The sequence below is a fragment of the Lingula anatina genome, unplaced genomic scaffold, assembly GCF_051362555.1.
Source record: "Lingula anatina isolate TDL-2025a unplaced genomic scaffold, LinAna3.0 unanchor82, whole genome shotgun sequence".
Classification (NCBI taxonomy): Eukaryota; Metazoa; Brachiopoda; class Lingulata; order Lingulida; family Lingulidae; genus Lingula; species Lingula anatina.
The window spans coordinates 4949290-5021378 of NW_028257603.1; positions in this window are offsets into that span (position 1 = coordinate 4949290).

Genomic DNA, 72089 nt, shown 5'->3' on the forward strand with positions numbered 1-72089 from the left:
TTTTTGGTGATTTTGAGTGATTTTGAACAGTGCCGGCACTGTGAGATTTCTTCAATTTTGGCCAGGTAGGGATGAAAATTTTTTTTCTTCATTATAGTGTCAGGTAGGTGTGTTCGGTCATTTGTAGTAAGAATAAAGTGCTGGAAGAGTGGTGGTGTCAACATTAAGGAAGAAATAGAGCAAAAACTCTGTCTCCCCCCCCCCCCCCCCCCCTCTTAGATTCTGTTCTCAGAGCTTATTTTTGGATCATCTTTAAAGCTAGAATTGGGGGCCTTGATGAAGTGACCCGGGCGCGTTTCCACATTTTTTATGAATGACAGGTGTGGTAGATTGATTTTCGTCACTTCATGGAAAAATCGGAGACGGGTCGATTTTTGGTGATTTTGAGTGATTTTGAACAGTGCCGGCACTGTGAGATTTCTTCAATTTTGGCCAGGTAGGGATGAAAATTTTTTTTCTTCATTATAGTGTCAGGTAGGTGTGTTCGGTCATTTGTAGTAAGAATAAAGTGCTGGAAGAGTGGTGGTGTCAACATTAAGGAAGAAATAGAGCAAAAACTCTGTCTCCCCCCCCCCCCCCCCCTCTTAGATTCTGTTCTCAGAGCTTATTTTTGGATCATCTTTAAAGCTAGAATTGGGGGCCTTGATGAAGTGACCCGGGCGCGTTTCCACATTTTTTATGAATGACAGGTGTGGTAGATTGATTTTCGTCACTTTTTGGAAAAATCGGAGACGGGTCGATTTTTGGTGATTTTGAGTGATTTTGAACAGTGCCGGCACTGTGAGATTTCTTCAATTTTGGCCAGGTAGGGATGAAAAATTTTTTTCTTCATTATAGTGTCAGGTAGGTGTGTTCGGTCATTTGTAGTAAGAATAAAGTGCTGGAAGAGTGGTGGTGTCAACATTAAGGAAGAAATAGAGCAAAAACTCTGTTTCCCCCCCCCCTCTCAGATTCTGTTCTCAGAGCTTATTTTTGGATCATCTTTAAAGCTAGAATTGGGGGCCTTGATGAAGTGACCCGGGCGCGTTTCCACATTTTTTATGAATGACAGGTGTGGTAGATTGATTTTCGTCACTTTTTGGAAAAATCGGAGACGGATCGATTTTTGGTGATTTTGAGTGATTTTGAACAGTGCCGGCACTGTGAGATTTCTTCAATTTTGGCCAGGTAGGGATGTAAATTTTTTTTCTTCATTATAGTGTCAGGTAGGTGTGTTCGGTCATTTGTAGTAAGAATAAAGTGCTGGAAGAGTGGTGGTGTCAACATTAAGGAAGAAATAGAGCAAAAACTCTGTCTCCCCCCACCCCCCCCCCTCTCAGATTCTGTTCTCAGAGCTTATTTTTGGATCATCTTTAAAGCTAGAATTGGGGGCCTTGATGAAGTGACCCGGGCGCGTTTCCACATTTTTTATGAATGACAGGTGTGGTAGATTGATTTTCGTCACTTTTTGGAAAAATCGGAGACGGATTGATTTTTGGTGATTTTGAGTGATTTTGAACAGTGCCAGCACTGTGAGATTTCTTCAATTTTGGCCAGGTAGGGATGAAAATTTTTTTTCTTCATTATAGTGTCAGGTAGGTGTGTTCGGTCATTTGTAGTAAGAATAAAGTGCTGGAAGAATGGTGGTGTCAACATTAAGGAAGAAATAGAGCAAAAACTCTGTCTCCCCCCCCCCCCCCCCCCCTCTCAGATTCTGTTCTCAGAGCTTATTTTTGGATCATCTTTAAAGCTAGAATTGGGGGCCTTGATGAAGTGACCCGGGCGCGTTTCCACATTTTTTATGAATGACAGGTGTGGTAGATTGATTTTCGTCACTTTTTGGAAAAATCGGAGACGGATTGATTTTTGGTGATTTTGAGTGATTTTGAACAGTGCCAGCACTGTGAGATTTCTTCAATTTTGGCCAGGTAGGGATGAAAATTTTTTTTCTTCATTATAGTGTCAGGTAGGTGTGTTCGGTCATTTGTAGTAAGAATAAAGTGCTGGAAGAGTGGTGGTGTCAACATTAAGGAAGAAATAGAGCAAAAACTCTGTCTCCTCCCCCCCCCCCTCTCAGATTCTGTTCTCAGAGCTTATTTTTGGATCATCTTTAAAGCTAGAATTGGGGGCCTTGATGAAGTGACCCGGGCGCGTTTCCACATTTTTAATGAATGACAGGTGTGGTAGATTGATTTTCGTCACTTTTTGGAAAAATCGGAGACGGATCGATTTTTGGTGATTTTGAGTGATTTTGAACAGTGCCGGCACTGTGAGATTTCTTCAATTTTGGCCAGGTAGGGATGAAAATTTTTTTTTCTTCATTATAGTGTCAGGTAGGTGTGTTCGGTCATTTGTAGTAAGAATAAAGTGCTGGAAGAGTGGTGGTGTCAACATTAAGGAAGAAATAGAGCAAAAACTCTGTCTCCCCCCCCCCCCTCTCAGATTCTGTTCTCAGAGCTTATTTTTGGATCATCTTTAAAGCTAGAATTGGGGGCCTTGATGAAGTGACCCAGGCGCGTTTCCACATTTTTTATGAATGACAGGTGTGGTAGATTGATTTTTGTCACTTTTTGGAAAAATCGGAGACGGGTCGATTTTTGGTGATTTTGAGTGATTTTGAACAGTGCCGGCACTGTGAGATTTCTTCAATTTTGGCCAGGTAGGGATGAAAATTTTTTTTCTTCATTATAGTGTCAGGTAGGTGTGTTCGGTCATTTGTAGTAAGAATAAAGTGCTGGAAGAGTGGTGGTGTCAACATTAAGGAAGAAATAGAGCAAAAACTCTGTCTCCCCCCCCCCCTCTCAGATTCTGTTCTCAGAGCTTATTTTTGGATCATCTTTAAAGCTAGAATTGGGGGCCTTGATGAAGTGACCCGGGCGCGTTTCCACATTTTTTATGAATGACAGGTGTGGTAGATTGATTTTCGTCACTTTTTGGAAAAATCGGAGACGGGTCGATTTTTGGTGATTTTGAGTGATTTTGAACAGTGCCAGCACTGTGAGATTTCTTCAATTTTGGCCAGGTAGGGATGAAAATTTTTTTTCTTCATTATAGTGTCAGATAGGTGTGTTCGGTCATTTGTAGTAAGAATAAAGTGCTGGAAGAGTGGTGGTGTCAACATTAAGGAAGAAATAGAGCAAAAACTCTGTCTCCCCCCCCCCCCCCCTCTCAGATTCTGTTCTCAGAGCTTATTTTTGGATCATCTTTAAAGCTAGAATTGGGGGCCTTGATGAAGTGACCCGGGCGCGTTTCCACATTTTTTATGAATGACAGGTGTGGTAGATTGATTTTCGTCACTTTTTGGAAAAATCGGAGACGGATTGATTTTTGGTGATTTTGAGTGATTTTGAACAGTGCCAGCACTGTGAGATTTCTTCAATTTTGGCCAGATAGGGATGAAAATTTTTTTTCTTCATTATAGTGTCAGGTAGGTGTGTTCGGTCATTTGTAGTAAGAATAAAGTGCTGGAAGAGTGGTGGTGTCAACATTAAGGAAGAAATAGAGCAAAAACTCTGTCTCCCCCCCCCCCCTCTCAGATTCTGTTCTCAGAGCTTATTTTTGGATCATCTTTAAAGCTAGAATTGGGGGCCTTGATGAAGTGACCCGGGCGCGTTTCCACATTTTTAATGAATGACAGGTGTGGTAGATTGATTTTCGTCACTTTTTGGAAAAATCGGAGACGGATCGATTTTTGGTGATTTTGAGTGATTTTGAACAGTGCGGCACTGTGAGATTTCTTCAATTTTGGCCAGGTAGGGATGAAAATTTTTTTTCTTCATTATAGTGTCAGGTAGGTGTGTTCGGTCATTTGTAGTAAGAATAAAGTGCTGGAAGAGTGGTGGTGTCAACATTAAGGAAGAAATAGAGCAAAAACTCTGTCTCCCCCCCCCCCTCTCAGATTCTGTTCTCAGAGCTTATTTTTGGATCATCTTTAAAGCTAGAATTGGGGGCCTTGATGAAGTGACCCAGGCGCGTTTCCACATTTTTTATGAATGACAGGTGTGGTAGATTGATTTTTGTCACTTTTTGGAAAAATCGGAGACGGGTCGATTTTTGGTGATTTTGAGTGATTTTGAACAGTGCCGGCACTGTGAGATTTCTTCAATTTTGGCCAGGTAGGGATGAAAATTTTTTTTCTTCATTATAGTGTCAGGTAGGTGTGTTCGGTCATTTGTAGTAAGAATAAAGTGCTGGAAGAGTGGTGGTGTCAACATTAAGGAAGAAATAGAGCAAAAACTCTGTCTCCCCCCCCCCCCCTCTCAGATTCTGTTCTCAGAGCTTATTTTTGGATCATCTTTAAAGCTAGAATTGGGGGCCTTGATGAAGTGACCCGGGCGCGTTTCCACATTTTTTATGAATGACAAGGTGTGGTAGATTGATTTTCGTCACTTTTTGGAAAAATCGGAGACGGATCGATTTTTGGTGATTTTGAGTGATTTTGAACAGTGCCGGCACTGTGAGATTTCTTCAATTTTGGCCAGGTAGGGATGAAAATTTTTTTTCTTCATTATAGTGTCAGGTAGGTGTGTTCGGTCATTTGTAGTAAGAATAAAGTGCTGGAAGAGTGGTGGTGTCAACATTAAGGAAGAAATAGAGCAAAAACTCTGTCTCCCCCCCCCCCTCTCAGATTCTGTTCTCAGAGCTTATTTTTGGATCATCTTTAAAGCTAGAATTGGGGCCTTGATGAAGTGACCCGGGCGCGTTTCCACATTTTTAATGAATGACAGGTGTGGTAGATTATTTTCGTCACTTTTTGGAAAAATCGGAGACGGGTCGATTTTTGGTGATTTTGAGTGATTTTGAACAGTGCCGGCACTGTGAGATTTCTTCAATTTTGGCCAGGTAGGGATGAAAATTTTTTTTCTTCATTATAGTGTCAGGTAGGTGTGTTCGGTCATTTGTAGTAAGAATAAAGTGCTGGAAGAGTGGTGGTGTCAACATTAAGGAAGAAATAGAGCAAAAACTCTGTCTCCCCCCCCCCCCTCTCAGATTCTGTTCTCAGAGCTTATTTTTGGGTCATCTTTAAAGCTAGAATTGGGGGCCTTGATGAAGTGACCCGGGCGCGTTTCCACATTTTTTATGAATGACAGGTGTGGTAGATTGATTTTCGTCACTTTTTGGAAAAATCGGAGACGGGTCGATTTTTGGTGATTTTGAGTGATTTTGAACAGTGCCGGCACTGTGAGATTTCTTCAATTTTGGCCAGGTATTGATGAAAATTTTTTTTCTTCATTATAGTGTCAGGTAGGTGTGTTCGGTCATTTGTAGTAAGAATAAAGTGCTGGAAGAGTGGTGGTGTCAACATTAAGGAAGAAATAGAGCAAAAACTCTGTCTCCCCCCCCCCCTCTCAGATTCTGTTCTCAGAGCTTATTTTTGGATCATCTTTAAAGCTAGAATTGGGGGCCTTGATGAAGTGACCCGGGCGCGTTTCCACATTTTTTATGAATGACAGGTGTGGTAGATTGATTTTCGTCACTTTTTGGAAAAATCGGAGACGGGTCGATTTTTGGTGATTTTGAGTGATTTTGAACAGTGCCGGCACTGTGAGATTTCTTCAATTTTGGCCAGGTAGGGATGAAAATTTTTTTTCTTCATTATAGTGTCAGGTAGGTGTGTTCGGTCATTTGTAGTAAGAATAAAGTGCTGGAAGAGTGGTGGTGTCAACATTAAGGAAGAAATAGAGCAAAAACTCTGTCTCTCCCCCCCCCCTCTCAGATTCTGTTCTCAGAGCTTATTTTTGGATCATCTTTAAAGCTAGAATTGGGGGCCTTGATGAAGTGACCCGGGCGCGTTTCCACATTTTTTATGAATGACAGGTGTGGTAGATTGATTTTCGTCACTTTTTGGAAAAATTGGAGACGGGTCGATTTTTGGTGATTTTGAGTGATTTTGAACAGTGCCGGCACTGTGAGATTTCTTCAATTTTGGCCAGGTAGGGATGAAAATTTTTTTTCTTCATTATAGTGTCAGGTAGGTGTGTTCGGTCATTTGTAGTAAGAATAAAGTGCTGGAAGAGTGGTGGTGTCAACATTAAGGAAGAAATAGAGCAAAAACTCTGTCTCCCCCCCCCCCCTCTCAGATTCTGTTCTCAGAGCTTATTTTTGGATCATCTTTAAAGCTAGAATTGGGGGCCTTGATGAAGTGACCCGGGCGCGTTTCCACATTTTTTATGAATGACAGGTGTGGTAGATTGATTTTCGTCACTTTTTGGAAAAATCGGAGACGGGTCGATTTTTGGTGATTTTGAGTGATTTTGAACAGTGCCGGCACTGTGAGATTTCTTCAATTTTGGCCAGGTAGGGATGAAATTTTTTTTCTTCATTATAGTGTCAGGTAGGTGTGTTCGGTCATTTGTAGTAAGAATAAAGTGCTGGAAGAGTGGTGGTGTCAACATTAAGGAAGAAATAGAGCAAAAACTCTGTCTCCCCCCCCCCCCCCTCTCAGATTCTGTTCTCAGAGCTTATTTTTGGATCATCTTTAAAGCTAGAATTGGGGGCCTTGATGAAGTGACCCGGGCGCGTTTCCACATTTTTTATGAATGACAGGTGTGGTAGATTGATTTTCGTCACTTTTTGGAAAAATCGGAGACGGGTCGATTTTTGGTGATTTTGAGTGATTTTGAACAGTGCCGGCACTGTGAGATTTCTTCAATTTTGGCCAGGTAGGGATGAAATTTTTTTTTCTTCATTATAGTGTCAGGTAGGTATGTTCGGTCATTTGTAGTAAGAATAAAGTGCTGGAAGAGTGGTGGTGTCAACATTATGGAAGAAATAGAGCAAAAACTATTTATACAGATTCCTGCTATATTATTATTTTATCTTTAATTTATCGAATTTTATGATGCCTTTCCTATATACATAGTCCTTTTTAAAAATAATTACCGTATCAGTTTTTTAAAACTTAGAACAAAAGTTTTCAGTTTGTCTGTCTTTTTTATTCCAGCAATTTCAGCAGCCATTACTGTTCCCGAGACACCTTGCCTGTGCTATCAAACGAATCCTGTTACTTACAGCACAGGAGCACCAAAGAGTTTGAAGAGTGCTTTACAAGTCATCAGTCAAATTAAAAAGAAATGGTCTTAGCTTTGCAAACCGGTGTCAAAGGGTCAAATCAAGTATTCCAAGCCTTCCAAGGACTAGTATGATGTAAGTCAGTATGGACAATATATTAAAGGTCCAAAAGCATCAAAGTCTTTAAGGTACTCGCCCCACGCCGCAGCATGTCATCGAAGAAATGACCCCTTGATGATAGGGGTATGGATTGCAAGTGTTCTGGAGGCTCCAAGACAACTGTCTATAGCAGGTTCTGGTACTTGCATAGTGGGTCTTCAAACCCTTGGTATAGAAAGTACAAACCAGCAGCTTAATCTGGAAGTTAAAAAGAAAAAACAGCCATAAGTCCATGCATTAAAATCATGTTGAAATCTCTTTTTGGAAATTAGAAAAACGACTATTGCAATTATTAGAGAAGGCTTAATTAACTTTGAGTGTGCATTTTTTATGAACTGATACTTCCTTGTGAACAAAAACTCTGAAAAGATTTCCACATTTTGTATTTTGGCAATAATGAGAAATGAATGAACATTCATTGATTAATTATTATCATTATTTATTTATTTATTTATTTATTTATTTATTTATTTTTTTTTTTGCTATTTCCACTTGAGGGTGCTTACGCAAATTTGGCAGATTTCCCAAGTTTTGGGTTAAAAGCACAATTTTGTTATTTTGGGTCTTTATGAGGTAATGTGATTTTGTCAGCATATTAGTTAAATGAACAACTTTGTCTGGATGCCCCACTCCTGCCTCAAATGAGATTTTAAAAGCAAACATCAATATCTATAAAGACAGGTTTTAATGCTTATTTTGAACACATTTCACATAAATCACATTTCACATGATGATCTGGGCTGATTTTGTCAAAGTTAAAGAAACCCCATTTTGAACACTGATGACAATTTAAGTAAAACCATGTTACTCATGGATCTCAATCTTACAGAAAAGGTAAATTGAACTGAAATACAGCTTGAGTTAGAAAACTGAACTGATTGCATTCTTTTTCTGAGAGTTATTTATTTATTTAATTATCATCATTATTATTATTTATTATTATTATTATTTTCAAAATATTTTTTTTCACATATTAGCATTTTCTTCGTGAGACTTGGAACTCCCACGGGATGAAATTCCAGCTCCCACTCTCAAGCCCCTGGGGAGCTTTTTGAAATAATATAAAGATGAAATTTGGGTCTTTTTAAAATAATTAAAATAATGATGTCAGGAAGGTGTGTTTTGTTTTTTCTAGCCATCCACAAGTAAATTGTTTTTTTTTTTTTTTTTAAATATTTCTTGTGAATTAAAAAAATATTTTTCCATCCCCCTCCCCAACCTCAAACCCCTGAGGAGCTTTTTGAAGTACTATAAAGATGCACTTTGGGGATTTAATGATGAGATGTTGATATGTTTAGACAATTATTGTGAATGATCCCTTTCCGTCTCAGCACTGATACTCCTCCGCACCATTACTCCCTCGCACCGATAGGCCTATACTACCCCTTACACTCCATCGACCTCACCCGCATCTTAAAGCTCCAGCTGCCACGATACTCTCTCACAGCCTTTGCAATTGGTTAAAACTGCTACCAACAAAACACAATGATTGATCTAAAAACTCTCGAAATACTATTTTTCCGAAAGTGCACCACCCTCTTGGGACCCAAAAGTGACACATTTCATTAGAAATATTGTGGAAAACTAAGGGAATTACTAAAGTTGGTCTGCTTAGTAACAAAGTACATAGTCGATCTAATATGTATGCAGCTCGGCTTTGTGATTATTAAGAAATATCTGTATACTTCACTTCGTTCTTCAACAGTGGTTACTGTATACAATATGTGCATCTTCTTCTTGATTTGTTTATTAATTATTTTACTAAAAGTATGTTTTTAACAGAAGATAGCAAAGACGACATAATCTTTTCTTCAGGGGCCACTCTATTCGTAAAAGAAATTGAAACAACAACAACAACAACAAAAAATTGTTTAAGCGAGAAATTGCCGCCTTTGTCCTCCTGGAAATGTGAGATTCTACAATTTACGCTGTCCTTGGGCGATTGTAGGAACCACTCAGTGGTTCAGTGACTGAACACCTACAGTATAATGCGCTTAAATTACTGTTTTTTCTTTACGGTTCTGTTTGTAATAGAAATCTAGGACAGAAAAAATTACAACTTGAATGTAACATCATAAATCCTTAAAAATAGATGACAAATCCGATTGTGTTTATTGCCAGTATGCAGCAAGATCGTTATTAAGAAATCAATAACGAACAGCTCTCAGGGGCGAATCCAGGATTTCGAAGACTAGGTGGTTAGTTTTTATTGACCCCGCTTCTACGTGGACGGAACGGTTCATTTTTAACATTGAATTAATTAATTGAATTAATATTCATTAAAATTAAATCAAATAAAATAACGATGCATGATGATTAGTAATGCAAGATTTATGCCGCAAAGTCGCTTGTCAGACTACATCTAAGATGATCTCACGACATACTCGGGTATGGCTGTTTAGATGTAGGGGGTAGAGGCACTATTTGAAGGCAGCTGAAAGTTCGATGGCATTTAGCATTACATGGTCCATTTCTCAGTAAAGAATACTAAATAAAGAAATTATACATACTTCAGGATGGCTCACTGCGGTTTTCGTCCACACATAGGCAACCAGTAATTCGGACTCTACTAGCGATAATGTAAACACACCTTGAATGCCCATTTATATATTTGTTTTTCTAGTTAAACTTAGCAATGTGTATTAATTTTGTTCGAAAAAAAAAGCATTCCACTGTAATTTGCGACCGCGTCCATGTGCACCAATGCAGGCCTATTCTATTTATGGAGATGGTCACATAATCAGCAAAACGGAAACTTAACTGGTACATGTACAAGTTTCGAAATAAAATGTTTGTCAAACCTTTATAATATCTAGAGCTTTTGTTGTTTGAAACATGTTTAACTAAAATGTAAGAAAAACTAAAAAAGTAAGCAGCAAGCTGGTAGGCAGTAAGTGAAAGCCTGGTCTGAACACTGAATTTCTAGGTAACCATGTATTTTTCACACCCCCTAATTTCATTTCCACAACGATCCGTGAATGAGGTTAAAAAGCAATAACATACTTGTGTGACAGGACAAAATGCTTTGTTTATTACGCCACTTTATCTTGTCAAATGAAGCATGAATTTGAAAAACCATGAAAACTAGAGGATCAGAGAGGTGATACCGCCTGAGGGTATTGTACCACCAGCTGGAGTAAGCTCATTCGTATAGAAAAGTGAAAAAAGGGACACCACCTCCAGTGTTGTGCTTGACAAGCTCTACATGCAGTAAGCAAAAGTTCTAAATAGTTTTGTTGAAAATTACCATTTAAAACAAAATCATGAGGAAAAGTAAAAGTTTAAATTCAAATTTGTGAAGTGCAGTTCATGGCAAAAAGTAGGTCAAAGCTCAATTTCAAGAACACAGATTGTCAGCATATGACTGCCTATTCAAGTTCAATAGTGATTATGGGCATATCTCTGCTAGTTTTGGAGATAGAAAAGTTGCAAAGTTGCGCGGCTCATGATAAAATCGCCACCTTTTAAAATTTCCAGTTGCACTAAGTGCACGTGGTTTGCAGATTAATTTTAGCCATTAAGAGCGTTAGATTGAAACCTTTTGCCGCTACAAATACAACAACTTGATTGATATCTTAGGCGATTATCAAAAACAGACAATAGCAAGAATCACTTACCTGCTGTAGGTTACAGGATTATTTGAAGGGGGGTCCACGGATGCAAAACCGACCCTTATCTTAGAGGGCGAACGGTGCTATTTGGTACTTTTTAGAACTATGATTCGGCTAGAGAAAATACTTATTTCATAAGGGGACCATCGGTGTGATTATTTTTAGAAACTGAAGGGGAGGAGGTCAGGACCCCCTGACCCCCCCCCCTCCCAATCCGCCACTGCAACTACCAATGGACCTCGGTGGACACAGGTTAATTACATATTTGGCATTTGTGTCATAGTTTGTGCATTTAAGCTTTAAACTTAAGTTTTATAAATATTAAAGTACCTACCCTTTAACGCGAAGTAAGAATCACGGTCAGCCACCTTTGTTTATGAGACAGTAATCAGTGTTACGCCGACGACCATCACCTGATGTATTGAATTAAACGAGTGGAGTAGTAACGAACCCTTGGAACGAATTTGAGAAATAAGCAAACCTGACTTTATCGAGTGTAGGGGAGTTCGATTTTCTAAAAAAAATGTACATTATATTTATAAAAATTCAGTCGGGGTCGAAACTCCCCCCCCCCCCCCCGCCCCCACCGACCCTCCTAAATCCACCACTGGCACAAATCTTTTGTCCTGTACCACCTTAACTGCGTCACGTCCAGCTCGATGTAGCGAGTCAATAGAAATATAATTTCAATCGGTTGACGAGAGGAATTAAAGTGAAATTAATTTCTCTCTGGTTATGACACGCCAGAAGAGGGCGGGATTGATGTAGGGGAGTTTTCGTGTCATTTAGGCGATTGACACGGTACTGTTAACACGCTTATGATTACGACTCCGTAGACGACATGGTTGATGAGTCCAGTGGAGGCGAACAATTTTCCTTGGCTGATGTAATGAAAAAAATGGAAAGTAAAAAGAAAGAGACGAAAGACTATTTCGACCATAGACTGTCTACATTTAATGCCGAAGCCGGTAAAAACTGAAAGTCGACAATATTTATCTTGGAAAATAGAAGGTAATCACCAGCAATTTGACTCAACAGTATTTGAAAATAAGATTATTGTGGTGAACAAACTGACAGTGCCTTACAGTCTTGGCAAGAGAAACAAACTTATCAGAATTGCTGACACTTTCGACACTGTTAAGGAACATACTGTTAATCCTCTTGCTTGTGATTCTGAGAGCGAGAGAGCTACAAAGAAAATAAAAGAAAACAAAAAGGGAGCCAAAAAAATAAGGTTATATCAGCAGACCGACCGATAGGTGTGGTGGGCGATACTTCTCAGCGGAGAAGTCTTTATCGCAGCAGCGGGTCGTGACTTTGCTTAGCTTGTTGAGGAAAGGGCCATTTCATGCTTGAGTGACCAACTTACAGAGGGGAAAGTTATTCTACCAGAGTCCAACCCCAGAGATAAGGGAACATCTGGAATGGGGAAGAAGGCGGAAGCATTGAAAAATAGATAAGTACCCGGTACATGTATGAGTGCGTTAGTTTCAATCAAGAGTTGCATAATTATGAACATGAGCAAAATCAGAAATTCATACCCGTGAAAAGTAGGTTAAGAACCAATTTAAGTTTTTGGGAAGAAGTAGGGTATTCATTTTTTATTCTAGACTTGATAAAAATGGTTATAAATTTCCGTTTATAGCAACACCCTGTGGGATGAGGAAAGATAACAGCTTTCACCATTGAAAAATAAGTTTTTTGTTAAAAAGCTATTCTTGGATTGAAAAAGATGCGTTTGATTAAAAGGTGTAGCAAACAACCAATTGTTGATAACCCTTAAACAGAAGCAGTGCATAGCAGTGAAAAAAATAGATTGATTTTAGATGTACGAGAAGTAAACAAACATGTCTGTAAGCAGTCTGGTAGTTACGGACATTTGAGAACGGCTCTTATGTTTATGAAACTGTGTGGTTGGTTGATTAAATTTGATTCAGCTAATCAACATCTAGATATCTATTATCCTCATACGGATTATTGAGGTTTTTCATGGAAAATTCAAGATCAGCAGATTTATTTTTGATTCTTAGTTCTTCCATTTGGGTTATCATTAGCACTTAATATTTTTTTCAAAATTGACTTGGCAATTAATCAAAGAATGGTTCGATGTAATTGGATGACGGTCTGTGGTACTGCAGTAACATAGATAGATTGGAGCATCAGGGTGCTGAGATCAAAGATGATATTGCTAAGTCAGGTTTTATGTAAATATATGAGAATACTATTTGGTCGTAGGTACAGAGTCTGGCATTTATAGGCATCGAAATAGATATTAGTATTGGGGAAATCAAAGTTCTTGATATTAGATTAGCAAGTGCTAAGAGATCTGACATTATATTCGCACGAAAGTGAGCAGAGGTCTGGCTATGTCGGTCGGATTATACTATGTCTCATGTGTTGGGAAGTGTAACGCAACTAATGACAAATTATATTAGCATGGTTATTTCAAGTGCTTTTTCTTAGAATCAGAAAATGTGTGTGAAAGCATGCAGTCAAATTAGACCTTGGTGTAGTAAATCAGAATTTTACAGTTTTCACCTCAGTGCAATAAGGTAGTTTATTCTGATGCTAGTAGTACTGGGTTTGGAGGACATTGTGTGGAGACACCTAAAAGGGTGTGTTGCGGGGAATGGTCAGCTGACGAAGCGACGGAGAGCTCTACTTACAGAGAACTGATAGCTGTTTTCAGGGTCCTGTTCTCCATGGCAAACACGTTGAGTGTTTTGAGATTGAAGTGGTTTTCTGATAGCAAAGATGTTGTAAACATTAAAGAAAAAAGTAGCATGAGGAGTAAATTACAACCTATTATTTTAGATGTTTTTCTTCTAATGGAGTTATTCAATAGAAATGAAAGGATACTGAGAGAAGAGAATACCCATGCAGATTATATAAGTAGAAGTGTGGATGTTGACAATTGGGGTATTTCTAAAGAATTATTCTCACATTTTGATAAGATATGGGGTCCTCTTGAAGTGGATTGGTTTACGTCCTGCTACAATGCTTAAGTACATATTTTTACTCTAGATTTTAGAATTCAGGAACAGTGAATGGGACACGCGTCATTTACGGATCTATCCTGGTCCTCAGATCAAATTCAGTCTCTTATTTCTACCAATGAGTTACAACAGACTCCTTGTTTCTATATTGTTTCCGACAGACTGTTCTGGTCCTTCACCTGTAAATATCCATCATGACGTAATCAAATGTGGCACCGAAACGTGCCCTTGGCTGACTCTGTTATGGTCTCAAAATTTTTGAAGCTTTAAGCTTTTAGATGCTACCTAGTTTCTTATTGAAAAGTCGAGATATAGAGGTGGCAATTGGCTTTTGATAAATCGGGTTAAATCGTATTTATGCCCAGTAAAAGTTCTTGAAAATATTTAGATTTCATTGGTAGGCCTCGATCCTAGCGACAGCTTTTCAAATTTACATGGCCTATTTTAAATATAATATCGTTGAGTTACAATGACAGTTATGTATGAAAATTGTATAACGACGAGGGGGAGTATCGGTGCGCGTACAACAGTAATTTATGAATACATTTTACAGTATTATGGAATATACATGTATATTAGCGCCCGTGGTCTTATTGATCAATTAATGTGTGAATGAATAAGTCAAATCCACATGTACATCTGGGGCGGATCCAGGATTTTTTGGAAGGGTGGTGGTGTTTTTTTTACGGATTGACAAGGCCTCGGAGTGCAAGGCCGACCCTCACCCCTTTGGAGTTATGTCTGGGGCACGCTCGAGGGCCACGAAAAAGGGTGTTTTAGAGGGAAAATATCTCCATTTGATACGGTTTATAACTATTATTCAGCTATAGATTTTGGGTGTAATTTTTTATCAGAAATCGAAGGGAGGAGGGGGTCTGGATCCCCCCTGACACTCCCTCTTTATCCGCCATGTACATGTATTAGACCGTGAACATTCGTGAACAGTTTCAACCACAGTCCCTCGCCTGAAATGAGCCATGCCTGTCTGTAATTTGCATAACAGTTACTTGCTCATCGTAGTGCGAGCTGTATTTCCGAATGCTCAGTAGGCAGTAGGACACAGCTAGGTGAAGACGCAATGTTCAACGTGCGGGTGCAGTCGCAACGCAGTCGTATGAGGCGTAGAAGCAAATGCATGTTTCGTAAGTAGCACTTTTTCTTCAGTATCGTATGTCAGTTGATAGAAAGAGAGTAGAAAAATGCAAAGAAATTTGCGACGAGTATTTACGGGTATGTTACTACTCTTTGTTGTCGCTGTCGCCTGTCGTTTCTGTTATGCCACTCAAAATATTATTTAGCAAATTAGTAAATGGGCATATTACCACAAAGATCACGGACATATTTACATGATGGTACCGTAGTTGTCACAGTTCCGAGCTTTTGATCCTAAGACAAGCGTGCCCCATGAACGATAGTCAGTTTTAGTAGGTTTGTTAATTTTATTATACATGTACCTGTAAAATGCTTGTAAGCAGTGTTGAAACACGGGGAAATGATTTATTCTAAAGCGAAATATGGTTCCCAAACGCGTGATGCAAAGCGATTTTAGATATTACAACTTTATATAGTAGGTAAAATAGATAAATAGTGATAACCTACACAAACTAGAGGAGTGTTTTCAATATTTTTTTTTCAAAGCAAGATATCTGAAATATCTTTATTACTAACTTCAGGTCTTAAATGTGGCGTTAGGCAACATAGGATCGATTGCTTTTTTGGGGTGCTATCTGAGCCTGAACTATGGACAAGTCAGATATTGTTAACATTACTTTCTTATTTCAGAAGTCCACTGAGATACTGAGAACTGCACGGCACCTGGCTGCAGGCAACCAAGCCTGTCATTCACCCTCTGGAACCCTACGCACATCCATGCATCTTTTGTTTTAAAATTGAATAAATACGTTTGTCATTCCTTGTTTTCTTATTCACTTCCATATGAAATGATGATAAAATATTAATAATAATAATAAAAGAGGGTTAGGGGTAAAATTGTAAAGATATTATTGTTTGAGCACTTTCTAATTAAATCTGCTAAAACTGATCTGTAAGCATTGTGTTTGGGATTGATGATTTCTCCAGTAACAGAGGATGTCGTAAATCGAAAGGATTAAAAGTTTTGTTAATATGCCCAGTATTTTGTAAATAATTGAGAGCATTTTAAGAATACATCTACAGGATTTCCAACAGCCCACATTTATAAATACAATTTGTATGAATTTACGATATTGCTTTTTTAAAAATCTGTCCTACATTTTTTATAGTGAGACGGGTTTTTTAATATCTATTTATAAATTAGTTCATCCTCCCAGATAAAATTTTCTTAATTTAATATAAGTCCATATTCTAAGGTTTTTGGTTTGCTAGAGAAAACTGTTTCAAATTTCACGACCTTCTCATCAGACGAACACTTCAATTTTAAATTAAAACGGAAATATAAGAGATCTTGACACACTTTTGAAATGGGAACAATGAAATTTGCTCCTCCACCCAAAACTTAGAACTGCATATTCTGATATGTTTGAAAATGTCTCATTAAAATCATAATTAAAATAAATTGATCCTTTGATATAAAGAAATGGGCTCGCCCCATCTGTCACCCCTCAAATCGAATGGACTTGTCCCACCTGTCACCCCTCAAATGGAATGGACTCGCCCCACCTGTCACCCCTCAAATCGAATGGACTCGTCCCACCTGTCACCCCTTAAATCGAATGGACTCGTCCCACCTGTCACCCCTCAAATGGAATGGACTCGCCCCACCTGTCACCCCTCAAATCGAATGGACTCGCCCCACCTGTCACCCCTCAAATGGAATGGACTCGTCCCACCTGTCACCCCTCAGATGGAATGGACTCGCCCCACCTGTCACCCCTAAGATGAAATGGACTCGCCCCACCTGTCACCCCTCGGATGAAATGGACTCGCCCCACCTGTCACCCCTAAGATGAAATGGACTCGCCCCACCTGTCACCCCTCAAATGGAATGGACTCGTCCCACCTGTCACCCCTCAAATCGAATGGACTCGACCCACTTGAAAACTTTCAATGCAGGTCAGTGGTGGGTGGAAGGGTATCATGTGATTTTCGGGAGCCAATGAAAAAAGCAGGAATTTTACACTCCGTTATAGGTAAACAAAATGGCACGTTCGACGCACCGGGGAGGATCGTTTATTTAGGAGGCATGCACATAAATTTGGTGGGTATTTTAAAAGCATTTTACTATTTACAACGATCAGTACCATCTCAACTTAACTCATGTGAAGTGATTTTCAAGTGTTTGGTCTTTATATGTTTTTATGACAATTTAAACTAGGCATAGCTTCATATGTAGTTTGACAATTGTAAACTGAAGTTTTCACACCACAAGCCTTCTTTCAAGTGAAATATCTCGAAAAGCACTCGGACGATTTTTTTCCAACTTTTCAGTAATGTTGCTCATTTATTTGTTGACAAAAAGTGCCGATGGCACCCGATGGGACCCCTGGATCTTTAGAGATATAGACGGTATAATCCTTCATACCCAATTACGACCATTTTTGTAGGAATGCGTCTTTATAATGTTAAACTCCCTCATTAAAAAGCATATATCTGAAAAAGTAAACGGTAGATTTTTTCCAAATCTTAATCTGACGTTTTTCGTGTACCTTTTTACATAATATGTAGCCTGCAACTGACAGCACCCCTGGGTCTTGGGATATATAGACAATGCAGTGCCATGGCAAATTACGGCCATTTTTGTTTGAGTGAAATTTGGATCACGCAGACCCCGTCTTTCAAATCAAATATCTGAAAAAGCAATCGGACAATTATTTTCAAAATTGTCAGAAATGTTGCTTAGATATTGGTTAGCAAAAAGAGCCTATGGCACCCAATGGCACCCCAGGATCTTGAGAATTATAGGCTGTATATAGTGCATGCCAAAGTACTGTTTTGGTTATCCCACAGCCAGCATTTACATGTATAACAACAGCATAATTGCACTTGTATATCACTTACATGCTTGTCTGTATTTTAAAGCATAATGTGCAATCTGATCACTATACAAGCACATTCCTACAACTGTTGAAGGGCTAGTCATGGTATTAGTCAGTTACAACTACTTGTCATTCACTGTGTATGATGTACAAGAGCCTATTATATCTCAACTGTAGCTCCATATAATAGCACTCTTTTATGCCACATACAGTAATTGGCTCAAGTACATATCAAATAAACATTTTTTTTTAAATACTGATGATAAGTCTCATATCTTTTTCAGCATGGACTACAATTTTTATTTTTGAAATGCTGTGCACTATAAAGGTGAGAAGTAATTCATCGGAATACCATAGTTGTAAACTTGTGACTTATGTTTCCATTGCTCATCTATTTCGTTAACATTGACAAAAACATGTTCTGTGTTTGTTTTGCCTAAACTTTCATCAAAATGCATCTTACTATCATAAAAATTGAAATCATATTTAAGTATAATGGTAACAGGTTACCTAAAAAGTTGAAGCCTTATCCAGTTAAATAATAATAATATCAAATATAAAACATTTACTGCTTTTTAATTTCAGGGAATGGAAACAGCTTATAACCTCATAATGGGATACCGCCTATGGATTGTAGCTGAAATTAGAGACTTGAGATAACAGGAATGATGTTTGTTATTTCCAAAATCTGTGCCTTCATGGAGTGTGACATTGTAATAAACATGATTGCTTTTTAATTACTCAGTCATCAAATGTTAAATTAGTAGTTTGTCACAATATCAAATATTGTATTATCTGCATAGAGAATTCCCCTCATCTTTTGTAAGTTAAGTTTTGATTAATTAAGTAAAGTGAGTAGTAAGTCTCATGAACTTGGAGAAAATTAAATACTGCAGATCTTGGAAAAACTTCGTTTATTGTGATTTCTGTCAGATATGAGGATTTGTAAATGTTGATAATACATTACATTTTCTGTCTCTTATTATATGCATTTACCATGATTTCTCACTCTGAGTAATGTACGCATCTAGCAAACTAACTTGAAATTCAAGGCATATTTTATAGTTTTAAAAAAAGTGATAATAAAATCTGACTAAGACGAATTTAAAGTAATCTGAATTCTATCAGGATTTCAGTCTTGCCTGTGCTATGTATGTATTTGTAGGTTGTCACCCTTTTAAATCATTTAAAAAGTATTATTATATTATTTCAATATTTTGTGAATAGTTAAATGAGTTATAAAATTTATAAGAAAAATGTAAGAAATAAAATATACTGTTAATTATGTTTTTATGAAATATGTGAAATAAAAAGTTTATAATCATATCAAAGTTCTTCCATTTGTTTATGATAAATTTGTCATTTTACATTTTCTTTGCCTTAAACTTTGGTCAAGCTTACTTTCCACAAAAAAAAAAAAAAAAAAAAAAAAAAAAAAAAAAAAAAAAAAAAAAAAAACTTTGTCACATGCCCTTTCTTATAGTTATCTGAATTATCAACTTGTCATAATTTACTATTTTAATTTCTAGAGTTAATTATTATTCTTATTCAAACAAGAAATTATCAATTATACACAGAAAAATTAAAGTCAATAACAAATCAACATTGCCAGCAAATTTTACTCTGCCCAAGCTACAGTCACTACAGGTATATAGGATAGTAGGCCTACACACTGACAGAGATGTGATACATATGCCACGGTGACATTTTACAACTCTACTCGTCGGTTTGTTGATCTTAAATTGCACATTTTTTCAAGTGTTTCATTATTAGTTTGTAGCATCCATATTTATATTTATATACATTTATACATAATGAAACAAAGTCGGCGTAACGTTACGCAAATGCCCCAATAAACAATGCATCGCACACAGTTGCGCCAATGCTTTACTGGACGAAGACGCAGGAAGACGTCGCCGGGAGCTCACTTTCGATGTTCACTCTTCGACGGCAAAACGTCAAATGACTGACGTGCGTGCGCATCTTTTGACGTATCACGTGATACCCTTCCAACCACCAATGAATGCAGGTCGTCTTCTTACAGGGTCTAGCTATCCAGTGACCAACCAGGAGCATAGCTTGCACTGCGATGCGCGACTTTTTCTTATGCAAATTACAACTGGTACAGTGCATGGCACATTTGAGGAGTTGCTGTGGAAATTGGTCTCAAAGAACGGCGAAATTATGGAATATTATTTTACTATTGTGACAAGGCTATTACCCGCGTAGACCTATTTGTCACCATACATAATATTTTTCTAGGACAACTAGTTTATATTAAATCAAAAACTAAAAATAGCAATGAAGATAGGTATAACAAGTAAATGATGATGCTCATACATTCGGGGAGTAGCTTTGCGTAGGATGAAATATATTGTATTGTACGCCCCCCTGGCTGTCGATTGTAAGTAATAGACATAAACTGGCCCGCTCGAAGATTCTGCGGGTCCGTGGTCAAAGTTAAATAAAAATAACCATGATTAAGGGAAGTTATTGAAGTTATCAATTTAAGATTTTAGAGATACTAATAAATTTACCTTTTTTAACACTGGTCGTATTCACAAAAGATCGTAAACATTACAGAGAGAAGGAAAAGTACCCAAGAGAAGGGAGGGTGTGTGTGTGAAGGAGCGCAATGTGAAACAAATTAATATTATGTTCTTATTTATCTATTTAATTTCATAAATAATTTGTAATCTCTTCACTCTTGATTCAAATAAATAAAAAGCAACAATTAAAACTTGTAGTACTTGCCACAGAAGCCAAACTGAAGTAAAACATTTGAAATAGCAAAAAAAAAGAGGAAGACAAGTAAAAAAAATTAAATTCCCAAATTTTTAGAAACTAATAATCTTTCTTCGACAGTATCCTTAACATAACCGTCTTTTGTGTTTTCAGATCGCCATATACCGTGTTTCTTAAACAGTCTGTCTTTAGTCCCTGCATTAGAATCCAGCATATGAAATCAAACAAACGGAAAGTACTCGGAGATCCTTCAAAGTGACTTCAGAACTCATAAAATTAGTAACCAATTGAGAAATGTGCTTAGCAGTTACAGGTTCCTTTTTTGTTACTCTATGATCTTTCCGTCTCTGAGATGCTTCCTTCACTGCAATAACGAATTTTGACTCGCAATTTCGGATTTTTCTTACAGTTGGCTGTACCATGAAACCATTTTAAAGTGTAAAAAGATGTCTAAACCGCAGCAGAACAATTACAAGTTTGTGACAAAATTTGAAGATAAAAAGCAACAATCGAGTCTTTCGCTGTAAAGAAAGAGGTCACACCGATCGTATTACACCGTTCAAGCCATTTTTGGAAGCCGAAAGAATATTATCTCACTGTGTTGTCTGCTCTTGACTTCAAAATGACATCTGGTAATGAATCTGCTAAAGCCTTCAAACTTTTATTGCTTGTAACCTCCACGTCTTGGAGGATAGCATTATCAAGAAAACATGAAAAAGGAAAAAAAGAAAATTTTTGAAAACAAAACTCTAGCAATCGTTCCCATAATCTCTGTTCATCCTGGACAATAATCATGTCCATGTTAACTGTCATTGATCAATGATTGTGATCCTAATGGCCATTTCTTCCATTCCTTCCTTCAATGTTGCAGAACTCCATTACAGCATGTTGTATCGATAACCCATTGATAACTAGAGCGCAGACCTCCGCCAAGGCAGCGATTTTTTATTATTATTATTGATTTTTGATTGATTATTGATCCGGATCACCACCAAAAAATAATCATCTCTTCCTTGGCCCACTTCGTACAGTTCCTGAAAAATTCATCAAAATCGGTCTAAGAAATACATAAACAAAGCCATCTCCATTATATCAATGATCCAGTGATCGTCTGTTTATCTCTCCTTCGAAGAAAGTGAGTTTTAAATTCTATAAACAGATGACCAATTATTCATCTACTTTAAATCCCTTTAAATATGAAAAACTTATTCGTATTTAAAACAAATGGTCCAAAACCGGGTTTTCTGGCATCTGAATAGACCGTTTTTAACTTACTAGGCAAGCTTTGTACACGTAGACTTTTCTCATTAAAAAAAAAAAAAAAAAGAAAACTAAATTGTCTTTCCAAAAATTAATTCTTTAATGCAAGACATTCGTCTTTAATATTAATATTAAAATCCCAATACTTCCTCTAGTTATTTATCTAGATACATTTCCAATCAATGGAGACATAATAATAAAACAGAAATAATTTTACCTGTAACCCTCGCCAATTTTATAGCTGTTATATACGGTAAATCTGAAACCAATTCGTCTAAAAGACACAGAGTATTACTAGTACATGTAGAAAGCCTTCTTTCGGGAATAAACAATCCCCTTACTTCCATGTCCCAAATAATCCCCAACCATTCCAATTTGTTGACTGGTTCTAATTTACTTTTTTCAATGTTTAAAACAAAATCTGCTTTAAACAGATCCATTTTAATTTTTTTAGAATGTAGTTTTAAATGTAATATATTTTTCTAGAGAATTTTCAGACACAATACCGTCATCTAAATAAACAACAATGGGGATTCCATTTTTCTCCAATACCCAACTAAACGTCTAAGTATTTTACTAAAAATAAACGGTGCTGAAGAAAGGCCAAACGAAAGTACCAAAAAAAAAAAAAAAAAAAAAGAATTCTTTCCGTTGATTTAAAAAAGTTTGAGATGCCGGAGCAATATCTAAATGGTGAATAAATAAATAAACACAACACTAAACTGCAGAATTATCTCAACAAATATTATCTGTGGTCTTGCTCACATTCCCAAAAGTGATAGTGTAATATGCCTTTGATCCATGCAACCAGATCTCTTGTCCTCCTTGTCTGTTCAGCCTAAAATATAAAATTGCAAGACAGCTATTTAATTCTTAATGCATAACTCTATTAAAAAGGAAAATGTCCATGATGGAAAAAACTCATTTATTTTTTCTACCTGAAGATATGGAAAATGGTGCAATAGTTTGTGTTGTTCTCATGCATATCTACTCACAGTGATTATCTTCTTTCCAAGATTTTTGCCCCATGCCAAATGTCCCACGAATGTTTTATCCCGATTCATTTTTTTTTTCTGAAATAAGAAAAATTTAGCTAAATATATAGAGAGATTTAACAAAAAAAATAGCAAGAATTGCAAGTAAATAATCACATACATGTAGATACATTTCACATACTAAATTTGCTTTCTAATTATTAAAGTAAGACCTAAACAGCACTTTGTACTTAAGTGTGCAACAAGGGCATCTTTGACCACTTCTGTTGCACTGATTCCTTTTTTTTTTTCAGGAAATCCATAGCCCTGACAAACCCTTCCTTCTCCATTACAGAGCTACTCAGCTTGGTTTCTTTCTTCCTTACAACTTCTGCTTCCAACACATCCCCTGTTTCATAGTCAACAATAATGCTCGCGCAATATTGTGCACTATGTCCTGGGCTGTCCATTCTGCCATCAACTATGAATAAATGGGATATATCGAAACACGGACATCATAAGTATGTGGTGCGACAATTCCTAAAACAACACTTAGTGGGATTTAGGACACATTCCTATAGACACCACAGGTCTACATTGATCGGCCAGACTTGGCATGGATTTTCACTGCTATCGGCTGAATAGGTAACCCCCCCCCTCTAAGAAATAAAATTGTTCATGTTCCTTTTGTTGATATATATATATATATATATATATATATATATATATATATATATATATAATTTCCAAAGGAATAGAGGGTAATAAGTCATACTCAAATTATATTTTAGGATGCCAACCCATGTTATTTTCATATTACTCCTTCTCAAAGTGTGTCTTGCCTTTAAATGTAAAGCTATTGTTACCCATGTTGAAGGCTTGTCGCGCCATCTACAGGAGATAATTGCAGTACGCGGTAGACGCACACGCTGTTAGGCACGTGATCTTTAACGAGCACACCCTAATGCTAATTGTGTGTGAATTTGGTGACATTTGATGGCACCTTTTCAATTTTATAGACATTTCTTTACATCTGTAGAAGTAACAGTGAAACAGTCGATTTGAGGGGGTACCTCTTATAAATTTTACTAAATGGTATAAAATATGTATATTTTCACCACTATTTTGTATTTTTTTAACCATTAATCATGTTAGACACGGTATCCGTGATAAAAAGCACTATTTCAAACAGTTCACAGCTGTGAGGCGTATCATTTGTAAATAAAAGTACATGGAAATGGGGGTGGGACAACCTTTTTGACCAATGCTGTATATACATGTACCTGTATATAAATATGTTTGATAAGATCTATTGGAGATATTTAAGCACATTTAAAAGACACTCACTCAGAAACAGAGTTTTCAATATCGCTTGATTTGGGATCAGGAATGGACTTAGCAGTGGTCCTCACCCTCGCCTGAACAAAGAAGCTCAAACAAATCAAGAACAAATCAATATCCGAATAACGACGGTGATATGGCCCTGCTGGCGCATATTAATTTCGTGATCTGTAAACACAGGGAATCAGCAGTTGTAAACATTCTCTTATAGTATATTTTGAACAAGCTGTCTGTACAGGGAGGGGGGGGGGGGGCGGGGTCGGCCCGCCCCCTTAAAATATTCCTGGATCCGCCCCTGGATCCGCCACATTGTACCTTGTATCTGTATCTTAAAAAAAAACTGCTGGTATATGATAGATGGGAAGAGGGAGCGCATGGGAAATGACGGTGTAGGCCGGATCTAAAGCCTTCCACAGTTTCAGCAGTAACTTGTTGGTCACTTCGTTCATTCCACTCGGAGACTGTTCTGGTAAAGAAAGAGTTTCAAACTGGTGTGTCGCAGTGTGATTCTTGCACTTAGAGTTTGTTTTAAATCCTAATATTAGTACATAAATGTAATTTATTCTAAAATGTGAGGCCTAATAATAAGGAGCTACCGGCAAATTTCTTCAACAATCAGTTTCTTTTTCAAACTGATTGTTTGACACATCATGATAACAACGGAAACCACCAAACTTCAATTAAGATAATTAATTGTATTTATGTAGCAAATGGTTTGTTTTAGTGGTGGTATTAACTTTTTGGTAATACATCAACGTTTTGTTTATAGGAAATTAGTCTGGTTAGTTAGTAGTAGGTAGTAGGATGGTAGTTTGGGTCTTGTGTCTGCACATTTTTACCTCTAGTAGTTGACCAAGGCAAGGTGATAACAGATGTCCCGGGTTAAGGAATTTCTTAGCTGCTGTGTATCTAGGCACACACATTTGCACCCCCACCTTTAATAATTACATATTTCTTTTTAGTTACCCGCACGAAAATGCAGTAGTATCGAAGTAGCAAAGCGGCGGGAGCATATTTGCAGAATAGCCTACTGCAATTCTACTCCAAAAAGTACATAGGTTTGTACAGAGAGGAGCATAAATGCATAATTTTTTTAATTCCCATGACAAAACACCCCGGTGACTCCCTTCGCCACATAAGTTTTCATGTAATTATTAAACAGAGCAAAAAATCTCCCTATTTCTGTAGAATTATAAATTTTATGAAAGATGTTTTTGGGACTAATTCTATCGAGCTGCATTCAGTGAGAAGTCATTCAGCTTTGTAGCTCCGGAGATATTGACGGCCGCACTAAAAAATTCCTGCAAAACTGCATGAACAGAATATTTTGGTGAAACATTTCCTATTCTCATAGACAGCAGACTCACTGACGTAACTCCCAATGCCACAAAACTTAAGTGTCAAAAAGTTACTTTTCATACCGGCAGTACTGTAATTGAACATGTGCATTCTCTTGTTTGTAAACAAACCACTGCACTGCTCACAGTCGTAAGCTCCCTCCGCCAGATGTCCGAAACTGTACAGTACTGAGCCAGGTCTCGCCCAAAAATAAGAAGCAATTTAGGCCCCAACCTGGTAGGCTACTTGACACCAAATTAACCACTAGCAACACACAAAAAATTGTCAGGAAAAAAACTGAAAACAATCACTAATTTTTCACGCAGAACTTCATTCGTGTATAACAGTCCGTGATTGGCCAGGTAGGGATGAAAATTTTTTTTCTTCATTATAGTGTCAGGTAGGTGTGTTCGGTCATTTGTAGTAAGAATAAAGTGCTGGAAGAGTGGTGGTGTCAACATTAAGGAAGAAATAGAGCAAAAACTCTGTCTCCCCCCCCCTCTCAGATTCTGTTCTCAGAGCTTATTTTTGGATCATCTTTAAAGCTAGAATTGGGGGCCTTGATGAAGTGACCCGGGCGCGTTTCCACATTTTTTATGAATGACAGGTGTGGTAGATTGATTTTCGTCACTTTTTGGAAAAATCGGAGACGGGTCTATTTTTGGTGATTTTGAGTGATTTTGAACAGTGCCGGCACTGTGAGAGTTCTTCAATTTTGGCCAGGTAGGGATGAAAATTTTTTTTCTTCATTATAGTGTCAGGTAGGTGTGTTCGGTCATTTGTAGTAAGAATAAAGTGCTGGAAGAGTGGTGGTGTCAACATTAAGGAAGAAATAGAGCAAAAACTCTGTCTCCCCCCCCCCTCTCAGATTCTGTTCTCAGAGCTTATTTTTGGATCATCTTTAAAGCTAGAATTGGGGGCCTTGATGAAGTGACCCGGGCGCGTTTCCACATTTTTTATGAATGACAGGTGTGGTAGATTGATTTTCGTCACTTTTTGGAAAAATCGGAGACGGGTCGATTTTTGGTGATTTTGAGTGATTTTGAACAGTGCCGGCACTGTGAGATTTCTTCAATTTTGGCCAGGTAGGGATGAAAATTTTTTTTCTTCATTATAGTGTCAGGTAGGTGTGTTCGGTCATTTGTAGTAAGAATAAAGTGCTGGAAGAGTGGTGGTGTCAACATTAAGGAAGAAATAGAGCAAAAACTCTGTCTCCCCCCCCCCCTCTCAGATTCTGTTCTCAGAGCTTATTTTTGGATCATCTTTAAAGCTAGAATTGGGGGCCTTGATGAAGTGACCCGGGCGCGTTTCCACATTTTTTATGAATGACAGGTGTGGTAGATTGATTTTCGTCACTTTTTGGAAAAATCGGAGACGGGTCTATTTTTGGTGATTTTGAGTGATTTTGAACAGTGCCGGCACTGTGAGAGTTCTTCAATTTTGGCCAGGTAGGGATGAAAATTTTTTTTCTTCATTATAGTGTCAGGTAGGTGTGTTCGGTCATTTGTAGTAAGAATAAAGTGCTGGAAGAGTGGTGGTGTCAACATTAAGGAAGAAATAGAGCAAAAACTCTGTCTCCCCCCCCCCCTCTCAGATTCTGTTCTCAGAGCTTATTTTTGGATCATCTTTAAAGCTAGAATTGGGGGCCTTGATGAAGTGACCCGGGCGCGTTTCCACATTTTTTATGAATGACAGGTGTGGTAGATTGATTTTCGTCACTTTTTGGAAAAATCGGAGACGGGTGAAATTTTTGGTGATTTTGAGTGATTTTGAACAGTGCCGGCACTGTGAGATTTCTTCAATTTTGGCCAGGTAGGGATGAAAATTTTTTTTCTTCATTATAGTGTCAGGTAGGTGTGTTCGGTCATTTGTAGTAAGAATAAAGTGCTGGAAGAGTGGTGGTGTCAACATTAAGGAAGAAATAGAGCAAAAACTCTGTCTCCCCCCCCCCCTCTCAGATTCTGTTCTCAGAGCTTATTTTTGGATCATCTTTAAAGCTAGAATTGGGGGCCTTGATGAAGTGACCCGGGCGCGTTTCCACATTTTTTATGAATGACAGGTGTGGTAGATTGATTTTCGTCACTTTTTGGAAAAATCGGAGACGGGTCGATTTTTGGTGATTTTGAGTGATTTTGAACAGTGCCGGCACTGTGAGATTTCTTCAATTTTGGCCAGGTAGGGATGAAAATTTTTTTTCTTCATTATAGTGTCAGGTAGGTGTGTTCGGTCATTTGTAGTAAGAATAAAGTGCTGGAAGAGTGGTGGTGTCAACATTAAGGAAGAAATAGAGCAAAAACTCTGTCTCCCCCCCCCCTCTCAGATTCTGTTCTCAGAGCTTATTTTTGGATCATCTTTAAAGCTAGAATTGGGGGCCTTGATGAAGTGACCCGGGCGCGTTTCCACATTTTTTATGAATGACAGGTGTGGTAGATTGATTTTCGTCACTTTTTGGAAAAATCGGAGACGGGTCGATTTTTGGTGATTTTGAGTGATTTTGAACAGTGCCGGCACTGTGAGATTTCTTCAATTTTGGCCAGGTAGGGATGAAAATTTTTTTTCTTCATTATAGTGTCAGGTAGGTGTGTTCGGTCATTTGTAGTAAGAATAAAGTGCTGGAAGAGTGGTGGTGTCAACATTAAGGAAGAAATAGAGCAAAAACTCTGTCTCCCCCCCCCCTCTCAGATTCTGTTCTCAGAGCTTATTTTTGGATCATCTTTAAAGCTAGAATTGGGGGCCTTGATGAAGTGACCCGGGCGCGTTTCCACATTTTTTATGAATGACAGGTGTGGTAGATTGATTTTCGTCACTTTTTGGAAAAATCGGAGACGGGTCGATTTTTGGTGATTTTGAGTGATTTTGAACAGTGCCGGCACTGTGAGATTTCTTCAATTTTGGCCAGGTAGGGATGAAAATTTTTTTTCTTCATTATAGTGTCAGGTAGGTGTGTTCGGTCATTTGTAGTAAGAATAAAGTGCTGGAAGAGTGGTGGTGTCAACATTAAGGAAGAAATGGAGCAAAAACTCTGTCTCCCCCCCCCCCTCTCAGATTCTGTTCTCAGAGCTTATTTTTGGATCATCTTTAAAGCTAGAATTGGGGGCCTTGATGAAGTGACCCGGGCGCGTTTCCACATTTTTTATGAATGACAGGTGTGGTAGATTGATTTTCGTCACTTTTTGGAAAAATCGGAGACGGGTCGATTTTTGGTGATTTTGAGTGATTTTGAACAGTGCCGGCACTGTGAGATTTCTTCAATTTTGGCCAGGTAGGGATGAAAATTTTTTTTCTTCATTATAGTGTCAGGTAGGTGTGTTCGGTCATTTGTAGTAAGAATAAAGTGCTGGAAGAGTGGTGGTGTCAACATTAAGGAAGAAATAGAGCAAAAACTCTGTCTCCCCCCCCCCCTCTCAGATTCTGTTCTCAGAGCTTATTTTTGGATCATCTTTAAAGCTAGAATTGGGGGCCTTGATGAAGTGACCCGGGCGCGTTTCCACATTTTTTATGAATGACAGGTGTGGTAGATTGATTTTCGTCACTTTTTGGAAAAATCGGAGACGGGTCGATTTTTGGTGATTTTGAGTGATTTTGAACAGTGCCGGCACTGTGAGATTTCTTCAATTTTGGCCAGGTAGGGATGAAAATTTTTTTTCTTCATTATAGTGTCAGGTAGGTGTGTTCGGTCATTTGTAGTAAGAATAAAGTGCTGGAAGAGTGGTGGTGTCAACATTAAGGAAGAAATAGAGCAAAAACTCTGTCTCCCCCCCCCCTCTCAGATTCTGTTCTCAGAGCTTATTTTTGGATCATCTTTAAAGCTAGAATTGGGGGCCTTGATGAAGTGACCCGGGCGCGTTTCCACATTTTTTATGAATGACAGGTGTGGTAGATTGATTTTCGTCACTTTTTGGAAAAATCGGAGACGGGTCGATTTTTGGTGATTTTGAGTGATTTTGAACAGTGCCGGCACTGTGAGATTTCTTCAATTTTGGCCAGGTAGGGATGAAAATTTTTTTTCTTCATTATAGTGTCAGGTAGGTGTGTTCGGTCATTTGTAGTAAGAATAAAGTGCTGGAAGAGTGGTGGTGTCAACATTAAGGAAGAAATAGAGCAAAAACTCTGTCTCCCCCCCCCCCCTCTCAGATTCTGTTCTCAGAGCTTATTTTTGGATCATCTTTAAAGCTAGAATTGGGGGCCTTGATGAAGTGACCCGGGCGCGTTTCCACATTTTTTATGAATGACAGGTGTGGTAGATTGATTTTCGTCACTTTTTGGAAAAATCGGAGACGGGTCGATTTTTGGTGATTTTGAGTGATTTTGAACAGTGCCGGCACTGTGAGATTTCTTCAATTTTGGCCAGGTAGGGATGAAAATTTTTTTTCTTCATTATAGTGTCAGGTAGGTGTGTTCGGTCATTTGTAGTAAGAATAAAGTGCTGGAAGAGTGGTGGTGTCAACATTAAGGAAGAAATAGAGCAAAAACTCTGTCTCCCCCCCCCCCCTCTCAGATTCTGTTCTCAGAGCTTATTTTTGGATCATCTTTAAAGCTAGAATTGGGGGCCTTGATGAAGTGACCCGGGCGCGTTTCCACATTTTTTATGAATGACAGGTGTGGTAGATTGATTTTCGTCACTTTTTGGAAAAATCGGAGACGGGTCTATTTTTGGTGATTTTCAGTGATTTTGAACAGTGCCGGCACTGTGAGAGTTCTTCAATTTTGGCCAGGTAGGGATGAAAATTTTTTTTCTTCATTATAGTGTCAGGTAGGTGTGTTCGGTCATTTGTAGTAAGAATAAAGTGCTGGAAGAGTGGTGGTGTCAACATTAAGGAAGAAATAGAGCAAAAACTCTGTCTCCCCCCCCCCCCTCTCAGATTCTGTTCTCAGAGCTTATTTTTGGATCATCTTTAAAGCTAGAATTGGGGGCCTTGATGAAGTGACCCGGGCGCGTTTCCACATTTTTTATGAATGACAGGTGTGGTAGATTGATTTTCGTCACTTTTTGGAAAAATCGGAGACGGGTCTATTTTTGGTGATTTTGAGTGATTTTGAACAGTGCCGGCACTGTGAGAGTTCTTCAATTTTGGCCAGGTAGGGATGAAAATTTTTTTTCTTCATTATAGTGTCAGGTAGGTGTGTTCGGTCATTTGTAGTAAGAATAAAGTGCTGGAAGAGTGGTGGTGTCAACATGAAGGAAGAAATAGAGCAAAAACTCTGTCTCCCCCCCCCCCTCTCAGATTCTGTTCTCAGAGCTTATTTTTGGATCATCTTTAAAGCTAGAATTGGGGGCCTTGATGAAGTGACCCGGGCGCGTTTCCACATTTTTTATGAATGACAGGTGTGGTAGATTGATTTTCGTCACTTTTTGGAAAAATCGGAGACGGGTCGATTTTTGGTGATTTTGAGTGATTTTGAACAGTGCCGGCACTGTGAGATTTCTTCAATTTTGGCCAGGTAGGGATGAAAATTTTTTTTCTTCATTATAGTGTCAGGTAGGTGTATTCGGTCATTTGTAGTAAGAATAAAGTGCTGGAAGAGTGGTGGTGTCAACATTAAGGAAGAAATAGAGCAAAAACTCTGTCTCCCCCCCCCCTCTCAGATTCTGTTCTCAGAGCTTATTTTTGGATCATCTTTAAAGCTAGAATTGGGGGCCTTGATGAAGTGACCCGGGCGCGTTTCCACATTTTTTATGAATGACAGGTGTGGTAGATTGATTTTCGTCACTTTTTGGAAAAATCGGAGACGGGTCTATTTTTGGTGATTTTGAGTGATTTTGAACAGTGCCGGCACTGTGAGAGTTCTTCAATTTTGGCCAAGTAGGGATGAAAATTTTTTTTCTTCATTATAGTGTCAGGTAGGTGTGTTCGGTCATTTGTAGTAAGAATAAAGTGCTGGAAGAGTGGTGGTGTCAACATTAAGGAAGAAATAGAGCAAAAACTCTGTCTCCCCCCCCCCTCTCAGATTCTGTTCTCAGAGCTTATTTTTGGATCATCTTTAAAGCTAGAATTGGGGGCCTTGATGAAGTGACCCGGGCGCGTTTCCACATTTTTTATGAATGACAGGTGTGGTAGATTGATTTTCGTCACTTTTTGGAAAAATCGGAGACGGGTCGATTTTTGGTGATTTTGAGTGATTTTGAACAGTGCCGGCACTGTGAGATTTCTTCAATTTTGGCCAGGTAGGGATGAAAATTTTTTTTCTTCATTATAGTGTCAGGTAGGTGTGTTCGGTCATTTGTAGTAAGAATAAAGTGCTGGAAGAGTGGTGGTGTCAACATTAAGGAAGAAATAGAGCAAAAACTCTGTCTCCCCCCCCCTCTCAGATTCTGTTCTCAGAGCTTATTTTTGGATCATCTTTAAAGCTAGAATTGGGGGCCTTGATGAAGTGACCCGGGCGCGTTTCCACATTTTTTATGAATGACAGGTGTGGTAGATTGATTTTCGTCACTTTTTGGAAAAATCGGAGACGGGTCGATTTTTGGTGATTTTGAGTGATTTTGAACAGTGCCGGCACTGTGAGATTTCTTCAATTTTGGCCAGGTAGGGATGAAAATTTTTTTTCTTCATTATAGTGTCAGGTAGGTGTGTTCGGTCATTTGTAGTAAGAATAAAGTGCTGGAAGAGTGGTGGTGTCAACATTAAGGAAGAAATAGAGCAAAAACTCTGTCTCCCCCCCCCTCTCAGATTCTGTTCTCAGAGCTTATTTTTGGATCATCTTTAAAGCTAGAATTGGGGGCCTTGATGAAGTGACCCGGGCGCGTTTCCACATTTTTTATGAATGACAGGTGTGGTAGATTGATTTTCGTCACTTTTTGGAAAAATCGGAGACGGGTCGATTTTTGGTGATTTTGAGTGATTTTGAACAGTGCCGGCACTGTGAGATTTCTTCAATTTTGGCCAGGTAGGGATGAAAATTTTTTTTCTTCATTATAGTGTCAGGTAGGTGTGTTCGGTCATTTGTAGTAAGAATAAAGTGCTGGAAGAGTGGTGGTGTCAACATTAAGGAAGAAATAGAGCAAAAACTCTGTCTCCCCCCCCCCTCTCAGATTCTGTTCTCAGAGCTTATTTTTGGATCATCTTTAAAGCTAGAATTGGGGGCCTTGATGAAGTGACCCGGGCGCGTTTCCACATTTTTTATGAATGACAGGTGTGGTAGATTGATTTTCGTCACTTTTTGGAAAAATCGGAGACGGGTCGATTTTTGGTGATTTTGAGTGATTTTGAACAGTGCCGGCACTGTGAGATTTCTTCAATTTTGGCCAGGTAGGGATGAAAATTTTTTTTCTTCATTATAGTGTCAGGTAGGTGTGTTCGGTCATTTGTAGTAAGAATAAAGTGCTGGAAGAGTGGTGGTGTCAACATTAAGGAAGAAATAGAGCAAAAACTCTGTCTCCCCCCCCCCTCTCAGATTCTGTTCTCAGAGCTTATTTTTGGATCATCTTTAAAGCTAGAATTGGGGGCCTTGATGAAGTGACCCGGGCGCGTTTCCACATTTTTTATGAATGACAGGTGTGGTAGATTGATTTTCGTCACTTTTTGGAAAAATCGGAGACGGGTCGATTTTTGGTGATTTTGAGTGATTTTGAACAGTGCCGGCACTGTGAGATTTCTTCAATTTTGGCCAGGTAGGGATGAAAATTTTTTTTCTTCATTATAGTGTCAGGTAGGTGTGTTCGGTCATTTGTAGTAAGAATAAAGTGCTGGAAGAGTGGTGGTGTCAACATTAAGGAAGAAATAGAGCAAAAACTCTGTCTCCCCCCCCCCTCTCAGATTCTGTTCTCAGAGCTTATTTTTGGATCATCTTTAAAGCTAGAATTGGGGGCCTTGATGAAGTGACCCGGGCGCGTTTCCACATTTTTTATGAATGACAGGTGTGGTAGATTGATTTTCGTCACTTTTTGGAAAAATCGGAGACGGGTCGATTTTTGGTGATTTTGAGTGATTTTGAACAGTGCCGGCACTGTGAGATTTCTTCAATTTTGGCCAGGTAGGGATGAAAATTTTTTTTCTTCATTATAGTGTCAGGTAGGTGTGTTCGGTCATTTGTAGTAAGAATAAAGTGCTGGAAGAGTGGTGGTGTCAACATTAAGGAAGAAATAGAGCAAAAACTCTGTCTCCCCCCCCCCTCTCAGATTCTGTTCTCAGAGCTTATTTTTGGATCATCTTTAAAGCTAGAATTGGGGGCCTTGATGAAGTGACCCGGGCGCGTTTCCACATTTTTTATGAATGACAGGTGTGGTAGATTGATTTTCGTCACTTTTTGGAAAAATCGGAGACGGGTCTATTTTTGGTGATTTTGAGTGATTTTGAACAGTGCCGGCACTGTGAGAGTTCTTCAATTTTGGCCAGGTAGGGATGAAAATTTTTTTTCTTCATTATAGTGTCAGGTAGGTGTGTTCGGTCATTTGTAGTAAGAATAAAGTGCTGGAAGAGTGGTGGTGTCAACATTAAGGAAGAAATAGAGCAAAAACTCTGTCTCCCCCCCCCCTCTCAGATTCTGTTCTCAGAGCTTATTTTTGGATCATCTTTAAAGCTAGAATTGGGGGCCTTGATGAAGTGACCCGGGCGCGTTTCCACATTTTTTATGAATGACAGGTGTGGTAGATTGATTTTCGTCACTTTTTGGAAAAATCGGAGACGGGTCGATTTTTGGTGATTTTGAGTGATTTTGAACAGTGCCGGCACTGTGAGATTTCTTCAATTTTGGCCAGGTAGGGATGAAAATTTTTTTTCTTCATTATAGTGTCAGGTAGGTGTGTTCGGTCATTTGTAGTAAGAATAAAGTGCTGGAAGAGTGGTGGTGTCAACATTAAGGAAGAAATAGAGCAAAAACTCTGTCTCCCCCCCCCCTCTCAGATTCTGTTCTCAGAGCTTATTTTTGGATCATCTTTAAAGCTAGAATTGGGGGCCTTGATGAAGTGACCCGGGCGCGTTTCCACATTTTTTATGAATGACAGGTGTGGTAGATTGATTTTCGTCACTTTTTGGAAAAATCGGAGACGGGTCGATTTTTGGTGATTTTGAGTGATTTTGAACAGTGCCGGCACTGTGAGATTTCTTCAATTTTGGCCAGGTAGGGATGAAAATTTTTTTTCTTCATTATAGTGTCAGGTAGGTGTGTTCGGTCATTTGTAGTAAGAATAAAGTGCTGGAAGAGTGGTGGTGTCAACATTAAGGAAGAAATAGAGCAAAAACTCTGTCTCCCCCCCCCCTCTCAGATTCTGTTCTCAGAGCTTATTTTTGGATCATCTTTAAAGCTAGAATTGGGGGCCTTGATGAAGTGACCCGGGCGCGTTTCCACATTTTTTATGAATGACAGGTGTGGTAGATTGATTTTCGTCACTTTTTGGAAAAATCGGAGACGGGTCGATTTTTGGTGATTTTGAGTGATTTTGAACAGTGCCGGCACTGTGAGATTTCTTCAATTTTGGCCAGGTAGGGATGAAAATTTTTTTTCTTCATTATAGTGTCAGGTAGGTGTGTTCGGTCATTTGTAGTAAGAATAAAGTGCTGGAAGAGTGGTGGTGTCAACATTAAGGAAGAAATAGAGCAAAAACTCTGTCTCCCCCCCCCCTCTCAGATTCTGTTCTCAGAGCTTATTTTTGGATCATCTTTAAAGCTAGAATTGGGGGCCTTGATGAAGTGACCCGGGCGCGTTTCCACATTTTTTATGAATGACAGGTGTGGTAGATTGATTTTCGTCACTTTTTGGAAAAATCGGAGACGGGTCGATTTTTGGTGATTTTGAGTGATTTTGAACAGTGCCGGCACTGTGAGATTTCTTCAATTTTGGCCAGGTAGGGATGAAAATTTTTTTTCTTCATTATAGTGTCAGGTAGGTGTGTTCGGTCATTTGTAGTAAGAATAAAGTGCTGGAAGAGTGGTGGTGTCAACATTAAGGAAGAAATAGAGCAAAAACTCTGTCTCCCCCCCCCCTCTCAGATTCTGTTCTCAGAGCTTATTTTTGGATCATCTTTAAAGCTAGAATTGGGGGCCTTGATGAAGTGACCCGGGCGCGTTTCCACATTTTTTATGAATGACAGGTGTGGTAGATTGATTTTCGTCACTTTTTGGAAAAATCGGAGACGGGTCGATTTTTGGTGATTTTGAGTGATTTTGAACAGTGCCGGCACTGTGAGAGTTCTTCAATTTTGGCCAGGTAGGGATGAAAATTTTTTTTCTTCATTATAGTGTCAGGTAGGTGTGTTCGGTCATTTGTAGTAAGAATAAAGTGCTGGAAGAGTGGTGGTGTCAACATTAAGGAAGAAATAGAGCAAAAACTCTGTCTCCCCCCCCCCCTCTCAGATTCTGTTCTCAGAGCTTATTTTTGGATCATCTTTAAAGCTAGAATTGGGGGCCTTGATGAAGTGACCCGGGCGCGTTTCCACATTTTTTATGAATGACAGGTGTGGTAGATTGATTTTCGTCACTTTTTGGAAAAATCGGAGACGGGTCGATGTTTGGTGATTTTGAGTGATTTTGAACAGTGCCGGCACTGTGAGATTTCTTCAATTTTGGCCAGGTAGGGATGAAAATTTTTTTTCTTCATTATAGTGTCAGGTAGGTGTGTTCGGTCATTTGTAGTAAGAATAAAGTGCTGGAAGAGTGGTGGTGTCAACATTAAGGAAGAAATAGAGCAAAAACTCTGTCTCCCCCCCCCCTCTCAGATTCTGTTCTCAGAGCTTATTTTTGGATCATCTTTAAAGCTAGAATTGGGGGCCTTGATGAAGTGACCCGGGCGCGTTTCCACATTTTTTATGAATGACAGGTGTGGTAGATTGATTTTCGTCACTTTTTGGAAAAATCGGAGACGGGTCGATTTTTGGTGATTTTGAGTGATTTTGAACAGTGCCGGCACTGTGAGATTTCTTCAATTTTGGCCAGGTAGGGATGAAAATTTTTTTTCTTCATTATAGTGTCAGGTAGGTGTGTTCGGTCATTTGTAGTAAGAATAAAGTGCTGGAAGAGTGGTGGTGTCAACATTAAGGAAGAAATAGAGCAAAAACTCTGTCTCCCCCCCCCCTCTCAGATTCTGTTCTCAGAGCTTATTTTTGGATCATCTTTAAAGCTAGAATTGGGGGCCTTGATGAAGTGACCCGGGCGCGTTTCCACATTTTTTATGAATGACAGGTGTGGTAGATTGATTTTCGTCACTTTTTGGAAAAATCGGAGACGGGTCGATTTTTGGTGATTTTGAGTGATTTTGAACAGTGCCGGCACTGTGAGATTTCTTCAATTTTGGCCAGGTAGGGATGAAAATTTTTTTTCTTCATTATAGTGTCAGGTAGGTGTGTTCGGTCATTTGTAGTAAGAATAAAGTGCTGGAAGAGTGGTGGTGTCAACATTAAGGAAGAAATAGAGCAAAAACTCTGTCTCCCCCCCCCCTCTCAGATTCTGTTCTCAGAGCTTATTTTTGGATCATCTTTAAAGCTAGAATTGGGGGCCTTGATGAAGTGACCCGGGCGCGTTTCCACATTTTTTATGAATGACAGGTGTGGTAGATTGATTTTCGTCACTTTTTGGAAAAATCGGAGACGGGTCTATTTTTGGTGATTTTGAGTGATTTTGAACAGTGCCGGCACTGTGAGAGTTCTTCAATTTTGGCCAGGTAGGGATGAAAATTTTTTTTCTTCATTATAGTGTCAGGTAGGTGTGTTCGGTCATTTGTAGTAAGAATAAAGTGCTGGAAGAGTGGTGGTGTCAACATTAAGGAAGAAATAGAGCAAAAACTCTGTCTCCCCCCCCCTCTCAGATTCTGTTCTCAGAGCTTATTTTTGGATCATCTTTAAAGCTAGAATTGGGGGCCTTGATGAAGTGACCCGGGCGCGTTTCCACATTTTTTATGAATGACAGGTGTGGTAGATTGATTTTCGTCACTTTTTGGAAAAATCGGAGACGGGTCGATTTTTGGTGATTTTGAGTGATTTTGAACAGTGCCGGCACTGTGAGATTTCTTCAATTTTGGCCAGGTAGGGATGAAAATTTTTTTTCTTCATTATAGTGTCAGGTAGGTGTGTTCGGTCATTTGTAGTAAGAATAAAGTGCTGGAAGAGTGGTGGTGTCAACATTAAGGAAGAAATAGAGCAAAAACTCTGTCTCCCCCCCCCCTCTCAGATTCTGTTCTCAGAGCTTATTTTTGGATCATCTTTAAAGCTAGAATTGGGGGCCTTGATGAAGTGACCCGGGCGCGTTTCCACATTTTTTATGAATGACAGGTGTGGTAGATTGATTTTCGTCACTTTTTGGAAAAATCGGAGACGGGTCGATTTTTGGTGATTTTGAGTGATTTTGAACAGTGCCGGCACTGTGAGATTTCTTCAATTTTGGCCAGGTAGGGATGAAAATTTTTTTTCTTCATTATAGTGTCAGGTAGGTGTGTTCGGTCATTTGTAGTAAGAATAAAGTGCTGGAAGAGTGGTGGTGTCAACATTAAGGAAGAAATAGAGCAAAAACTCTGTCTCCCCCCCCCCTCTCAGATTCTGTTCTCAGAGCTTATTTTTGGATCATCTTTAAAGCTAGAATTGGGGGCCTTGATGAAGTGACCCGGGCGCGTTTCCACATTTTTTATGAATGACAGGTGTGGTAGATTGATTTTCGTCACTTTTTGGAAAAATCGGAGACGGGTCGATTTTTGGTGATTTTGAGTGATTTTGAACAGTGCCGGCAATGTGAGATTTCTTCAATTTTGGCCAGGTAGGGATGAAAATTTTTTTTCTTCATTATAGTGTCAGGTAGGTGTGTTCGGTCATTTGTAGTAAGAATAAAGTGCTGGAAGAGTGGTGGTGTCAACATTAAGGAAGAAATGGAGCAAAAACTCTGTCTCCCCCCCCCCCTCTCAGATTCTGTTCTCAGAGCTTATTTTTGGATCATCTTTAAAGCTAGAATTGGGGGCCTTGATGAAGTGACCTGGGCGCGTTTCCACATTTTTTATGAATGACAGGTGTGGTAGATTGATTTTCGTCACTTTTTGGAAAAATCGGAGACGGGTCGATTTTTGGTGATTTTGAGTGATTTTGAACAGTGCCGGCACTGTGAGATTTCTTCAATTTTGGCCAGGTAGGGATGAAAATTTTTTTTCTTCATTATAGTGTCAGGTAGGTGTGTTCGGTCATTTGTAGTAAGAATAAAGTGCTGGAAGAGTGGTGGTGTCAACATTAAGGAAGAAATAGAGCAAAAACTCTGTCTCCCCCCCCCCCTCTCAGATTCTGTTCTCAGAGCTTATTTTTGGATCATCTTTAAAGCTAGAATTGGGGGCCTTGATGAAGTGACCCGGGCGCGTTTCCACATTTTTTATGAATGACAGGTGTGGTAGATTGATTTTCGTCACTTTTTGGAAAAATCGGAGACGGGTCGATTTTTGGTGATTTTGAGTGATTTTGAACAGTGCCGGCACTGTGAGATTTCTTCAATTTTGGCCAGGTAGGGATGAAAATTTTTTTTCTTCATTATAGTGTCAGGTAGGTGTGTTCGGTCATTTGTAGTAAGAATAAAGTGCTGGAAGAGTGGTGGTGTCAACATTAAGGAAGAAATGGAGCAAAAACTCTGTCTCCCCCCCCCCCCTCTCAGATTCTGTTCTCAGAGCTTATTTTTGGATCATCTTTAAAGCTAGAATTGGGGGCCTTGATGAAGTGACCCGGGCGCGTTTCCACATTTTTTATGAATGACAGGTGTGGTAGATTGATTTTCGTCACTTTTTGGAAAAATCGGAGACGGGTCGATTTTTGGTGATTTTGAGTGATTTTGAACAGTGCCGGCACTGTGAGATTTCTTCAATTTTGGCCAGGTAGGGATGAAAATTTTTTTTCTTCATTATAGTGTCAGGTAGGTGTGTTCGGTCATTTGTAGTAAGAATAAAGTGCTGGAAGAGTGGTGGTGTCAACATTAAGGAAGAAATAGAGCAAAAACTCTTTCTCCCCCCCCCCCTCTCAGATTCTGTTCTCAGAGCTTATTTTTGGATCATCTTTAAAGCTAGAATTGGGGGCCTTGATGAAGTGACCCGGGCGCGTTTCCACATTTTTTATGAATGACAGGTGTGGTAGATTGATTTTCGTCACTTTTTGGAAAAATCGGAGACGGGTCGATTTTTGGTGATTTTGAGTGATTTTGAACAGTGCCGGCACTGTGAGATTTCTTCAATTTTGGCCAGGTAGGGATGAAAATTTTTTTTCTTCATTATAGTGTCAGGTAGGTGTGTTCGGTCATTTGTAGTAAGAATAAAGTGCTGGAAGAGTGGTGGTGTCAACATTAAGGAAGAAATAGAGCAAAAACTCTGTCTCCCCCCCCCCCTCTCAGATTCTGTTCTCAGAGCTTATTTTTGGATCATCTTTAAAGCTAGAATTGGGGGCCTTGATGAAGTGACCCGGGCGCGTTTCCACATTTTTTATGAATGACAGGTGTGGTAGATTGATTTTCGTCACTTTTTGGAAAAATCGGAGACGGGTCGATTTTTGGTGATTTTGAGTGATTTTGAACAGTGCCGGCACTGTGAGATTTCTTCAATTTTGGCCAGGTAGGGATGAAAATTTTTTTTCTTCATTATAGTGTCAGGTAGGTGTGTTCGGTCATTTGTAGTAAGAATAAAGTGCTGGAAGAGTGGTGGTGTCAACATTAAGGAAGAAATAGAGCAAAAACTCTGTCTCCCCCCCCCCTCTCAGATTCTGTTCTCAGAGCTTATTTTTGGATCATCTTTAAAGCTAGAATTGGGGGCCTTGATGAAGTGACCCGGGCGCGTTTCCACATTTTTTATGAATGACAGGTGTGGTAGATTGATTTTCGTCACTTTTTGGAAAAATCGGAGACGGGTCGATTTTTGGTGATTTTGAGTGATTTTGAACAGTGCCGGCACTGTGAGAGTTCTTCAATTTTGGCCAGGTAGGGATGAAAATTTTTTTTCTTCATTATAGTGTCAGGTAGGTGTGTTCGGTCATTTGTAGTAAGAATAAAGTGCTGGAAGAGTGGTGGTGTCAACATTAAGGAAGAAATAGAGCAAAAACTCTGTCTCCCCCCCCCCCTCTCAGATTCTGTTCTCAGAGCTTATTTTTGGATCATCTTTAAAGCTAGAATTGGGGGCCTTGATGAAGTGACCCGGGCGCGTTTCCACATTTTTTATGAATGACAGGTGTGGTAGATTGATTTTCGTCACTTTTTGGAAAAATCGGAGACGGGTCGATTTTTGGTGATTTTGAGTGATTTTGAACAGTGCCGGCACTGTGAGATTTCTTCAATTTTGGCCAGGTAGGGATGAAAATTTTTTTTCTTCATTATAGTGTCAGGTAGGTGTGTTCGGTCATTTGTAGTAAGAATAAAGTGCTGGAAGAGTGGTGGTGTCAACATTAAGGAAGAAATAGAGCAAAAACTCTGTCTCCCCCCCCCCTCTCAGATTCTGTTCTCAGAGCTTATTTTTGGATCATCTTTAAAGCTAGAATTGGGGGCCTTGATGAAGTGACCCGGGCGCGTTTCCACATTTTTTATGAATGACAGGTGTGGTAGATTGATTTTCGTCACTTTTTGGAAAAATCGGAGACGGGTCGATTTTTGGTGATTTTGAGTGATTTTGAACAGTGCCGGCACTGTGAGATTTCTTCAATTTTGGCCAGGTAGGGATGAAAATTTTTTTTCTTCATTATAGTGTCAGGTAGGTGTGTTCGGTCATTTGTAGTAAGAATAAAGTGCTGGAAGAGTGGTGGTGTCAACATTAAGGAAGAAATAGAGCAAAAACTCTGTCTCCCCCCCCCCTCTCAGATTCTGTTCTCAGAGCTTATTTTTGGATCATCTTTAAAGCTAGAATTGGGGGCCTTGATGAAGTGACCCGGGCGCGTTTCCACATTTTTTATGAATGACAGGTGTGGTAGATTGATTTTCGTCACTTTTTGGAAAAATCGGAGACGGGTCGATTTTTGGTGATTTTGAGTGATTTTGAACAGTGCCGGCACTGTGAGATTTCTTCAATTTTGGCCAGGTAGGGATGAAAATTTTTTTTCTTCATTATAGTGTCAGGTAGGTGTGTTCGGTCATTTGTAGTAAGAATAAAGTGCTGGAAGAGTGGTGGTGTCAACATTAAGGAAGAAATAGAGCAAAAACTCTGTCTCCCCCCCCCCTCTCAGATTCTGTTCTCAGAGCTTATTTTTGGATCATCTTTAAAGCTAGAATTGGGGGCCTTGATGAAGTGACCCGGGCGCGTTTCCACATTTTTTTATGAATGACAGGTGTGGTAGATTGATTTTCGTCACTTTTTGGAAAAATCGGAGACGGGTCGATTTTTGGTGATTTTGAGTGATTTTGAACAGTGCCGGCACTGTGAGATTTCTTCAATTTTGGCCAGGTAGGGATGAAAATTTTTTTTCTTCATTATAGTGTCAGGTAGGTGTGTTCGGTCATTTGTAGTAAGAATAAAGTGCTGGAAGAGTGGTGGTGTCAACATTAAGGAAGAAATAGAGCAAAAACTCTGTCTCCCCCCCCCCCTCTCAGATTCTGTTCTCAGAGCTTATTTTTGGATCATCTTTAAAGCTAGAATTGGGGGCCTTGATGAAGTGACCCGGGCGCGTTTCCACATTTTTTATGAATGACAGGTGTGGTAGATTGATTTTCGTCACTTTTTGGAAAAATCGGAGACGGGTCGATTTTTGGTGATTTTGAGTGATTTTGAACAGTGCCGGCACTGTGAGATTTCTTCAATTTTGGCCAGGTAGGGATGAAAATTTTTTTTCTTCATTATAGTGTCAGGTAGGTGTGTTCGGTCATTTGTAGTAAGAATAAAGTGCTGGAAGAGTGGTGGTGTCAACATTAAGGAAGAAATAGAGCAAAAACTCTGTCTCCCCCCCCCCTCTCAGATTCTGTTCTCAGAGCTTATTTTTGGATCATCTTTAAAGCTAGAATTGGGGGCCTTGATGAAGTGACCCGGGCGCGTTTCCACATTTTTTATGAATGACAGGTGTGGTAGATTGATTTTCGTCACTTTTTGGAAAAATCGGAGACGGGTCGATTTTTGGTGATTTTGAGTGATTTTGAACAGTGCCGGCACTGTGAGATTTCTTCAATTTTGGCCAGGTAGGGATGAAAATTTTTTTTCTTCATTATAGTGTCAGGTAGGTGTGTTCGGTCATTTGTAGTAAGAATAAAGTGCTGGAAGAGTGGTGGTGTCAACATTAAGGAAGAAATAGAGCAAAAACTCTGTCTCCCCCCCCCCCTCTCAGATTCTGTTCTCAGAGCTTATTTTTGGATCATCTTTAAAGCTAGAATTGGGGGCCTTGATGAAGTGACCCGGGCGCGTTTCCACATTTTTTTATGAATGACAGGTGTGGTAGATTGATTTTCGTCACTTTTTGGAAAAATCGGAGACGGGTCGATTTTTGGTGATTTTGAGTGATTTTGAACAGTGCCGGCACTGTGAGATTTCTTCAATTTTGGCCAGGTAGGGATGAAAATTTTTTTTCTTCATTATAGTGTCAGGTAGGTGTGTTCGGTCATTTGTAGTAAGAATAAAGTGCTGGAAGAGTGGTGGTGTCAACATTAAGGAAGAAATAGAGCAAAAACTCTGTCTCCCCCCCCCCCTCTCAGATTCTGTTCTCAGAGCTTATTTTTGGATCATCTTTAAAGCTAGAATTGGGGGCCTTGATGAAGTGACCCGGGCGCGTTTCCACATTTTTTATGAATGACAGGTGTGGTAGATTGATTTTCGTCACTTTTTGGAAAAATCGGAGACGGGTCGATTTTTGGTGATTTTGAGTGATTTTGAACAGTGCCGGCACTGTGAGATTTCTTCAATTTTGGCCAGGTAGGGATGAAAATTTTTTTTCTTCATTATAGTGTCAGGTAGGTGTGTTCGGTCATTTGTAGTAAGAATAAAGTGCTGGAAGAGTGGTGGTGTCAACATTAAGGAAGAAATAGAGCAAAAACTCTGTCTCCCCCCCCCCCTCTCAGATTCTGTTCTCAGAGCTTATTTTTGGATCATCTTTAAAGCTAGAATTGGGGGCCTTGATGAAGTGACCCGGGCGCGTTTCCACATTTTTTATGAATGACAGGTGTGGTAGATTGATTTTCGTCACTTTTTGGAAAAATCGGAGACGGGTCGATTTTTGGTGATTTTGAGTGATTTTGAACAGTGCCGGCACTGTGAGATTTCTTCAATTTTGGCCAGGTAGGGATGAAAATTTTTTTTCTTCATTATAGTGTCAGGTAGGTGTGTTCGGTCATTTGTAGTAAGAATAAAGTGCTGGAAGAGTGGTGGTGTCAACATTAAGGAAGAAATAGAGCAAAAACTCTGTCTCCCCCCCCCCTCTCAGATTCTGTTCTCAGAGCTTATTTTTGGATCATCTTTAAAGCTAGAATTGGGGGCCTTGATGAAGTGACCCGGGCGCGTTTCCACATTTTTTATGAATGACAGGTGTGGTAGATTGATTTTCGTCACTTTTTGGAAAAATCGGAGACGGGTCGATTTTTGGTGATTTTGAGTGATTTTGAACAGTGCCGGCACTGTGAGATTTCTTCAATTTTGGCCAGGTAGGGATGAAAATTTTTTTTCTTCATTATAGTGTCAGGTAGGTGTGTTCGGTCATTTGTAGTAAGAATAAAGTGCTGGAAGAGTGGTGGTGTCAACATTAAGGAAGAAATAGAGCAAAAACTCTGTCTCCCCCCCCCTCTCAGATTCTGTTCTCAGAGCTTATTTTTGGATCATCTTTAAAGCTAGAATTGGGGGCCTTGATGAAGTGACCCGGGCGCGTTTCCACATTTTTTATGAATGACAGGTGTGGTAGATTGATTTTCGTCACTTTTTGGAAAAATCGGAGACGGGTCGATTTTTGGTGATTTTGAGTGATTTTGAACAGTGCCGGCACTGTGAGATTTCTTCAATTTTGGCCAGGTAGGGATGAAAATTTTTTTTCTTCATTATAGTGTCAGGTAGGTGTGTTCGGTCATTTGTAGTAAGAATAAAGTGCTGGAAGAGTGGTGGTGTCAACATTAAGGAAGAAATAGAGCAAAAACTCTGTCTCCCCCCCCCCTCTCAGATTCTGTTCTCAGAGCTTATTTTTGGATCATCTTTAAAGCTAGAATTGGGGGCCTTGATGAAGTGACCCGGGCGCGTTTCCACATTTTTTATGAATGACAGGTGTGGTAGATTGATTTTCGTCACTTTTTGGAAAAATCGGAGACGGGTCGATTTTTGGTGATTTTGAGTGATTTTGAACAGTGCCGGCACTGTGAGATTTCTTCAATTTTGGCCAGGTAGGGATGAAAATTTTTTTTCTTCATTATAGTGTCAGGTAGGTGTGTTCGGTCATTTGTAGTAAGAATAAAGTGCTGGAAGAGTGGTGGTGTCAACATTAAGGAAGAAATAGAGCAAAAACTCTGTCTCCCCCCCCCCTCTCAGATTCTGTTCTCAGAGCTTATTTTTGGATCATCTTTAAAGCTAGAATTGGGGGCCTTGATGAAGTGACCCGGGCGCGTTTCCACATTTTTTATGAATGACAGGTGTGGTAGATTGATTTTCGTCACTTTTTGGAAAAATCGGAGACGGGTCGATTTTTGGTGATTTTGAGTGATTTTGAACAGTGCCGGCACTGTGAGATTTCTTCAATTTTGGCCAGGTAGGGATGAAAATTTTTTTTCTTCATTATAGTGTCAGGTAGGTGTGTTCGGTCATTTGTAGTAAGAATAAAGTGCTGGAAGAGTGGTGGTGTCAACATTAAGGAAGAAATAGAGCAAAAACTCTGTCTCCCCCCCCCCTCTCAGATTCTGTTCTCAGAGCTTATTTTTGGATCATCTTTAAAGCTAGAATTGGGGGCCTTGATGAAGTGACCCGGGCGCGTTTCCACATTTTTTATGAATGACAGGTGTGGTAGATTGATTTTCGTCACTTTTTGGAAAAATCGGAGACGGGTCGATTTTTGGTGATTTTGAGTGATTTTGAACAGTGCCGGCACTGTGAGATTTCTTCAATTTTGGCCAGGTAGGGATGAAAATTTTTTTTCTTCATTATAGTGTCAGGTAGGTGTGTTCGGTCATTTGTAGTAAGAATAAAGTGCTGGAAGAGTGGTGGTGTCAACATTAAGGAAGAAATAGAGCAAAAACTCTGTCTCCCCCCCCCCTCTCAGATTCTGTTCTCAGAGCTTATTTTTGGATCATCTTTAAAGCTAGAATTGGGGGCCTTGATGAAGTGACCCGGGCGCGTTTCCACATTTTTTATGAATGACAGGTGTGGTAGATTGATTTTCGTCACTTTTTGGAAAAATCGGAGACGGGTCGATTTTTGGTGATTTTGAGTGATTTTGAACAGTGCCGGCACTGTGAGATTTCTTCAATTTTGGCCAGGTAGGGATGAAAATTTTTTTTCTTCATTATAGTGTCAGGTAGGTGTGTTCGGTCATTTGTAGTAAGAATAAAGTGCTGGAAGAGTGGTGGTGTCAACATTAAGGAAGAAATAGAGCAAAAACTCTGTCTCCCCCCCCCCTCTCAGATTCTGTTCTCAGAGCTTATTTTTGGATCATCTTTAAAGCTAGAATTGGGGGCCTTGATGAAGTGACCCGGGCGCGTTTCCACATTTTTTATGAATGACAGGTGTGGTAGATTGATTTTCGTCACTTTTGGAAAAATCGGAGACGGGTCGATTTTTGGTGATTTTGAGTGATTTTGAACAGTGCCGGCACTGTGAGATTTCTTCAATTTTGGCCAGGTAGGGATGAAAATTTTTTTTCTTCATTATAGTGTCAGGTAGGTGTGTTCGGTCATTTGTAGTAAGAATAAAGTGCTGGAAGAGTGGTGGTGTCAACATTAAGGAAGAAATAGAGCAAAAACTCTGTCTCCCCCCCCCCTCTCAGATTCTGTTCTCAGAGCTTATTTTTGGATCATCTTTAAAGCTAGAATTGGGGGCCTTGATGAAGTGACCCGGGCGCGTTTCCACATTTTTTATGAATGACAGGTGTGGTAGATTGATTTTCGTCACTTTTTGGAAAAATCGGAGACGGGTCGATTTTTGGTGATTTTGAGTGATTTTGAACAGTGCCGGCACTGTGAGATTTCTTCAATTTTGGCCAGGTAGGGATGAAAATTTTTTTTCTTCATTATAGTGTCAGGTAGGTGTGTTCGGTCATTTGTAGTAAGAATAAAGTGCTGGAAGAGTGGTGGTGTCAACATTAAGGAAGAAATAGAGCAAAAACTCTGTCTCCCCCCCCCCTCTCAGATTCTGTTCTCAGAGCTTATTTTTGGATCATCTTTAAAGCTAGAATTGGGGGCCTTGATGAAGTGACCCGGGCGCGTTTCCACATTTTTTATGAATGACAGGTGTGGTAGATTGATTTTCGTCACTTTTTGGAAAAATCGGAGACGGGTCGATTTTTGGTGATTTTGAGTGATTTTGAACAGTGCCGGCACTGTGAGATTTCTTCAATTTTGGCCAGGTAGGGATGAAAATTTTTTTTCTTCATTATAGTGTCAGGTAGGTGTGTTCGGTCATTTGTAGTAAGAATAAAGTGCTGGAAGAGTGGTGGTGTCAACATTAAGGAAGAAATAGAGCAAAAACTCTGTCTCCCCCCCCCCCTCTCAGATTCTGTTCTCAGAGCTTATTTTTGGATCATCTTTAAAGCTAGAATTGGGGGCCTTGATGAAGTGACCCGGGCGCGTTTCCACATTTTTTATGAATGACAGGTGTGGTAGATTGATTTTCGTCACTTTTTGGAAAAATCGGAGACGGGTCGATTTTTGGTGATTTTGAGTGATTTTGAACAGTGCCGGCACTGTGAGATTTCTTCAATTTTGGCCAGGTAGGGATGAAAATTTTTTTTCTTCATTATAGTGTCAGGTAGGTGTGTTCGGTCATTTGTAGTAAGAATAAAGTGCTGGAAGAGTGGTGGTGTCAACATTAAGGAAGAAATAGAGCAAAAACTCTGTCTCCCCCCCCCCCTCTCAGATTCTGTTCTCAGAGCTTATTTTTGGATCATCTTTAAAGCTAGAATTGGGGGCCTTGATGAAGTGACCCGGGCGCGTTTCCACATTTTTTATGAATGACAGGTGTGGTAGATTGATTTTCGTCACTTTTTGGAAAAATCGGAGACGGGTCGATTTTGGTGATTTTGAGTGATTTTGAACAGTGCCGGCACTGTGAGATTTCTTCAATTTTGGCCAGGTAGGGATGAAAATTTTTTTTCTTCATTATAGTGTCAGGTAGGTGTGTTCGGTCATTTGTAGTAAGAATAAAGTGCTGGAAGAGTGGTGGTGTCAACATTAAGGAAGAAATAGAGCAAAAACTCTGTCTCCCCCCCCCCCTCTCAGATTCTGTTCTCAGAGCTTATTTTTGGATCATCTTTAAAGCTAGAATTGGGGGCCTTGATGAAGTGACCCGGGCGCGTTTCCACATTTTTTATGAATGACAGGTGTGGTAGATTGATTTTCGTCACTTTTTGGAAAAATCGGAGACGGGTCGATTTTTGGTGATTTTGAGTGATTTTGAACAGTGCCGGCACTGTTAATGATGACACCACCACTCTTCCAGCACTTTATTCTTACTACAAATGACCGAACACACCTACCTGACACTATAACGAAGAAAAAAATTTTTCATCCCTACCTGGCCAAAATTGAAGAAATCTCACAGTGCCGGCACTGTTCAAAATCACTCAAAATCACCAAAAATCGACCCGTCTCCGATTTTTCCAAAAAGTGACGAAAATCAATCTACCACACCTGTCATTCATAAAAAATGTGGAAACGCGCCCGGGTCACTTCATCAAGGCCCCCAATTCTAGCTTTAAAGATGATCCAAAAATGAGCTCTGAGAACAGAATCTGAGAGGGGGGGGGGGGAGACACAGTTTTTGCTCTATTTCTTCCTTAATGATGACACCACCACTCTTCCAGCACTTTATTCTTACTACAAATGACCGAACACACCTACCTGACACTATAACGAAGAAAAAAATTTTTCATCCCTACCTGGCCAAAATTGAAGAAATCTCACAGTGCCGGCACTGTTCAAAATCACTCAAAATCACCAAAAATCGACCCGTCTCCGATTTTTCCAAAAAGTGACGAAAATCAATCTACCACACCTGTCATTCATAAAAAATGTGGAAACGCGCCCGGGTCACTTCATCAAGGCCCCCAATTCTAGCTTTAAAGATGATCCAAAAATGAGCTCTGAGAACAGAATCTGAGAGGGGGGGGGGGGAGACACAGTTTTTGCTCTATTTCTTCCTTAATGATGACACCACCACTCTTCCAGCACTTTATTCTTACTACAAATGACCGAACACACCTACCTGACACTATAACGAAGAAAAAAATTTTTCATCCCTACCTGGCCAAAATTGAAGAAATCTCACAGTGCCGGCACTGTTCAAAATCACTCAAAATCACCAAAAATCGACCCGTCTCCGATTTTTCCAAAAAGTGACGAAAATCAATCTACCACACCTGTCATTCATAAAAAATGTGGAAACGCGCCCGGGTCACTTCATCAAGGCCCCCAATTCTAGCTTTAAAGATGATCCAAAAATGAGCTCTGAGAACAGAATCTGAGAGGGGGGGGGGGGGAGACACAGTTTTTGCTCTATTTCTTCCTTAATGATGACACCACCACTCTTCCAGCACTTTATTCTTACTACAAATGACCGAACACACCTACCTGACACTATAACGAAGAAAAAAATTTTTCATCCCTACCTGGCCAAAATTGAAGAAATCTCACAGTGCCGGCACTGTTCAAAATCACTCAAAATCACCAAAAATCGACCCGTCTCCGATTTTTCCAAAAAGTGACGAAAATCAATCTACCACACCTGTCATTCATAAAAAATGTGGAAACGCGCCCGGGTCACTTCATCAAGGCCCCCAATTCTAGCTTTAAAGATGATCCAAAAATGAGCTCTGAGAACAGAATCTGAGAGGGGGGGGGGGGGAGACACAGTTTTTGCTCTATTTCTTCCTTAATGATGACACCACCACTCTTCCAGCACTTTATTCTTACTACAAATGACCGAACACACCTACCTGACACTATAACGAAGAAAAAAATTTTTCATCCCTACCTGGCCAAAATTGAAGAAATCTCACAGTGCCGGCACTGTTCAAAATCACTCAAAATCACCAAAAATCGACCCGTCTCCGATTTTTCCAAAAAGTGACGAAAATCAATCTACCACACCTGTCATTCATAAAAAATGTGGAAACGCGCCCGGGTCACTTCATCAAGGCCCCCAATTCTAGCTTTAAAGATGATCCAAAAATGAGCTCTGAGAACAGAATCTGAGAGGGGGGGGGGGGAGACACAGTTTTTGCTCTATTTCTTCCTTAATGATGACACCACCACTCTTCCAGCACTTTATTCTTACTACAAATGACCGAACACACCTACCTGACACTATAACGAAGAAAAAAATTTTTCATCCCTACCTGGCCAAAATTGAAGAAATCTCACAGTGCCGGCACTGTTCAAAATCACTCAAAATCACCAAAAATCGACCCGTCTCCGATTTTTCCAAAAAGTGACGAAAATCAATCTACCACACCTGTCATTCATAAAAAATGTGGAAACGCGCCCGGGTCACTTCATCAAGGCCCCCAATTCTAGCTTTAAAGATGATCCAAAAATGAGCTCTGAGAACAGAATCTGAGAGGGGGGGGGGGGAGACACAGTTTTTGCTCTATTTCTTCCTTAATGATGACACCACCACTCTTCCAGCACTTTATTCTTACTACAAATGACCGAACACACCTACCTGACACTATAACGAAGAAAAAAATTTTTCATCCCTACCTGGCCAAAATTGAAGAAATCTCACAGTGCCGGCACTGTTCAAAATCACTCAAAATCACCAAAAATCGACCCGTCTCCGATTTTTCCAAAAAGTGACGAAAATCAATCTACCACACCTGTCATTCATAAAAAATGTGGAAACGCGCCCGGGTCACTTCATCAAGGCCCCCAATTCTAGCTTTAAAGATGATCCAAAAATGAGCTCTGAGAACAGAATCTGAGAGGGGGGGGGGGGGAGACACAGTTTTTGCTCTATTTCTTCCTTAATGATGACACCACCACTCTTCCAGCACTTTATTCTTACTACAAATGACCGAACACACCTACCTGACACTATAACGAAGAAAAAAATTTTTCATCCCTACCTGGCCAAAATTGAAGAAATCTCACAGTGCCGGCACTGTTCAAAATCACTCAAAATCACCAAAAATCGACCCGTCTCCGATTTTTCCAAAAAGTGACGAAAATCAATCTACCACACCTGTCATTCATAAAAAATGTGGAAACGCGCCCGGGTCACTTCATCAAGGCCCCCAATTCTAGCTTTAAAGATGATCCAAAAATGAGCTCTGAGAACAGAATCTGAGAGGGGGGGGGGGGGGAGACACAGTTTTTGCTCTATTTCTTCCTTAATGATGACACCACCACTCTTCCAGCACTTTATTCTTACTACAAATGACCGAACACACCTACCTGACACTATAACGAAGAAAAAAATTTTTCATCCCTACCTGGCCAAAATTGAAGAAATCTCACAGTGCCGGCACTGTTCAAAATCACTCAAAATCACCAAAAATCGACCCGTCTCCGATTTTTCCAAAAAGTGACGAAAATCAATCTACCACACCTGTCATTCATAAAAAATGTGGAAACGCGCCCGGGTCACTTCATCAAGGCCCCCAATTCTAGCTTTAAAGATGATCCAAAAATGAGCTCTGAGAACAGAATCTGAGAGGGGGGGGGGGGGAGACACAGTTTTTGCTCTATTTCTTCCTTAATGATGACACCACCACTCTTCCAGCACTTTATTCTTACTACAAATGACCGAACACACCTACCTGACACTATAACGAAGAAAAAAATTTTTCATCCCTACCTGGCCAAAATTGAAGAAATCTCACAGTGCCGGCACTGTTCAAAATCACTCAAAATCACCAAAAATCGACCCGTCTCCGATTTTTCCAAAAAGTGACGAAAATCAATCTACCACACCTGTCATTCATAAAAAATGTGGAAACGCGCCCGGGTCACTTCATCAAGGCCCCCAATTCTAGCTTTAAAGATGATCCAAAAATGAGCTCTGAGAACAGAATCTGAGAGGGGGGGGGGGGGAGACACAGTTTTTGCTCTATTTCTTCCTTAATGATGACACCACCACTCTTCCAGCACTTTATTCTTACTACAAATGACCGAACACACCTACCTGACACTATAACGAAGAAAAAAATTTTTCATCCCTACCTGGCCAAAATTGAAGAAATCTCACAGTGCCGGCACTGTTCAAAATCACTCAAAATCACCAAAAATCGACCCGTCTCCGATTTTTCCAAAAAGTGACGAAAATCAATCTACCACACCTGTCATTCATAAAAAATGTGGAAACGCGCCCGGGTCACTTCATCAAGGCCCCCAATTCTAGCTTTAAAGATGATCCAAAAATGAGCTCTGAGAACAGAATCTGAGAGGGGGGGGGGGGGAGACACAGTTTTTGCTCTATTTCTTCCTTAATGATGACACCACCACTCTTCCAGCACTTTATTCTTACTACAAATGACCGAACACACCTACCTGACACTATAACGAAGAAAAAAATTTTTCATCCCTACCTGGCCAAAATTGAAGAAATCTCACAGTGCCGGCACTGTTCAAAATCACTCAAAATCACCAAAAATCGACCCGTCTCCGATTTTTCCAAAAAGTGACGAAAATCAATCTACCACACCTGTCATTCATAAAAAATGTGGAAACGCGCCCGGGTCACTTCATCAAGGCCCCCAATTCTAGCTTTAAAGATGATCCAAAAATGAGCTCTGAGAACAGAATCTGAGAGGGGGGGGGGGGGAGACACAGTTTTTGCTCTATTTCTTCCTTAATGATGACACCACCACTCTTCCAGCACTTTATTCTTACTACAAATGACCGAACACACCTACCTGACACTATAACGAAGAAAAAAATTTTTCATCCCTACCTGGCCAAAATTGAAGAAATCTCACAGTGCCGGCACTGTTCAAAATCACTCAAAATCACCAAAAATCGACCCGTCTCCGATTTTTCCAAAAAGTGACGAAAATCAATCTACCACACCTGTCATTCATAAAAAATGTGGAAACGCGCCCGGGTCACTTCATCAAGGCCCCCAATTCTAGCTTTAAAGATGATCCAAAAATGAGCTCTGAGAACAGAATCTGAGAGGGGGGGGGGGGAGACACAGTTTTTGCTCTATTTCTTCCTTAATGATGACACCACCACTCTTCCAGCACTTTATTCTTACTACAAATGACCGAACACACCTACCTGACACTATAACGAAGAAAAAAATTTTTCATCCCTACCTGGCCAAAATTGAAGAAATCTCACAGTGCCGGCACTGTTCAAAATCACTCAAAATCACCAAAAATCGACCCGTCTCCGATTTTTCCAAAAAGTGACGAAAATCAATCTACCACACCTGTCATTCATAAAAAATGTGGAAACGCGCCCGGGTCACTTCATCAAGGCCCCCAATTCTAGCTTTAAAGATGATCCAAAAATGAGCTCTGAGAACAGAATCTGAGAGGGGGGGGGGGGGAGACACAGTTTTTGCTCTATTTCTTCCTTAATGATGACACCACCACTCTTCCAGCACTTTATTCTTACTACAAATGACCGAACACACCTACCTGACACTATAACGAAGAAAAAAATTTTTCATCCCTACCTGGCCAAAATTGAAGAAATCTCACAGTGCCGGCACTGTTCAAAATCACTCAAAATCACCAAAAATCGACCCGTCTCCGATTTTTCCAAAAAGTGACGAAAATCAATCTACCACACCTGTCATTCATAAAAAATGTGGAAACGCGCCCGGGTCACTTCATCAAGGCCCCCAATTCTAGCTTTAAAGATGATCCAAAAATGAGCTCTGAGAACAGAATCTGAGAGGGGGGGGGGGGAGACACAGTTTTTGCTCTATTTCTTCCTTAATGATGACACCACCACTCTTCCAGCACTTTATTCTTACTACAAATGACCGAACACACCTACCTGACACTATAACGAAGAAAAAAATTTTTCATCCCTACCTGGCCAAAATTGAAGAAATCTCACAGTGCCGGCACTGTTCAAAATCACTCAAAATCACCAAAAATCGACCCGTCTCCGATTTTTCCAAAAAGTGACGAAAATCAATCTACCACACCTGTCATTCATAAAAAATGTGGAAACGCGCCCGGGTCACTTCATCAAGGCCCCCAATTCTAGCTTTAAAGATGATCCAAAAATGAGCTCTGAGAACAGAATCTGAGAGGGGGGGGGGGGAGACACAGTTTTTGCTCTATTTCTTCCTTAATGATGACACCACCACTCTTCCAGCACTTTATTCTTACTACAAATGACCGAACACACCTACCTGACACTATAACGAAGAAAAAAATTTTTCATCCCTACCTGGCCAAAATTGAAGAAATCTCACAGTGCCGGCACTGTTCAAAATCACTCAAAATCACCAAAAATCGACCCGTCTCCGATTTTTCCAAAAAGTGACGAAAATCAATCTACCACACCTGTCATTCATAAAAAATGTGGAAACGCGCCCGGGTCACTTCATCAAGGCCCCCAATTCTAGCTTTAAAGATGATCCAAAAATGAGCTCTGAGAACAGAATCTGAGAGGGGGGGGGGGGAGACACAGTTTTTGCTCTATTTCTTCCTTAATGATGACACCACCACTCTTCCAGCACTTTATTCTTACTACAAATGACCGAACACACCTACCTGACACTATAACGAAGAAAAAAATTTTTCATCCCTACCTGGCCAAAATTGAAGAAATCTCACAGTGCCGGCACTGTTCAAAATCACTCAAAATCACCAAAAATCGACCCGTCTCCGATTTTTCCAAAAAGTGACGAAAATCAATCTACCACACCTGTCATTCATAAAAAATGTGGAAACGCGCCCGGGTCACTTCATCAAGGCCCCCAATTCTAGCTTTAAAGATGATCCAAAAATGAGCTCTGAGAACAGAATCTGAGAGGGGGGGGGGGGGAGACACAGTTTTTGCTCTATTTCTTCCTTAATGATGACACCACCACTCTTCCAGCACTTTATTCTTACTACAAATGACCGAACACACCTACCTGACACTATAACGAAGAAAAAAATTTTTCATCCCTACCTGGCCAAAATTGAAGAAATCTCACAGTGCCGGCACTGTTCAAAATCACTCAAAATCACCAAAAATCGACCCGTCTCCGATTTTTCCAAAAAGTGACGAAAATCAATCTACCACACCTGTCATTCATAAAAAATGTGGAAACGCGCCCGGGTCACTTCATCAAGGCCCCCAATTCTAGCTTTAAAGATGATCCAAAAATGAGCTCTGAGAACAGAATCTGAGAGGGGGGGGGGGGAGACACAGTTTTTGCTCTATTTCTTCCTTAATGATGACACCACCACTCTTCCAGCACTTTATTCTTACTACAAATGACCGAACACACCTACCTGACACTATAACGAAGAAAAAAATTTTTCATCCCTACCTGGCCAAAATTGAAGAAATCTCACAGTGCCGGCACTGTTCAAAATCACTCAAAATCACCAAAAATCGACCCGTCTCCGATTTTTCCAAAAAGTGACGAAAATCAATCTACCACACCTGTCATTCATAAAAAATGTGGAAACGCGCCCGGGTCACTTCATCAAGGCCCCCAATTCTAGCTTTAAAGATGATCCAAAAATGAGCTCTGAGAACAGAATCTGAGAGGGGGGGGGGGGGGAGACACAGTTTTTGCTCTATTTCTTCCTTAATGATGACACCACCACTCTTCCAGCACTTTATTCTTACTACAAATGACCGAACACACCTACCTGACACTATAACGAAGAAAAAAATTTTTCATCCCTACCTGGCCAAAATTGAAGAAATCTCACAGTGCCGGCACTGTTCAAAATCACTCAAAATCACCAAAAATCGACCCGTCTCCGATTTTTCCAAAAAGTGACGAAAATCAATCTACCACACCTGTCATTCATAAAAAATGTGGAAACGCGCCCGGGTCACTTCATCAAGGCCCCCAATTCTAGCTTTAAAGATGATCCAAAAATGAGCTCTGAGAACAGAATCTGAGAGGGGGGGGGGGGGAGACACAGTTTTTGCTCTATTTCTTCCTTAATGATGACACCACCACTCTTCCAGCACTTTATTCTTACTACAAATGACCGAACACACCTACCTGACACTATAACGAAGAAAAAAATTTTTCATCCCTACCTGGCCAAAATTGAAGAAATCTCACAGTGCCGGCACTGTTCAAAATCACTCAAAATCACCAAAAATCGACCCGTCTCCGATTTTTCCAAAAAGTGACGAAAATCAATCTACCACACCTGTCATTCATAAAAAATGTGGAAACGCGCCCGGGTCACTTCATCAAGGCCCCCAATTCTAGCTTTAAAGATGATCCAAAAATGAGCTCTGAGAACAGAATCTGAGAGGGGGGGGGGGGGAGACACAGTTTTTGCTCTATTTCTTCCTTAATGATGACACCACCACTCTTCCAGCACTTTATTCTTACTACAAATGACCGAACACACCTACCTGACACTATAACGAAGAAAAAAATTTTTCATCCCTACCTGGCCAAAATTGAAGAAATCTCACAGTGCCGGCACTGTTCAAAATCACTCAAAATCACCAAAAATCGACCCGTCTCCGATTTTTCCAAAAAGTGACGAAAATCAATCTACCACACCTGTCATTCATAAAAAATGTGGAAACGCGCCCGGGTCACTTCATCAAGGCCCCCAATTCTAGCTTTAAAGATGATCCAAAAATGAGCTCTGAGAACAGAATCTGAGAGGGGGGGGGGGGGAGACACAGTTTTTGCTCTATTTCTTCCTTAATGATGACACCACCACTCTTCCAGCACTTTATTCTTACTACAAATGACCGAACACACCTACCTGACACTATAACGAAGAAAAAAATTTTTCATCCCTACCTGGCCAAAATTGAAGAAATCTCACAGTGCCGGCACTGTTCAAAATCACTCAAAATCACCAAAAATCGACCCGTCTCCGATTTTTCCAAAAAGTGACGAAAATCAATCTACCACACCTGTCATTCATAAAAAATGTGGAAACGCGCCCGGGTCACTTCATCAAGGCCCCCAATTCTAGCTTTAAAGATGATCCAAAAATGAGCTCTGAGAACAGAATCTGAGAGGGGGGGGGGGGAGACACAGTTTTTGCTCTATTTCTTCCTTAATGATGACACCACCACTCTTCCAGCACTTTATTCTTACTACAAATGACCGAACACACCTACCTGACACTATAACGAAGAAAAAAATTTTTCATCCCTACCTGGCCAAAATTGAAGAAATCTCACAGTGCCGGCACTGTTCAAAATCACTCAAAATCACCAAAAATCGACCCGTCTCCGATTTTTCCAAAAAGTGACGAAAATCAATCTACCACACCTGTCATTCATAAAAAATGTGGAAACGCGCCCGGGTCACTTCATCAAGGCCCCCAATTCTAGCTTTAAAGATGATCCAAAAATGAGCTCTGAGAACAGAATCTGAGAGGGGGGGGGGGGAGACACAGTTTTTGCTCTATTTCTTACTTAATGATGACACCACCACTCTTCCAGCACTTTATTCTTACTACAAATGACCGAACACACCTACCTGACACTATAACGAAGAAAAAAATTTTTCATCCCTACCTGGCCAAAATTGAAGAAATCTCACAGTGCCGGCACTGTTCAAAATCACTCAAAATCACCAAAAATCGACCCGTCTCCGATTTTTCCAAAAAGTGACGAAAATCAATCTACCACACCTGTCATTCATAAAAAATGTGGAAACGCGCCCGGGTCACTTCATCAAGGCCCCCAATTCTAGCTTTAAAGATGATCCAAAAATGAGCTCTGAGAACAGAATCTGAGAGGGGGGGGAGGGGAGACACAGTTTTTGCTCTATTTCTTCCTTAATGATGACACCACCACTCTTCCAGCACTTTATTCTTACTACAAATGACCGAACACACCTACCTGACACTATAACGAAGAAAAAAATTTTTCATCCCTACCTGGCCAAAATTGAAGAAATCTCACAGTGCCGGCACTGTTCAAAATCACTCAAAATCACCAAAAATCGACCCGTCTCCGATTTTTCCAAAAAGTGACGAAAATCAATCTACCACACCTGTCATTCATAAAAAATGTGGAAACGCGCCCGGGTCACTTCATCAAGGCCCCCAATTCTAGCTTTAAAGATGATCCAAAAATGAGCTCTGAGAACAGAATCTGAGAGGGGGGGGGGGGAGACACAGTTTTTGCTCTATTTCTTCCTTAATGATGACACCACCACTCTTCCAGCACTTTATTCTTACTACAAATGACCGAACACACCTACCTGACACTATAACGAAGAAAAAAATTTTTCATCCCTACCTGGCCAAAATTGAAGAAATCTCACAGTGCCGGCACTGTTCAAAATCACTCAAAATCACCAAAAATCGACCCGTCTCCGATTTTTCCAAAAAGTGACGAAAATCAATCTACCACACCTGTCATTCATAAAAAATGTGGAAACGCGCCCGGGTCACTTCATCAAGGCCCCCAATTCTAGCTTTAAAGATGATCCAAAAATGAGCTCTGAGAACAGAATCTGAGAGGGGGGGGGGGGGAGACACAGTTTTTGCTCTATTTCTTCCTTAATGATGACACCACCACTCTTCCAGCACTTTATTCTTACTACAAATGACCGAACACACCTACCTGACACTATAACGAAGAAAAAAATTTTTCATCCCTACCTGGCCAAAATTGAAGAAATCTCACAGTGCCGGCACTGTTCAAAATCACTCAAAATCACCAAAAATCGACCCGTCTCCGATTTTTCCAAAAAGTGACGAAAATCAATCTACCACACCTGTCATTCATAAAAAATGTGGAAACGCGCCCGGGTCACTTCATCAAGGCCCCCAATTCTAGCTTTAAAGATGATCCAAAAATGAGCTCTGAGAACAGAATCTGAGAGGGGGGGGGGGGGAGACACAGTTTTTGCTCTATTTCTTCCTTAATGATGACACCACCACTCTTCCAGCACTTTATTCTTACTACAAATGACCGAACACACCTACCTGACACTATAACGAAGAAAAAAATTTTTCATCCCTACCTGGCCAAAATTGAAGAAATCTCACAGTGCCGGCACTGTTCAAAATCACTCAAAATCACCAAAAATCGACCCGTCTCCGATTTTTCCAAAAAGTGACGAAAATCAATCTACCACACCTGTCATTCATAAAAAATGTGGAAACGCGCCCGGGTCACTTCATCAAGGCCCCCAATTCTAGCTTTAAAGATGATCCAAAAATGAGCTCTGAGAACAGAATCTGAGAGGGGGGGGGGGGGAGACACAGTTTTTGCTCTATTTCTTCCTTAATGATGACACCACCACTCTTCCAGCACTTTATTCTTACTACAAATGACCGAACACACCTACCTGACACTATAACGAAGAAAAAAATTTTTCATCCCTACCTGGCCAAAATTGAAGAAATCTCACAGTGCCGGCACTGTTCAAAATCACTCAAAATCACCAAAAATCGACCCGTCTCCGATTTTTCCAAAAAGTGACGAAAATCAATCTACCACACCTGTCATTCATAAAAAATGTGGAAACGCGCCCGGGTCACTTCATCAAGGCCCCCAATTCTAGCTTTAAAGATGATCCAAAAATGAGCTCTGAGAACAGAATCTGAGAGGGGGGGGGGGGGGGAGACACAGTTTTTGCTCTATTTCTTCCTTAATGATGACACCACCACTCTTCCAGCACTTTATTCTTACTACAAATGACCGAACACACCTACCTGACACTATAACGAAGAAAAAAATTTTTCATCCCTACCTGGCCAAAATTGAAGAAATCTCACAGTGCCGGCACTGTTCAAAATCACTCAAAATCACCAAAAATCGACCCGTCTCCGATTTTTCCAAAAAGTGACGAAAATCAATCTACCACACCTGTCATTCATAAAAAATGTGGAAACGCGCCCGGGTCACTTCATCAAGGCCCCCAATTCTAGCTTTAAAGATGATCCAAAAATGAGCTCTGAGAACAGAATCTGAGAGGGGGGGGGGGGGGAGACACAGTTTTTGCTCTATTTCTTCCTTAATGATGACACCACCACTCTTCCAGCACTTTATTCTTACTACAAATGACCGAACACACCTACCTGACACTATAACGAAGAAAAAAATTTTTCATCCCTACCTGGCCAAAATTGAAGAAATCTCACAGTGCCGGCACTGTTCAAAATCACTCAAAATCACCAAAAATCGACCCGTCTCCGATTTTTCCAAAAAGTGACGAAAATCAATCTACCACACCTGTCATTCATAAAAAATGTGGAAACGCGCCCGGGTCACTTCATCAAGGCCCCCAATTCTAGCTTTAAAGATGATCCAAAAATGAGCTCTGAGAACAGAATCTGAGAGGGGGGGGGGGGAGACACAGTTTTTGCTCTATTTCTTCCTTAATGATGACACCACCACTCTTCCAGCACTTTATTCTTACTACAAATGACCGAACACACCTACCTGACACTATAACGAAGAAAAAAATTTTTCATCCCTACCTGGCCAAAATTGAAGAAATCTCACAGTGCCGGCACTGTTCAAAATCACTCAAAATCACCAAAAATCGACCCGTCTCCGATTTTTCCAAAAAGTGACGAAAATCAATCTACCACACCTGTCATTCATAAAAAATGTGGAAACGCGCCCGGGTCACTTCATCAAGGCCCCCAATTCTAGCTTTAAAGATGATCCAAAAATGAGCTCTGAGAACAGAATCTGAGAGGGGGGGGGGGGGAGACACAGTTTTTGCTCTATTTCTTCCTTAATGATGACACCACCACTCTTCCAGCACTTTATTCTTACTACAAATGACCGAACACACCTACCTGACACTATAACGAAGAAAAAAATTTTTCATCCCTACCTGGCCAAAATTGAAGAAATCTCACAGTGCCGGCACTGTTCAAAATCACTCAAAATCACCAAAAATCGACCCGTCTCCGATTTTTCCAAAAAGTGACGAAAATCAATCTACCACACCTGTCATTCATAAAAAATGTGGAAACGCGCCCGGGTCACTTCATCAAGGCCCCCAATTCTAGCTTTAAAGATGATCCAAAAATGAGCTCTGAGAACAGAATCTGAGAGGGGGGGGGGGGGAGACACAGTTTTTGCTCTATTTCTTCCTTAATGATGACACCACCACTCTTCCAGCACTTTATTCTTACTACAAATGACCGAACACACCTACCTGACACTATAACGAAGAAAAAAATTTTTCATCCCTACCTGGCCAAAATTGAAGAAATCTCACAGTGCCGGCACTGTTCAAAATCACTCAAAATCACCAAAAATCGACCCGTCTCCGATTTTTCCAAAAAGTGACGAAAATCAATCTACCACACCTGTCATTCATAAAAAATGTGGAAACGCGCCCGGGTCACTTCATCAAGGCCCCCAATTCTAGCTTTAAAGATGATCCAAAAATGAGCTCTGAGAACAGAATCTGAGAGGGGGGGGGGGGGAGACACAGTTTTTGCTCTATTTCTTCCTTAATGATGACACCACCACTCTTCCAGCACTTTATTCTTACTACAAATGACCGAACACACCTACCTGACACTATAACGAAGAAAAAAATTTTTCATCCCTACCTGGCCAAAATTGAAGAAATCTCACAGTGCCGGCACTGTTCAAAATCACTCAAAATCACCAAAAATCGACCCGTCTCCGATTTTTCCAAAAAGTGACGAAAATCAATCTACCACACCTGTCATTCATAAAAAATGTGGAAACGCGCCCGGGTCACTTCATCAAGGCCCCCAATTCTAGCTTTAAAGATGATCCAAAAATGAGCTCTGAGAACAGAATCTGAGAGGGGGGGGGGGGGGGAGACACAGTTTTTGCTCTATTTCTTCCTTAATGATGACACCACCACTCTTCCAGCACTTTATTCTTACTACAAATGACCGAACACACCTACCTGACACTATAACGAAGAAAAAAATTTTTCATCCCTACCTGGCCAAAATTGAAGAAATCTCACAGTGCCGGCACTGTTCAAAATCACTCAAAATCACCAAAAATCGACCCGTCTCCGATTTTTCCAAAAAGTGACGAAAATCAATCTACCACACCTGTCATTCATAAAAAATGTGGAAACGCGCCCGGGTCACTTCATCAAGGCCCCCAATTCTAGCTTTAAAGATGATCCAAAAATGAGCTCTGAGAACAGAATCTGAGAGGGGGGGGGGGGGAGACACAGTTTTTGCTCTATTTCTTCCTTAATGATGACACCACCACTCTTCCAGCACTTTATTCTTACTACAAATGACCGAACACACCTACCTGACACTATAACGAAGAAAAAAATTTTTCATCCCTACCTGGCCAAAATTGAAGAAATCTCACAGTGCCGGCACTGTTCAAAATCACTCAAAATCACCAAAAATCGACCCGTCTCCGATTTTTCCAAAAAGTGACGAAAATCAATCTACCACACCTGTCATTCATAAAAAATGTGGAAACGCGGCGCCCGGGTCACTTCATCAAGGCCCCCAATTCTAGCTTTAAAGATGATCCAAAAATGAGCTCTGAGAACAGAATCTGAGAGGGGGGGGGGGGAGACACAGTTTTTGCTCTATTTCTTCCTTAATGATGACACCACCACTCTTCCAGCACTTTATTCTTACTACAAATGACCGAACACACCTACCTGACACTATAACGAAGAAAAAAATTTTTCATCCCTACCTGGCCAAAATTGAAGAAATCTCACAGTGCCGGCACTGTTCAAAATCACTCAAAATCACCAAAAATCGACCCGTCTCCGATTTTTCCAAAAAGTGACGAAAATCAATCTACCACACCTGTCATTCATAAAAAATGTGGAAACGCGCCCGGGTCACTTCATCAAGGCCCCCAATTCTAGCTTTAAAGATGATCCAAAAATGAGCTCTGAGAACAGAATCTGAGAGGGGGGGGGGGGGGAGACACAGTTTTTGCTCTATTTCTTCCTTAATGATGACACCACCACTCTTCCAGCACTTTATTCTTACTACAAATGACCGAACACACCTACCTGACACTATAACGAAGAAAAAAATTTTTCATCCCTACCTGGCCAAAATTGAAGAAATCTCACAGTGCCGGCACTGTTCAAAATCACTCAAAATCACCAAAAATCGACCCGTCTCCGATTTTTCCAAAAAGTGACGAAAATCAATCTACCACACCTGTCATTCATAAAAAATGTGGAAACGCGCCCGGGTCACTTCATCAAGGCCCCCAATTCTAGCTTTAAAGATGATCCAAAAATGAGCTCTGAGAACAGAATCTGAGAGGGGGGGGGGGGGGAGACACAGTTTTTGCTCTATTTCTTCCTTAATGATGACACCACCACTCTTCCAGCACTTTATTCTTACTACAAATGACCGAACACACCTACCTGACACTATAACGAAGAAAAAAATTTTTCATCCCTACCTGGCCAAAATTGAAGAAATCTCACAGTGCCGGCACTGTTCAAAATCACTCAAAATCACCAAAAATCGACCCGTCTCCGATTTTTCCAAAAAGTGACGAAAATCAATCTACCACACCTGTCATTCATAAAAAATGTGGAAACGCGCCCGGGTCACTTCATCAAGGCCCCCAATTCTAGCTTTAAAGATGATCCAAAAATGAGCTCTGAGAACAGAATCTGAGAGGGGGGGGGGGGGAGACACAGTTTTTGCTCTATTTCTTCCTTAATGATGACACCACCACTCTTCCAGCACTTTATTCTTACTACAAATGACCGAACACACCTACCTGACACTATAACGAAGAAAAAAATTTTTCATCCCTACCTGGCCAAAATTGAAGAAATCTCACAGTGCCGGCACTGTTCAAAATCACTCAAAATCACCAAAAATCGACCCGTCTCCGATTTTTCCAAAAAGTGACGAAAATCAATCTACCACAACTGTCATTCATAAAAAATGTGGAAACGCGCCCGGGTCACTTCATCAAGGCCCCCAATTCTAGCTTTAAAGATGATCCAAAAATGAGCTCTGAGAACAGAATCTGAGAGGGGGGGGGGGGGGGGGGAGACACAGTTTTTGCTCTATTTCTTCCTTAATGATGACACCACCACTCTTCCAGCACTTTATTCTTACTACAAATGACCGAACACACCTACCTGACACTATAACGAAGAAAAAAATTTTTCATCCCTACCTGGCCAAAATTGAAGAAATCTCACAGTGCCGGCACTGTTCAAAATCACTCAAAATCACCAAAAATCGACCCGTCTCCGATTTTTCCAAAAAGTGACGAAAATCAATCTACCACACCTGTCATTCATAAAAAATGTGGAAACGCGCCCGGGTCACTTCATCAAGGCCCCCAATTCTAGCTTTAAAGATGATCCAAAAATGAGCTCTGAGAACAGAATCTGAGAGGGGGGGGGGGGAGACACAGTTTTTGCTCTATTTCTTCCTTAATGATGACACCACCACTCTTCCAGCACTTTATTCTTACTACAAATGACCGAACACACCTACCTGACACTATAACGAAGAAAAAAATTTTTCATCCCTACCTGGCCAAAATTGAAGAAATCTCACAGTGCCGGCACTGTTCAAAATCACTCAAAATCACCAAAAATCGACCCGTCTCCGATTTTTCCAAAAAGTGACAAAAATCAATCTACCACACCTGTCATTCATAAAAAATGTGGAAACGCGCCCGGGTCACTTCATCAAGGCCCCCAATTCTAGCTTTAAAGATGATCCAAAAATGAGCTCTGAGAACAGAATCTGAGAGGGGGGGGGGGGGAGACACAGTTTTTGCTCTATTTCTTCCTTAATGATGACACCACCACTCTTCCAGCACTTTATTCTTACTACAAATGACCGAACACACCTACCTGACACTATAACGAAGAAAAAAATTTTTCATCCCTACCTGGCCAAAATTGAAGAAATCTCACAGTGCCGGCACTGTTCAAAATCACTCAAAATCACCAAAAATCGACCCGTCTCCGATTTTTCCAAAAAGTGACGAAAATCAATCTACCACACCTGTCATTCATAAAAAATGTGGAAACGCGCCCGGGTCACTTCATCAAGGCCCCCAATTCTAGCTTTAAAGATGATCCAAAAATGAGCTCTGAGAACAGAATCTGAGAGGGGGGGGGGGGGGGAGACACAGTTTTTGCTCTATTTCTTCCTTAATGATGACACCACCACTCTTCCAGCACTTTATTCTTACTACAAATGACCGAACACACCTACCTGACACTATAACGAAGAAAAAAATTTTTCATCCCTACCTGGCCAAAATTGAAGAAATCTCACAGTGCCGGCACTGTTCAAAATCACTCAAAATCACCAAAAATCGACCCGTCTCCGATTTTTCCAAAAAGTGACGAAAATCAATCTACCACACCTGTCATTCATAAAAAATGTGGAAACGCGCCCGGGTCACTTCATCAAGGCCCCCAATTCTAGCTTTAAAGATGATCCAAAAATGAGCTCTGAGAACAGAATCTGAGAGGGGGGGGGGGGGGAGACAGTTTTTGCTCTATTTCTTCCTTAATGATGACACCACCACTCTTCCAGCACTTTATTCTTACTACAAATGACCGAACACACCTACCTGACACTATAACGAAGAAAAAAATTTTTCATCCCTACCTGGCCAAAATTGAAGAAATCTCACAGTGCCGGCACTGTTCAAAATCACTCAAAATCACCAAAAATCGACCCGTCTCCGATTTTTCCAAAAAGTGACGAAAATCAATCTACCACACCTGTCATTCATAAAAAATGTGGAAACGCGCCCGGGTCACTTCATCAAGGCCCCCAATTCTAGCTTTAAAGATGATCCAAAAATGAGCTCTGAGAACAGAATCTGAGAGGGGGGGGGGGGGAGACACAGTTTTTGCTCTATTTCTTCCTTAATGATGACACCACCACTCTTCCAGCACTTTATTCTTACTACAAATGACCGAACACACCTACCTGACACTATAACGAAGAAAAAAATTTTTCATCCCTACCTGGCCAAAATTGAAGAAATCTCACAGTGCCGGCACTGTTCAAAATCACTCAAAATCACCAAAAATCGACCCGTCTCCGATTTTTCCAAAAAGTGACGAAAATCAATCTACCACACCTGTCATTCATAAAAAATGTGGAAACGCGCCCGGGTCACTTCATCAAGGCCCCCAATTCTAGCTTTAAAGATGATCCAAAAATGAGCTCTGAGAACAGAATCTGAGAGGGGGGGGGGGGAGACACAGTTTTTGCTCTATTTCTTCCTTAATGATGACACCACCACTCTTCCAGCACTTTATTCTTACTACAAATGACCGAACACACCTACCTGACACTATAACGAAGAAAAAAATTTTTCATCCCTACCTGGCCAAAATTGCCGTCTCCGATTTTTCCAAAAAGTGACGAAAATCAATCTACCACACCTGTCATTCATAAAAAATGTGGAAACGCGCCCGGGTCACTTCATCAAGGCCCCCAATTCTAGCTTTAAAGATAATCCAAAAATGAGCTCTGAGAACAGAATCTGAGAGGGGGGGGGGGAGACACAGTTTTTGCTCTATTTCTTCCTTAATGATGACACCACCACTCTTCCAGCACTTTATTCTTACTACAAATGACCGAACACACCTACCTGACACTATAACGAAGAAAAAAATTTTTCATCCCTACCTGGCCAAAATTGAAGAAATCTCACAGTGCCGGCACTGTTCAAAATCACTCAAAATCACCAAAAATCGACCCGTCTCCGATTTTTCCAAAAAGTGACGAAAATCAATCTACCACACCTGTCATTCATAAAAAATGTGGAAACGCGCCCGGGTCACTTCATCAAGGCCCCCAATTCTAGCTTTAAAGATGATCCAAAAATGAGCTCTGAGAACAGAATCTGAGAGGGGGGGGGGGAGACAAAGTTTTTGCTCTATTTCTTCCTTAATGATGACACCACCACTCTTCCAGCACTTTATTCTTACTACAAATGACCGAACACACCTACCTGACACTATAACGAAGAAAAAAATTTTTCATCCCTACCTGGCCAAAATTGAAGAAATCTCACAGTGCCGGCACTGTTCAAAATCACTCAAAATCACCAAAAATCGACCCGTCTCCGATTTTTCCAAAAAGTGACGAAAATCAATCTACCACACCTGTCATTCATAAAAAATGTGGAAACGCGCCCGGGTCACTTCATCAAGGCCCCCAATTCTAGCTTTAAAGATGATCCAAAAATGAGCTCTGAGAACAGAATCTGAGAGGGGGGGGGGGAGACACAGTTTTTGCTCTATTTCTTCCTTAATGATGACACCACCACTCTTCCAGCACTTTATTCTTACTACAAATGACCGAACACACCTACCTGACACTATAACGAAGAAAAAAATTTTTCATCCCTACCTGGCCAAAATTGAAGAAATCTCACAGTGCCGGCACTGTTCAAAATCACTCAAAATCACCAAAAATCGACCCGTCTCCGATTTTTCCAAAAAGTGACGAAAATCAATCTACCACACCTGTCATTCATAAAAAATGTGGAAACGCGCCCGGGTCACTTCATCAAGGCCCCCAATTCTAGCTTTAAAGATGATCCAAAAATGAGCTCTGAGAACAGAATCTGAGAGGGGGGGGGGGAGACACAGTTTTTGCTCTATTTCTTCCTTAATGATGACACCACCACTCTTCCAGCACTTTATTCTTACTACAAATGACCAAACACACCTACCTGACACTATAACGAAGAAAAAAATTTTTCATCCCTACCTGGCCAAAATTGAAGAAATCTCACAGTGCCGGCACTGTTCAAAATTACTCAAAATCACCAAAAATCGACCCGTCTCCGATTTTTCCAAAAAGTGACGAAAATCAATCTACCACACCTGTCATTCATAAAAAATGTGGAAACGCGCCCGGGTCACTTCATCAAGGCCCCCAATTCTAGCTTTAAAGATGATCCAAAAATGAGCTCTGAGAACAGAATCTGAGAGGGGGGGGGGAGACACAGTTTTTGCTCTATTTCTTCCTTAATGATGACACCACCACTCTTCCAGCACTTTATTCTTACTACAAATGACCGAACACACCTACCTGACACTATAACGAAGAAAAAAATTTTTCATCCCTACCTGGCCAAAATTGAAGAAATCTCACAGTGCCGGCACTGTTCAAAATCACTCAAAATCACCAAAAATCGACCCGTCTCCGATTTTTCCAAAAAGTGACGAAAATCAATCTACCACACCTGTCATTCATAAAAAATGTGGAAACGCGCCCGGGTCACTTCATCAAGGCCCCCAATTCTAGCTTTAAAGATGATCCAAAAATGAGCTCTGAGAACAGAATCTGAGAGGGGGGGGGGAGACACAGTTTTTGCTCTATTTCTTCCTTAATGATGACACCACCACTCTTCCAGCACTTTATTCTTACTACAAATGACCGAACACACCTACCTGACACTATAACGAAGAAAAAAATTTTTCATCCCTACCTGGCCAAAATTGAAGAAATCTCACAGTGCCGGCACTGTTCAAAATCACTCAAAATCACCAAAAATCGACCCGTCTCCGATTTTTCCAAAAAGTGACGAAAATCAATCTACCACACCTGTCATTCATAAAAAATGTGGAAACGCGCCCGGGTCACTTCATCAAGGCCCCCAATTCTAGCTTTAAAGATGATCCAAAAATGAGCTCTGAGAACAGAATCTGAGAGGGGGGGGGGGAGACACAGTTTTTGCTCTATTTCTTCCTTAATGATGACACCACCACTCTTCCAGCACTTTATTCTTACTACAAATGACCGAACACACCTACCTGACACTATAACGAAGAAAAAAATTTTTCATCCCTACCTGGCCAAAATTGAAGAAATCTCACAGTGCCGGCACTGTTCAAAATCACTCAAAATCACCAAAAATCGACCCGTCTCCGATTTTTCCAAAAAGTGACGAAAATCAATCTACCACACCTGTCATTCATAAAAAATGTGGAAACGCGCCCGGGTCACTTCATCAAGGCCCCCAATTCTAGCTTTAAAGATGATCCAAAAATGAGCTCTGAGAACAGAATCTGAGAGGGGGGGGGGGAGACACAGTTTTTGCTCTATTTCTTCCTTAATGATGACACCACCACTCTTCCAGCACTTTATTCTTACTACAAATGACCGAACACACCTACCTGACACTATAACGAAGAAAAAAATTTTTCATCCCTACCTGGCCAAAATTGAAGAAATCTCACAGTGCCGGCACTGTTCAAAATCACTCAAAATCACCAAAAATCGACCCGTCTCCGATTTTTCCAAAAAGTGACGAAAATCAATCTACCACACCTGTCATTCATAAAAAATGTGGAAACGCGCCCGGGTCACTTCATCAAGGCCCCCAATTCTAGCTTTAAAGATGATCCAAAAATGAGCTCTGAGAACAGAATCTGAGAGGGGGGGGGGGAGACACAGTTTTTGCTCTATTTCTTCCTTAATGATGACACCACCACTCTTCCAGCACTTTATTCTTACTACAAATGACCGAACACACCTACCTGACACTATAACGAAGAAAAAAATTTTTCATCCCTACCTGGCCAAAATTGAAGAAATCTCACAGTGCCGGCACTGTTCAAAATCACTCAAAATCACCAAAAATCGACCCGTCTCCGATTTTTCCAAAATGTGACGAAAATCAATCTACCACACCTGTCATTCATAAAAAATGTGGAAACGCGCCCGGGTCACTTCATCAAGGCCCCCAATTCTAGCTTTAAAGATGATCCAAAAATGAGCTCTGAGAACAGAATCTGAGAGTGGGGGGGGGAGACACAGTTTTTGCTCTATTTCTTCCTTAATGATGACACCACCACTCTTCCAGCACTTTATTCTTACTACAAATGACCGAACACACCTACCTGACACTATAACGAAGAAAAAAATTTTTCATCCCTACCTGGCCAAAATTGAAGAAATCTCACAGTGCCGGCACTGTTCAAAATCACTCAAAATCACCAAAAATCGACCCGTCTCCGATTTTTCCAAAAAGTGACGAAAATCAATCTACCACACCTGTCATTCATAAAAAATGTGGAAACGCGCCCGGGTCACTTCATCAAGGCCCCCAATTCTAGCTTTAAAGATGATCCAAAAATGAGCTCTGAGAACAGAATCTGAGAGGGGGGGGGGGAGACACAGTTTTTGCTCTATTTCTTCCTTAATGATGACACCACCACTCTTCCAGCACTTTATTCTTACTACAAATGACCGAACACACCTACCTGACACTATAACGAAGAAAAAAATTTTTCATCCCTACCTGGCCAAAATTGAAGAAATCTCACAGTGCCGGCACTGTTCAAAATCACTCAAAATCACCAAAAATCGACCCGTCTCCGATTTTTCCAAAAAGTGACGAAAATCAATCTACCACACCTGTCATTCATAAAAAATGTGGAAACGCGCCCGGGTCACTTCATCAAGGCCCCCAATTCTAGCTTTAAAGATGATCCAAAAATGAGCTCTGAGAACAGAATCTGAGAGGGGGGGGCGGAGACACAGTTTTTGCTCTATTTCTAACTTAATGATGACACCACCACTCTTCCAGCACTTTATTCTTACTACAAATGACCGAACACACCTACCTGACACTATAACGAAGAAAAAAATTTTTCATCCCTACCTGGCCAAAATTGAAGAAATCTCACAGTGCCGGCACTGTTCAAAATCACTCAAAATCACCAAAAATCGACCCGTCTCCGATTTTTCCAAAAAGTGACGAAAATCAATCTACCACACCTGTCATTCATAAAAAATGTGGAAACGCGCCCGGGTCACTTCATCAAGGCCCCCAATTCTAGCTTTAAAGATGATCCAAAAATGAGCTCTGAGAACAGAATCTGAGAGGGGGGGGAGGGGAGACACAGTTTTTGCTCTATTTCTTCCTTAATGATGACACCACCACTCTTCCAGCACTTTATTCTTACTACAAATGACCGAACACACCTACCTGACACTATAACGAAGAAAAAAATTTTTCATCCCTACCTGGCCAAAATTGAAGAAATCTCACAGTGCCGGCACTGTTCAAAATCACTCAAAATCACCAAAAATCGACCCGTCTCCGATTTTTCCAAAAAGTGACGAAAATCAATCTACCACACCTGTCATTCATAAAAAATGTGGAAACGCGCCCGGGTCACTTCATCAAGGCCCCCAATTCTAGCTTTAAAGATGATCCAAAAATGAGCTCTGAGAACAGAATCTGAGAGGGGGGGGGGGGAGACACAGTTTTTGCTCTATTTCTTCCTTAATGATGACACCACCACTCTTCCAGCACTTTATTCTTACTACAAATGACCGAACACACCTACCTGACACTATAACGAAGAAAAAAATTTTTCATCCCTACCTGGCCAAAATTGAAGAAATCTCACAGTGCCGGCACTGTTCAAAATCACTCAAAATCACCAAAAATCGACCCGTCTCCGATTTTTCCAAAAAGTGACGAAAATCAATCTACCACACCTGTCATTCATAAAAAATGTGGAAACGCGCCCGGGTCACTTCATCAAGGCCCCAATTCTAGCTTTAAAGATGATCCAAAAATGAGCTCTGAGAACAGAATCTGAGAGGGGGGGGGGGGGAGACACAGTTTTTGCTCTATTTCTTCCTTAATGATGACACCACCACTCTTCCAGCACTTTATTCTTACTACAAATGACCGAACACACCTACCTGACACTATAACGAAGAAAAAAATTTTTCATCCCTACCTGGCCAAATTGAAGAAATCTCACAGTGCGGCACTGTTCAAAATCACTCAAAATCACCAAAAATCGACCCGTCTCCGATTTTTCCAAAAAGTGACGAAAATCAATCTACCACACCTGTCATTCATAAAAAATATGGAAACGCGCCCGGGTCACTTCATCAAGGCCCCCAATTCTAGCTTTAAAGATGATCCAAAAATGAGCTCTGAGAACAGAATCTGAGAGGGGGGGGGGGGAGACACAGTTTTTGCTCTATTTCTTCCTTAATGATGGACACCACCACTCTTCCAGCACTTTATTCTTACTACAAATGACCGAACACACCTACCTGACACTATAACGAAGAAAAAAATTTTTCATCCCTACCTGGCCAAAATTGAAGAAATCTCACAGTGCCGGCACTGTTCAAAATCACTCAAAATCACCAAAAATCGACCCGTCTCCGATTTTTCCAAAAAGTGACGAAAATCAATCTACCACACCTGTCATTCATAAAAAATGTGGAAACGCGCCCGGGTCACTTCATCAAGGCCCCCAATTCTAGCTTTAAAGATGATCCAAAAATGAGCTCTGAGAACAGAATCTGAGAGGGGGGGGGGGGAGACACAGTTTTTGCTCTATTTCTTCCTTAATGATGACACCACCACTCTTCCAGCACTTTATTCTTACTACAAATGACCGAACACACCTACCAGACACTATAACGAAGAAAAAAATTTTTCATCCCTACCTGGCCAAAATTGAAGAAATCTCACAGTGCCGGCACTGTTCAAAATCACTCAAAATCACCAAAAATCGACCCGTCTCCGATTTTCCAAAAAGTGACGAAAATCAATCTACCACACCTGTCATTCATAAAAAATGTGGAAACGCGCCCGGGGT